The sequence below is a fragment of the Myotis myotis genome, unplaced genomic scaffold (assembly GCF_014108235.1).
Source record: "Myotis myotis isolate mMyoMyo1 unplaced genomic scaffold, mMyoMyo1.p scaffold_m19_p_3, whole genome shotgun sequence".
Lineage (NCBI taxonomy): Eukaryota > Metazoa > Chordata > Mammalia > Chiroptera > Vespertilionidae > Myotis > Myotis myotis.
Genome location: NW_023416335.1, coordinates 9,960,578 through 10,029,486, shown reverse-complemented (window position 1 = coordinate 10,029,486; position 68,909 = coordinate 9,960,578). Strand labels below are relative to the sequence as shown.

Sequence of the window (68,909 nt, the reverse complement as noted above, 5' to 3'; positions counted from 1 at the left end):
GATCACAGGGTCAAATGGGAGTTCCATTTTCAGTTTTTTAAGGAAACTCCATACTGTCTTCCATAGTGGCTGCACCAGTCTGCATTCCCACCAGCAGTGCACAAGTGTTCCTTTTTCTCCACATCCTCTCCAGCACTTGTCGTTTGTTGATTTGTTGATGATAGCCAGTCTGACAGGTGTGAGATGGTACCTCATTGTTGTTTTGATTTGCATCTCTCGGATGATTAGTGACTTTGAGCATGTTTTCATATGTCTCTTGGCTTTCTGAATGTCCTCTTTTGAAAGGTGTCTATTTAGGTCCTTTGCCCATTTTTTGATTGGATTGTTTATCTTCCTTTTGTTAAGTTGTATGAGTTCCCTATAAATTTTGGAGATTAGGCCCTTATCGGATATGACATTGGCAAATATGTTTTCCCACACAGTGGGTTTTCTCGTTGTTTTGTTGATGGTTTCTTTTGCTGTGCAGAAGCTTTTTATTTTGATGTAGTCCCATTTGTTCATTTTCTCTTTAGTTTCAAGTGCCCTAGGAGCTGTATCAGTGAAGAAATTGCTTCGGCATATGTCTGAGATTTTGTTGCCTTTGGATTCCTCTAGAATTTTTATGGTTTCCTGTCGTACATATAAGTCCTTTATCCATTTTGAGTTTATTTTTGTGTATGGTGTAAGTTGGTGGTCTAGTTTCATTTTCTTGCATATATCTGTCCAATTTTCCCAGCACCATTTATTGAAGAGACTATCTTGGCTCCATTGTATGTTCTTGCCTCCTTTGTCAAATATTAATTGAGCATATTGGTTCGGGCCGATTTCTGGGCTCTCTATTCTATTCCATTGATCTATATGCCTATTCTTGTGCCAGTACCAGGCAGTTTTGAGAACAGTGGCTTTGTAATACATCTTGATATCTGGTATTGAGATCCCACCTACTTTGGTCTTTTTCAGGATTGCTGCAGCTATTCGAGGTCTTTTTTTATTCCAGATGAATTTTTGGAGAGTTCGTTCTAGATCTCTGAAGTATGCCGTTGGTATTTTAATGGGAAGTGCGTTGAATTTATAGATTGCTTTGGGTAGTATGGACATTTTAATGATGTTGATTCTACCAATCCATGAACACGGTATGTTCTTCCATCTGTTTATGTCTTCCTCTATATCTTTTTTCAACGTCCTGTAGTTTTCTGAGTAGAGGTCTTTTACCTCTTTAGTTAAGTTTATTCCTAGGTAGCTTAATTTTTTTGGTGCGATGGTAAACGGGATTGTTTTTATAATCTCTCTTTCTGAAAGTTCACTATTGGTGTATATAAATGCCTCGGATTTCTTGGGGTTAATTTTGTATCCTGCTACATTGCCAAATTCATGTATTAAGTCCAGTAGCTTTTTGATGGAGTCTCTAGGGTTTTGTATGTATAATATCATGTCGTCTGCAAATAAGGACAGTTTTACTTCCTCTTTTCCAATTTGGATGCCTTTTATTTCTTCTTCTTGCCGAATTGCAATGGCTAACACTTCCAGTACTATGTTGAACAGGAGTGGTGAGAGGGGGCATCCCTGTCTTGTTCCTGTTCTTAGGGGAAATGGTGTTAGTTTTTGTCCATTGAGTATGATGTTGGCTGTGGGCCTGTCATATATGGCTTTTATTATGTTGAGGTATGATCCTTCTACTCCCACCTTGCTGAGAGCTTTTATCAAAAATGGGTGTTGAATTTTGTCAAATGCTTTTTCTGCATCAATTGATATGACCATGTGGTTTTTTTCTTTCAATTTGTTTATGTGATGTATCACGTTTATTGATTTGCGGATATTGTACCATCCTTGCATCCCTGGGATAAATCCTACTTGGTCATGGTGTATGATCTTTCTGATGTACTGCTGGATCCGATTTGCTAAGATTTTGTTGAGGATTTTGGCATCTATGTTCATGAGGGATATTGGCCTGTAATTCTCTTTCATTGTGTTGTCTTTACCTGGTTTTGGTATTAGGGTGATGCTGGCTTCATAGAATGAGCTTGGAAGTGTTCCTTCCTCTTGAATTTTTTGTAGTAGTCTGAGGAGGATAGGTTTTAGTTCTTCCTTGAATGTTTGGTAAAACTCCCCTGTGAAGCCGTCTGGTCCTGGGCTTTTGTTTGCTGGAAGCTTTTTGATGACTGCTTCAATTTCTTCCATAGTTATTGGCCTGTTGAGATTTTTAGATTCTTCCTGATTGAGTTTTGGAATGTTGTATTTTTCTAGGAATTTGTCCATTTCCTCCAGGTTGTCTAGTTTGTTGGAGTAGAGCTGTCCATAGTATTTTTTAACAATCATTTGTATTTCTGTGGGGTCTGTTGTTATTTCGCCTCTATCGTTTCTGATTTTGTTTATTTGGGTCCTCTCTCTTTGCTTCTTGGTGAGTCTGGCTAGAGGTTTGTCAATCTTGTTTATCCTTTCAAAGAACCAGCTCTTGGTTTCATTGATTTTCTGTATTGTTTTTTTGGTCTCTATGTCATTTATTTCTGCTCTAATCTTTATTATCTCCTTCCTTCTGCTCACTCTGGGGTTTTCTTGTTGCTCTCTTTCTAATTCTTTGAGTTGTAGAGTTAGATGATTTACTACTATTTTTTCTTGTTTTTTGAGATAGGCCTGTAGAGCTATAAACTTCCCTCTCAGGACTGCTTTCATTGTGTCCCATAGGTTTTGGATTGTTGTGTTTTCATTGTCATTAGTTTCCAGGATGTTTCGAATTTCTTCTTTGATTTCATTGGTAACCCAATCAATATTTAATAGCATGCTATTCAGCTTCCAGGTGTTTGAGTATTTTGGGTTGTTTTTATTGTAGTTTATTTCTAATATTATGCCATCGTGGTCTGCGAAGACGCTTTTTATGATTTCAATTTTCTTGAATTTGGGGATACTTTGCTTGTGACCCAATATATGGTCTATTTTTGAATATGTCCTATGAGCATTTGAGTAGAATGTATATTCCCTGGCTTTCGGGTGAAGTGTTCTGAAGATGTCTATTAAGTCCATCTGATCTAGTGAGTCATTTAGGATTGCTGTATCTTTGCTGATTATTTGTCTAGAGGACTTATCCAGTGCTGTCAGTGGTGTATTAAAGTCCCCTACTATGATTGTATTGTTGTCGATGTCTCCTTTGATATCTTCCAGGAGTTTTTTTATGAATTTGGGTGCTCCTGCATTGGGTGCATATATGTTTACCAGGATTATATCTTCTTGTTGTATTGATCCCTTTAGTATTATGAAGTGGCCTTCCTTATCTCTTGTTATGGCCTTCACTTTGAGGTCTATTTTGTCCGATATAAGTATTGCTACCCCAGCTTTCTTTTCCTTTCCATTTGCCTGAAAGATATTTTTCCATCCTTTCACTTTCAGTCTGTGTGAGTCCCTTCTAATGAGGTGGGTTTCTTGTAGACAGCAGATGTATGGGTCATGTTTTTTTATCCATTCAGCCACTCGATGTCTTTTGTTTGGAGCATTTAGTCCGTTTACGTTTAAAGTTATTATTGAAAGGTAGTTGTTTGTAGGCATTTCTGTTTTTGTGTGGCTGTTTTCTTTCTGAGCTTTTTATTTCTTATTTTTATACCAGTCCCTTTAGCATTCCTTGCATTGCTGGCTTGGTGGTGATAAACTCCCTTAGCCTTTTTTTGTCTGTGAAGCTTCTTATTTCCCCTTCAAGTTTGAATGATAACCTTGCTGGATAGAGTATTCTTGGATTCAGTCCTTTGCTTTGCATCACTTTGTAAATTTCCGTCCATTCTTTTCTGGCCTGATGTGTTTCTGTTGAGAAATCATTTGACAATCTAATGGGAGATCCCTTGTATGTAACTTTCCGTCTCTCTCTTGCAGCCTAGGAGGTAATAAAAATATTCTTAAATGGTAAGTATTTTTGAATCTCCATGATATGAAAATCAAAGAAAGTGCATGTGGTTTCATTTGCTCACACACCTGGGCAGTTTGGAAAGTCAGACGTTTAGGCTCCGTGCTCCACAGCCATCTTGCTTGCAGCGCACACCCCCTGCCTAGCGCCGGCCTGGCCAGTTCTCGGAACTCGGCGTTTGTTGGCTGACTGCTCAGCGTTCTGAAATCATTTTTGTATAGAAAAGCTTTCATCTTGATTTTTGAAGATAATAAAAAATTAAAATTGATAATTAAAAGACATATTTATTATTATTCACGTCCTCCTGTGTATATTTGAAGGAGTGAGGTGTTAGTCTCCTAGACATGAGGAAAGGCAAGAGGATGGAAGTAAGAGGGTAAGAATCGCTATCGCCACTCGTTCTCCCCGTTTCCATGTTGGGTAGGGAGCCGTGGCAGGACCAGGAGGGGCATTTTCAAGGGGGATCTGTAGGCGGACAGGGCACGTGCGGCTGAGGTGTGCACGGGCCTTGTCCACGTCCAGTTATTAATCTCTGGGGCCTCAGCTCCAGGGAATGCACGCTGCCTGCAAGCACGTCTCAGGCTGTGCAAAGGCTGTGCATCCGGTCCAGGCGGCGTGTTCTCTGCTAATTAGTTTGGCAGATGGGAGGGCTTTGGAAAACACAGAATCTGAGTCCTAGGAAATCATTGTTCTCTTTATGCAAGAAAATCCAGGGGCTGTGTCCTCACTTAACTGTTCTTCAGTGGTAGCATTCTCTATGTTTAGTAAAGGGTTAAGGTGGTGTCCAGTACCGGGAGCCAAGCACCCACAGCCCGTATCAGTGCTAATAGGCCCTCTCTGCAGGCAGCAAAGACGTCCATAAGCAGTCCTCACTCCCCCCAGCCCCCCCACCACGGGAGGAAGGGAGAAATCCTTCAGAGAACCTCCACAGTTAGGGTGCGTTTGAGTTTGTGTTAAAAGTTGTTTCTGCTCACTCCTCGTTGCCCGCAAGCCCCAGACTTTGAAAAGAAATACATTTCACAAATTGGGCTTTCCCATCATTTCTTTCCGGGAAGCAGCTGTCCTATTTCCTCTAATAAGGCAATAAGCCAGAACATGCAATGTAAACTCTCAGGGCATATGATTAGAGAGGCTTGCCCGCGTAGAAGACGCCTGGGAGCAAGGCGCTGGCCCTCCCTAAACCACACCGCTCCTTAGCCGTGGCAGAGAGGGTGGCTGGCCAACTGCTGATATATTTACGTGGAGGAAAAGAACCAGGTAGATGGGTGTGAAGGATGCTGGCTTCTGAGATCAGAACCAGACTGCAGGAACCATTATAGAATCTGCAGGGATGTTGCACTGAAATACATGTTTCTGACTACCCAGAGCAAATTCTAGAATGATGTGATAAAAAGAACTCCAGCCCTGGCCAGTGAGCTCAGTGGTTAGAGTGCCAACCTGCCCATCAAAGGGTCTCAGGTCGATTCCTGGTCAACCTGGATTGCATGTTTGACTCCCACGCTGAGTATGGGAGGCAACCCGTCGATGTGTCTCTCTCACACCAATGTTTCTCTTTTTCTTCCCACCCTCCCCGCCTCCTTCCCTCTGTTCCACTCTCTCTAAAAATCAATGGAAAAAATATCTTTGGGTGAAGATGAACAAAAATAAAAGAATAAAAAGAACTCTGTACTTGGAGACCAGATGGACATATTGCTTCTGTCCATGGAGTGGGGAAGGAATTTGACCGGAGAGCCTCTGAAAGGAGCCAGGCTAAGGAAGGAGACGTGGCCCTGAGCAGAACCTGATGTTCCCAGGGCTCGGGGCTCGCGCAGGGCCAGAAGCCCCGCAGACCACAGGTGGCAGCTGGCTCTCCTCACGTGCACCCGGCAAACTCTGTCCACAGATAACCCAGGGCAGGAGGCCTTTGCCGACTGTTATTGCCAGGGAGCCTGATCTTTGGTCAGTGTGTACGGGGGAAAACAATTTGCACATGATAAGAATAATAACATTCAATTAGCAAGGGCTTGCTGCGTGTCCGGTGATGTCCAAGTGTTTGAGAAAGGGGGCATACCTCTTCTAGTGCTCACCTTTGCCATGTGAGGTGGGTGTCGTCACTTTCATTTTATACATGCGACAGGGCAGGCTCAGGGAGGTTAAGTGTCTGATTCAGGATCAAACAGCGAGCCGGTGGCAGAGCCGGGGTTCAAACTTAGGTCAGTCTCAGTCCAGAGCTTTGCTTATAGCCACGGCCTCTAAGATTAAAATGAAAACGGGGAAGTGCCACATAATAGGTGTACAGCGTAGTGGTTTCAATCCGAGGGAAAATATTCCTCAATGATTGTAATTCTTTCTTCTTTCCTGCCAGAACCCACTGAGAACTACTGGTATTACACGTTATAAAGTTAGAAAGGGCTTTCATTTTGCAAAGGTGCATTTTTTCTCATTCACAAATTGGGATTTTCCCTGTTTTTCTATCCCCCAAAACTATCTATTTCCTCTAATGAGGGAGTAAGTTCTGAAATACAATGTAAACCGAATGAGAGTTTAATTAGAGTAAGGTTGCCTGATAAAATACAGGGCCCCTAGTTAAATTTTAATTTCAGGTAAATGACACATAATTTTAAAATGATCAGTATGTACCAAATATTGCATGGGATATATTTATACTAAAATATTATTTCTTGTGTTTTGGAATTCAAAGGTATCTAGGCATCTTGTATTTTTATTTGCTGTATTTGGCAGCCCCAAATTAAATCAGGCTGTGTACAAACCATGAACCTTGGGTTTGCTGTTTCACACCAATTTCTCAGCAGCCAAGGAAAAACTCAAATGAAATGGATCAAAGAGTAATCTTTGGGCAAATTATACTTGCCTCTGTCTGCCTTGTATAATTAGTATTTTCTATCAACTTTTGCTAATCTCAAACAATGTTTTCAGCCATTGATATTTGGGAAGTATGAAAATGGTTAGAAACTTTACAAGGGTAATTTTACCTTTATTGATCATTCAGCTGAAGCCCCACTGAGGCCGAGTCCTCAATGCAAACCTTGTTTTAATATGTTTTTTAAAAAAATTGATTTCAGAGAGAGGAAGGGAGAGGGAGAGATGGGTAGAAACATCAATGATGAGAGAGAATCATCTATTGGATGCCTCCTGAACACTTCTTACTCGGGATCGAGTCTGTGCTCTGACAGGAAATTGAACCGTGACCTCTTGGTTCATGGGTTGAAGCTCAATCACTGAGCCAGACTGATGGGCACACACCCTTTAAAATATTTTCATGTTTTTACTTTTTATCTGAATGTACTGCAGGTCCTTTGAGTTCTTCTGAAAAAAAAAAAAAAAAAAAAAAAAGGCTTTCCATCAGATGGAATGTAAACTTATTCAATTGAGATCAGTGTTTCTGCTTTTGAAAGCTGGCACATGGATAGCTAAGGTTGTCCCTTCATCCACTGATCCGCTTTGGTTGACCAGCCACAGAAAACTGTAGTTAATCTCTTAATAGGGTTGACTCTGATTCAGAAAGGCTGCCTTTTTTTTTTTTTTTTCTTAATGGAGTGCAATCAGTAATACTTCAGCAGTGCCTGGTTTTCTGGGCAAAGGAAACTTCTTTGGTAATATTTTAGCAGGAATTGAGTTGTTGTTGTTGGTGGTGGAGATGGTGGTGGTGATGGTGGTGGTGGTGGTGATGTTGGTGTTGGTGGTGGTAGAGATGATGATGGTGATGGTAGTGATGATGATGGTGGTAGAGATGGTGGTGATGATGATGGTAGTTGTGGTGATCATGGTGGTGGTGGTGATGGTGGAGATGGTGGTGGTGCTCATGGTGGTAGTGGCAGAAATGGTGGTGGTGGAGATGGTGATGATGATGATGGCGATGGTGGTGGTGGAATGTGTCTGGAGGGGTGGAGGAAATGGGAAGTGTGTTTCCTTTGTAGGGCGACTTTGACCCAAAAATACTTGGCTCTGGAACTTTACATAAAGAATATTTTAGAAATATATCTGTTTGTTGAGTACTGCATATTTTAAGCAACAAATCAGCCTGTAAAACTACATTGCAGCAACATTTATAAAAAATGTTGCACCTGGTATCGTAGCAAAACATTAGTGGGATTTTGTGAAATGAAAGAAATAAAGAAAAGCTTTATTTTCTGATAGTACTTCTAGGTTGTTAAGGCCCTGTTGCCATTACTTTCTGCGTTGCTATCTCTCTAATTAATGATGTGTCCCAGATTTGGTTGCTTCTCCCCACATGTTAATTTCAGATGTTTGTCACTGGGTGAATATGGATTGATAATATCCAGGAGAGTAAAAACACACAGGAAAACTTATAATATATAATGAAAAGGAGTTCCGGCATAAGTGATCTGAGACCTGAGTCCTTTTACCCGGTCTCTGTTTAGTTTAATTCCCAGTATATTAAGACTTTGCTTCACTCAACGATTTCATGTTAATCATCTTTTGTTTTGTAGCCCCTTATTTTCCTGCTGGAATCAATATCCCATCAACTTCACCAACTGTCTACTCCCTGATCTATGAGATGGTGCTAGCACAGGTATGAATTTATATTAGAGCAATTTCCTTTAAATGTTACTAGAATTTTATCCAAAACATTGCTTCCAGTTTATTTTCATTATTTTACTACTCTTTTGCAAAGTTGCTTCCCTGCTTTTAGAGAAAAGGGAGTGACAAATAAAATGTAAAATGCCTACATAGAGGACAGAGAAGTTGGACTTGAAAATACGAAACAGTGAAGTCCATGAAAATAGTGGAGGAGAACACGAGAGGTGTGAAAGGTGTTGCCTCTGTTTTCACGCTGTGTGGCTGCAGCAACACCAACTTGGTGAATTCATGTCCACCTTGCTGGCCAAAGCGGTTCGTTTTGGTGAGAACACGTTTTATTTTAAAAATATATTTGTATTGATTTCAGAGAGGAAGGGAGAGGGAGAGAGAGACAGAAACATCAATGATGAGAATCATTGATCAGCTGCTGCCTGCACGCTCCACACAGGGGATCGAGCCCGCTGTGATCCTGGCTTATACGTTGATGCTCAACCACTGAGCCATGTCGGCCAGGCAGTGAGAACACATGTTAAAGCAGTTTTGGATCCTGCTGGTCTATTCAGGTTGCCTTAGTTCCAGCAAGATCAATCAATTTGGCATCGTGTTGATAATCTCAGACCCCTGTCCTCCGTTATGCCTGCCTTCATTCGGCGGGATGGCAGCTGTCCTTTAGAACATTAGTAGAAATCCAAGTTGCACACCACAGGGGGCTCTGAGTCTTTGTGGAGATTAATTTAGAAATTAAAAGTCCATTATCCTCCTCTCAAAATACATTATCCAGATTGTAACATCAGCATGGTTAATACAATAAATGATCGTTACTTCACTTAATCTCATCACTAAAGGTAATTGTTGGTATCACTGAGCAGTGGGCAGCGAATTCTAAAATTTTGTGAGATTTTATTTTTATTAACTTTATTGGGGTGACATTGGTTAATAAAATTATATCAATTTCAGCTGTGTAATTCTATAATACATGATTTGTATATTATATTGTATGTTTACCATGCCAAGTCGAGTCTCCTTCCACCACCATTTATCCCCCCTTTACCCTTTCTTTACCTCGCCCCACCCCCATGCCCTCTGCTAATCACCATATTGTCGTAATGGTGATGATGACACTTTGTACTTTTCAATGATTATTATACTTATGATAAAAGATACTATATTTTTGATAGAATAATTTGCACTTCATGTGGTAGAAAGTCTAATTCCCAGTGTCCACATGAGGCAATTCTGTTTTAATTTGTTCCAAGATGTCTTTTGCATTCTGTTTTGAGGGTATAATATTACATAGTGAAAAAGCAAACTCAGTATGTGTGCAAATTAATAAGTTAGGTTTGGTCCTTTAAAGGAAGTTTCAACATCAACTCATTTTAGAGGCCTGATACTAAGATTTGTAGTTTCAGCTTTCTCCTTTGTAAATTGGGTGTAGTAATTCCTGTCCTGGTGTCCTCTCAGGACCGCATGGGTAAAATGTGAAAATGCTTTAAGAAAAATAAAAGTAGTGCACAAAATAGACTTTTAAAAAGAGGGTGGGATACACGAGGACTAAGCAATACAGAGCACATGGCAACATACATAATGCCCAGTTATGTGGTTGCAAATTATTATAAGGATATGGAAATCATACTTTTACTGAGGTCGTCTAACTTCAAGCATACATATATATACTTTTTTTTTTCTGTAACTCTTTTACATTAGGTCTCTATATAAGAAATCCCTTTTATAGTTTCTATCCCCATCTCAGCCCCAGAATTTTGAAATCATCTTTTACAGCTTGTTGTGTCTGGTGGTAACAAGCAGATGTTGCTTAAAGTAGGAGATGACATCAGATTTTTCCCGGAGTATCCGAGCGCTCTTGGTGGCCAGCACGACCATAGTGGGGGGTAGCTTTCCTCACTGGCAGAGACGGATGCTCCATCTGAGGGGTTCATTCTTCGTTGGAGCCAGACCAGACCTGGCCTGCAGGGTCCCGGCCACACTAATTCAGTTCTGACCTCGCACTGAGCCATGTCCTCAGATTCATACTGAGAATGGCTATCATCTGAATCTATTTGCTGAGAATTTTGTCCCTCAGTAATAAAAAATGGAGAAATTTAGAGCTATTTATGAAGCAATAGTTTCTCAAAGGCAGTGCCATGCATTTATAGGAAAACTCTTATAACTATAAAGAAGTGGTTTACTCACAGTGGGGATAGATTTAATACAGATTAGAAACATCTTTTTCTCCTATTCTGCCTTATCTTTTGTATTTTATTAGAGGTTAAGGCCAGCTCTGAAGTATTACTAGTGAGTGTTTTCTTTTTACTGGCAAAAGGTAGTTTTAGCCATGTAATGAAATTGCACCATTTACTAATGATGTCTGCATTGAAGTATAGCTTTTTAATTGAAGGCAGAATTTCTAAATGTGAGTTTTTGACATGCTAATTTATAAGGACTGGCAGATGAGAAGGCCTGCGGGGAACAGATAAGACTGGCACTGGAACAATTAAAATGCGTAAGGGTGATCAATTGAAAGATCAGTTTTCAGGAAAGAATTTTAAAGAAATATATGTATTTTAATGTGAGTAAGTAGACCATGACTCTTCTTTAGGGCTTGTGGGTACAGAATCCCAGGACCGCCAGAAAAATGAGGTCAAGGATCAGGCGATTTGGGGAGTTTGAACTGACCCTGATTCCATGGTGAACTCATAAGAGAATCCGAGGGAACTGGGACTAGCAGGATGCCAGGCAGCAGTTGTTCAGTGTGATGGTAATCTCTGAGATGGTCCCCAACATCCCTCCTTTCTCTGCATGTGCTTGCTTTATTCTGGAGGCAGAACATAGATCTCCGCTTGAGTCATCACTGCCCTGTGACTGCTTGGACCCATAGAATGTGATACAAATATTATTCGGGGACTGCTAAGGCCAGGCCTTAAGAGGCTCCTGCTTTCTTCCTCTTGGAATGGTTCCTCTTGAGAACTTCTCTCTAGGAAATATTCCGAGAAGCCCAAGTCGCATGGAAAGGTCACATGGTAGAGAATCAAAATGCTCCGCTAGACGCCCCTGATGAACTCAAAACCAATAGCTGGCACCCGGCCACCTGTATGAGTGAGCCATTTTGGATATTCCAGCCCTGAACCCCAGATGACTCAGTCTCAGCTGCTGTCACATGGAGCATAAGAACCACTCAACTGAACCCAAGGACTGACAGAATCCTAAATGGTGTTGTAGGATTGCTTCTACCTCAAGGGTGTCTTCTTCTGTCCCAGAAGGCCCTTGGGCCTGGTTCTGAGTGTTAGGATAAATCAAGTTAGATGCTAGGTCACTAGATAAGGATCCTGTGTATCCACAGTTGACCTGCCCACAGGGAGCTTATGTCTCCATAGTCTTCACACTGTAGTAGAGTTTTGCATCTTAAATGGATGATTGACGTGTTCTGGGCTGGTGATTATCCACGGTCTATGAGGTGCCAGGAAGGCTCTCTCGTGTAATAAGTTAGAAAATTGTCGCTTCTAGAGAGGCACTTCCTCAGTCCTCGGGGGGTGATTTTGGTTGTGGAAGTGACAGGGGTGAACACTGACTTTCACCTGAAAAAGTGTCATGAGATTTTACCACAGACTTCTAACAGAACCTTGATCATTTAAGCAAGAGTATAGTGCTTTCATGTTCTAATCCATGTGGCAAAGAAATGCAAGCTTTGTCCAAGAGCTATTTACCCATTTATGCTTTGTGTTAGTTTTCTTATTTTTATGTTATATTCTACCTTCTTTTCACATTATATTTTAGCTTTGTTTTTCAGATCAAGCAAGGGCTCCTGGTTTTATATGTAAATCTGTGGTTTGTTTCTCAAATATTGAATTTCCCCTTTAACTTTAATTTTTTTTCTTGGTTTCTTGTTAAAATTTATTTAACAGCATTGTGAAATCTACCTTACTTATTCATGGTGTAGTTTGAGTGTTTTCATAAAGTGCAGGTTGAAATAAAGCTGCCAAAGTAAGGGAATGAGAGGAGTCTTAAAATTTTTTTATTGGAAAATAGTTTTAAATTTACAGAAATGTTAAGAGAATAAGAAGTGCATAGAACCCCTGTATATACTTTATCCAGTTGTTAACATTTTTTTCCATTTGCTTTAGCATTTGATTGCTCTCTTTTCCTTTTTTCTTTGTATGTGTATGTATGTGCATGTAATTTAAATCCTTTTTTAAAAAATCCTATACCATTTGAGAGTAAATTACATTCATCATGGCCCTAAAATCTTCAGTTGGTATTTCCAAAGAATTAGGATATTTTCTTCTGATGGTTTCTCCTGGCCTCATTTAGGTTATGCATTTCAGGCCAGAAGCGACATGTGTCCTTTGGAAGCTCATAGCGTCCATCTGCCCCTTGTTGTTGATGTTAATTTTGGTCTTTCCAGTTTATCCCTGTACTGTTTTTCTCCCTTTTGCAACTAAGAAGCTATCTGGAGAGACCATGCAAAATATTCTACTGCTCATGAAAAATTTCCCTGCGATTTGGTATCTACTAGTATTTGGGACTCATGTCTGAACTAAATTTTACTAGGATGGCTGCAAAATGATGATTTTCTAGGTTTACCACTCCCTCCACGTTAACCAATCAACATTCAGCATTCTACTAAACAAGAGCCCTCCTTCTTTCCTACTGATTTGTTTATCTATTTCTTATTTGTTTGGACTCATTACTCTGTGCCTATAATTCCTTATTGCCCTTAATTATGTTGGTGCTTAAATTCTCCCAGACTTGGCCACACAGGAACATCTCCCAACTGCCTCCTGCGTCCTTGTGAGGCCCCATCATTTTTTGAAGTACTTTCTTACTTTTTGTCATAACAAGGTGTTCTAGGTGCATCTAGTATGCACTCTACCCCAGCCCTTAGATGAGCCATTTCTTTTTTTTTTTGTTGTATTTTGTTTTTTTTAATACTCACCTGAGGATATTTCTCCATTGATTTCTTTTTATTTTTTTAATATATTTTATTGATTTTTTACAGAGAGGAAGGGAGAGAGATAGAGAGTTTGAAACATCGATGAGAGAGAAACATCAATCAGCTGCCGCCTGCACATCTCCTACTGGGGATATGCCTGCAACCCAGGTACATGCCCTTGACCGGAATCGAACCTGGGACCCTTCAGTTCGCAGGCCGACGCTCTATCCACTGAGCCAAACCGGTTTCGGCAGATGAGCCATTTCTTTAAGGAACCCTGGTTTCTTTTAGTGGGGAATGGCACTAAAGACAAAGATCTGGGCAGTAGGTCTACCAGGAGGACAATTTTTGTGGGATTAAACTGGATTTAGAATGCCTTTCACTCCAAATTTTACTTAAGTTGGCCAAAATGATGTGTATCTATTTTTATAAAAGAAAAATGATTAATTTTCTGCCTTACACCAAGATTATCCATAAATTCAGGTAACTGTATCAGAATGAGGTACATATTTGAGGATATAACCTGGGTAATTAACCTCCTAAATCTGTTCTTAAGGATAAAATTTTATTCCTTTCTCTTTAATTTTATTCCTGTCTCTTATTCTTAGCACTTGGGGTAGAAAATGTAATCTATAATAATAAAAGGGTAATATGGTAATTAGACTGGACAGCTGAACGACCTTCTAGACATCCAGACATCCTTCCTGACAAAGCTGGGGCCCGAAGGAAGCTAGCCAGGGTCCTGGGTGCCTGCTGGTGGCTGGAGAAGGGAAGCGTGGGTCCCGGGTGCCAGAGGGAAGTTGGTGCTGGCAGGGTAAGGAAGGCCTACTCTTGCATGAATTTTCATGCATCGGACCTCTAGTATAATTAATAAATTTGCTATAGTCTAAGAAAACACACTATACTGCTGAGTAGAGGTAAGATTTGACTATGTTCTTTATTGATATTTTAGAAATATTAAGGGGTTTGGCTATAAACTCCTGTAATTTTACTTCATGTCAACAATTGTTTGCATCTGCCCTAGTTGGTTTTGCTCAGTGGATAGAGTATTGGCCTGTGGATTGAAGAGTCCCAGGTTTGATTCCGGTCAAGGGCACATGGGCAGGTTTCGGACTCGATCCCCAGTAGGGGGCATGCAGGAGGCAGCCAAGCAATGATTCTCTCTCATCATTGATGTTTCTATCTCTCTCTCCCTCTCCCTTCCTCTCTGAGATCAATAACAATATATTTTAAAAAATTGTTTTCTTGTGTTTATGCTGTTCATTCAGAAAGTTCTGAGATTCAGAGCATTTGGTGTATTATGATAAAAGAAAGAGAAGGAAACCTTAAGGTCTGACACTAATGGGAATATAACAATTCAGAATTAGAATGTAAAAAGTTTAGGACCATATGAAATCAGAATTAGAATCAAATTAGGATGGAGTGTATGCCTGAGGGATGTCATGAAATTGGTTATTAGAGACACATGTCATAACCTAGTTATCAGTGGTACACTGACATTGGATGGAATGCATAATACGATCTCCCATTTCTGAAGAGCATTTGAACGAAGTGGCTGAGAGTAGGTGTGTGTGTGTGTGTGTGTGTGTGTGTGTGCGCATCTGCATATGTGAGGGCAGGGTGGGCTGTGTGACAGAGGAAGGAATTTGCCAAGGTTCCCTGTGTGTGTGTGTAGGGATGAAGTAGATTGCTATCTCTTCCTTTGGAATCTTTGACTACCTTCCTGTGGTGGAGCTAATAGTTGGAAATCCATCACTATGCTTTTCTTTTTCATTCAGAGGAATTCTTTGCTTCAGCAAGCAATAAGATTATTATAGAAGCAATGTTCTGCTTCTGCTATCCAAAATAGGATTTCCGATTCTCCCACAAGCTGAAAAGCCGGGGCTTGGAGAGGTAGAAATGAGTTTTCTAAATTACTTGAGCTTCCGTGAAGGTATCTGTGCTCTGGCTTGAACATAGAGTTTTATTGTAAATCATGGGGTGAAGAGAATCGGAACAGGACATCAGAGAAGCCCTTTATCTCATAGCCTGGGAATCACCCACAGGGAAAGGAAGAGAGAGGCAGGGTAAACAAGAGGTGACGTGCAAGAAACACGTCTCTCCTTCTCCCCTTCCCCCAGCTGAGCTCCGAAGAAGGGTCATTAGTTAGGGGGACAGGAAAGCCAAAGGCAGAGGGGTGTTTCTCCTGCTTCCTCTTTTGAAGTCTGGTAGGGAGACCAAAGTGCAGGGCGACCTTTACCATCATGGGACTGCTATCAGAGGGTGGGCAGGGAGATGGAGCTGGAGTCGGTGCCTGGATCCGCTGGCCATCTGGGGAAGGTAGGTGGTCACTAGCTCTGTTGATAGCCAGGGTCTTGCTTCCAGGGCTCACCATGGTAAGTGGCGGTGACCCTCCAGGATATGGTCCTTCAGGAGACAGATGGGGACCATGGATGAGACAGAGGGCGTGAGGAAAGGATCAGCAGCCCCATCAGGTACTGACCAGGACAAGAGAATAAGTCACAACCTCACCAGGCATATCTTAGCGGAAATCATGTCCAGGGACCTGGGAGCATGACAGGCTGGTGGCTCTGCAGCAGAAATCAGCAAAGATCTAAAGGACCCACTCGGATCCAAAGCGCCCTCCTTGCACTGTTTGCGGCCATCTCCACGGGCCACCAGTGTGGGCGCCTGAAAGACTGAACATTATCCGCCCAGAGACAGAGCCTGTTGCTAAGAGTTGCTAGTTGCTATTTGAAGTATAAAAGATTGAGACAAAGTTGAAAGTATTATTTTCCAGCTCTCCCTTGGTAACTGGGTATGATGGAGGTTTGAGAAAGGCTCAATTAGTCATAGAAGATGAGGATCCACATTTTCCCTACTTGAGTGGAAGTGTAGATGGCTTTTGATTCCATTGTACACTTTTGGCAGAGGGACGACAGAGACCAATTCGGAGCCCTGGCAGGCAGGCTCTCTCATTGGACACCCCCCACCCCCCCGCCCCCTGCTCTTAAGGTCATTGCCACTAATTTTGCAAGCCTGAACATCAGACTGCTGTGCTTGCTGTTCATGCTGTGTTATGAGGCCCCGCAGAGAGCCCAGGTATATATATATTTGAGTTTCCCTGGGTAAGTTGTCTAGAGTATTCAGTTATGTGTGAAATAGATTTGGTCCCAAACCATTTGAACTCAGGAGAATTAACTATAATTGGTTCTGGGAGATATAATATGTTTCCCCAGGAGTTAATGATTTTGAAAGGGTAGTTTTTCTTCTGGGCCAGATAGACATGAATCATCCATCGCATAGGTGTACAGTGCGATATCTTTGTTTCTGAGCATAGAATCCAGATGTAGGCCCTGGTTAGTGTCACCGGATAAGTAATAATTACTAACATTTGCCTGGGGCTTTAAAGCTTTCACAATGCCTTCAGGTGCATTTATCACAGTAGATGGCGCCCCTGGGAGTGACTGACTTGTGTCTTCACTTACTGGACCCGCACACCCTGGCATGGGGTTTTGTCCTTCTCTAAGGGTTTTTTCCTATGAATTGATTCAGTTACTCAAAGCTGTTTTAGAATAAGATGAGAATGAATAGAGAGAACCATGGCCTTTCCCGCTCTAGAAGATCCGCATTCCCTTGTTTGTGGTGATAGAAGATAAACTTTAGTTGGTGCCGGGAGGTGTTTTTCCTCTAACTTGACCATCTAACTCTGTTCTCTTTTGTGAAATAAAAATGAAGCCAATTATTATTGTCCTGGTTAAAGATATAAATGCACACAAACAAAGAAGAGGTTCAATGACATGTCTGAGGTCACTTTTCAAGAATGAGCCATTAAGAGTGAGCAGTTAAGCTCGCTTACAAGTTGCTGGTGAGGATTTCTTGGAACGCCTTGTCATGCATCGATGTTCTTCGATGCTGGCCTGCATGGCCATAGGTGGCTCAAAATGGCCAGAACCGCACGGAGCCCCAGTAATCAAATCTGTTTTCAGAAGGACTTTAGCATTTGGTTTTGCAAACTCGCATTTCATTCCTAGGAAAACCAGTGAGTGCTGTCAGGAAAATACGGCCAGGATTTACTGCTGCTTCAGGAGGCCCAGCATTAAGCCAGAGGGACGCCCAGCACCCCAAACCTACTCCTAGCTGCTGCCTCTGAAACTCGAACCTGTAATTTGGTAAGTGTTTTAAAAAATGCAACTCAATGGCTACCACATGGCGGAAAATTAGCAATCTGGGACTGCAGCTTTTGTGTGTTGTTAAATCGGCATCTGGAAAAAATCAAATCTCATCCTCAGTGCCCTCCATGTGTTCAGTTGTATTAAATGAAATGCTTAGAAAGTGTGACACTATTTAACTTTTATAAGGTTTGTCACGTCTAGTAAAACTTAGTACTGTTCTTTTGAAAAGCTTCATACAGGTGCCTTCTGAGCTCACATCAGTCTGGCTGTCCTGTGGTGTACGCATCATTTGTTACTGGATGAAACACTGGGCAGCCAGTGGTGGAACTCCAACCAGGGCAGCTTGATAGAGCGAAGAAGACACTCACTGGAAACGGGCAGTGCTCTCGCGGGTGGGTCCTTAATAAGCTTCTTTCCTATAGAAAGGATTTTATAAACACGCAGGGTGAAGGGTGTACCAGAAATTGTTTTGACAAAATTTGACTAAAATAAATGCCTTCCCATGTCTTAGATTTCCCTAAATTTAAATGGGAGTGCCATCCGACCTTCACACTCTGCCTCTGCGAGTGTGTCTGGGCTGCTGAGTAAATGTCAGAGTCCTACCGATGCCATTGATAATAGGGTTCTTTAGGAAATTTGTCACCTTCACTCAGGGTACTCTGGCGCAAGATGATATTTCCTGAATTTGAGAGCTAGTCGATCCTTTTATTAGAGACCGACTCGCATCTCAGGTGCTTAGAACCCAGGTGTTCCTGGGGTCCTGGAGCATCACGTCTCTGTTTCAACAGGTGTGTTTTACGGCCCCGGGTGTGAGAATCACGTGGAGGATTTGTTGAACCCAAGAGGCCTGGGCTTCATTCTAGAGACCCAGGGTTGGCAAACTGCGGCTCAGCAAACCGCGGCTCGCGAGCCACACGCGGCTCTTTGGCTCCTTCAGTGTGGCTCTTCCACAAAATACCAACTTCTGCGCATGGGCCACGAAGTTCCAATCACACTGTACGTGTGTGCCCGTACAGTGGAAGAGCCACACTCAAGGGGCCAAAGAGCCGCATGTGGCTTGCGAGCCGATGTTTGCCGACCAGGGTAGACCAGTGGTTCTCAACCTTGGCTGCACATTAGAATCACCTGGGAATCTTTTATAAATCCTGATTCCTGGGCCTCATCCTCCGAGGCCCAGCTACCCTCATCTGAGGATGAGGCCCAGAAATCAGGATTTTAAAAAGATTCCCAGGTGATTCTAATGTGCAGCCAAGGTTGAGAACCACTGTTCCAGACCTACTGTAACTTGCATGCATATCAAACTCTCCGGGTGATTCTTGCTCATTTTAAAGTTTGAGACTGACTGTCCGAAGCCTTTGCTTAGAAGAAAACCGAGGCTGACACTTTTACCAACAGTCTCAGCTACAGACGGCTACCAGAGGCCGTGCACAAGGACGCATTATTATCCAGCGACACCTGGCGTCTTCAAGTGTACAAATGAGTTCCATGTAGAATTGGCTCCCGGGTGTAAGGTGAATTGTGTATTGGCTAACCTTCCATAACCACAGTCCACGTTAGAATGTCACCGAGGCGACTCATCTTTGAATCTCAGCCTGGTGGACAGTGTACAGGGGGACTCTTTTGCTGAGACTTGATAACCGGATGTTTCAAAATCTCCCCACAGTGTATGCAGTGCCCTGTGTTTCCTACAGTTAGATCCCAAGTCCTAGAGGTGTTTGTTTGTTTGTTTTACACTGTGGGCTCAAAGAGTTTTACCTGCTCATATTTGTAATAGGTCAAACCCCCAGACAGTTTAAAAGATGAATCCGGTTTTATATGGAGCATAGCAAAATGGATCGAACCCAGTTCTTCCCTGTAAAGAACGCGACAGAGTCCATCTTATTGCTTCATGCAACGGCGCCGGGCGACTGCTCCAGGTTCTGGCTGAGCGATCTCACATCACAAGAAATACTTGGGCTCAAGTGGCAGCTGAGACAAGCCGGAAAGAGCCAATGCCTGTGTCTAAAGAAAGCCAAATGGGGCGTTTTCAAGCAGAATTTTGAGATTCTCAGGCATGCTGATCCCGGTCACCGTGTTCTGCTGCCTTCAGTGATAATGTCATCGTGGCATCTGTGACAACGTTTCTGGCTCCCTGGGTCGAGGTTTCCCCACGGAGCAGCAAACTGCTTGAGGCAGCTGCCTCTGCCACACGATCACATGCTCAAAGAGCTGCTAAAAATGTAACAATCTGTAAATGTCAATGTTTTTCACAGAAGAGTATTTTCTTTTAGTTCCAAATTTTGTGCTGTACGTTCATGTCACCAGGGAGCTGGCATATTGGTGTCTGATGGGCGCCCTTCTGCAGTTACTTGTCCTATATTTCTACTAGAGGCCCGGTGCACAAAATTCATGCATGGGTAGGGTCCCTAGGCCTAGCTGGAGATCAGGGCTGATCAGGTTCCCTGCCTTCCCGCCTCCCCACTTCCCCACTTCCTCCTTTCCTCACCACCAGTGAGCTGCCACCACAAGGTTCCCCCTCCGCCCCCCCCCTCCTTTTCTTGCTCCCTCAGCACCCCACCACTGCCGCTGGTCACCCACCATGTTCCATGCACTGGTGGTCAGTGCACGTCATAATGAGCAATTGAACTCCTGTTCTCCCCATCGAACTCCTGAGGGGACACTTTGCATATTAGCCTTTTATATATATAGATTATATACATAGATAGGGCTTCTTCACAAAGCAGGGGCAAAAGCCCAAGGGCAGTATAGTTTCACCCAATAAGTACCTCTTTTTTTTTGTTACTGTCCAGACTATTTCTTCCTCTTGGGTCATCTATGAGGAGTGACTATTAACTTTTCATGTCTACCTAATTGCCTTAGAAGTTCTAACAGAAGTACAGCATTGGGGGGCAACCCTTTCTTTCTAACACTGGTTCAGGCTGAGTTTTGTAGTCCAAAAGTATGGTTTGTCATATTTTGACCCTATTGACCAAAAAATGAGCATTTACCCACCAGCAGCCAAGAGTCAACAGTTCTCAAAGAGATTAGCAAAATGCACGATCCTTCTGTTTATTTATATTTCTGGTTGAGGGTACAGATGGATAACTCTTGGATTTTGGAGTCAACTGCATTTTTTAATGAAATGTGTGGTTCCAGTTGCCAGGAATGGGAGAGCCAACCATCCAGTTTTGAATGTTACAGTCTGCCCTTGATTGCTTTAAGTCAGTAAGGGGGAGGTTACGGGTGTTTGGCCTGGTTGGAATGGCTGTGGCTTCCTTCCCCACAGCAGGAATCTGGCATGCGTGGCCTTGGCTGCCACTTGCCGGGGCAGTGAGAGAGCTGAGCAGAGGGGAGCTGTGGTATTAAAGGAAGCTTTGACCCACGGTAGGGCTCCTTTTGCCTGGCTTAGGGCCCCATGGAAAGTCTTCCTGCCGTCTGGCTCCCGTGAGGTCTAATGAGGGGTGTTCTCTGCTCGAAACCCTCAGTTCAGAGCCCAGATGAGATCTGCATGGGCCACTAATAGCTTGTGACACTTGAATGGGAAGGAAATTCAGAAAACAGAGACCTGCTCCTCCACCAGTTTGGAGAATACTAATCAGGGGAATAGTAAACTATTTCAGAAGTAATCTTACCTGACGCGATGAGGGTTGATCATTTGTTGACTAATCAGCCAGTCAAAGTCATTTGAAGTGTAAACGGTATGTGGTTGTATCTATCTGTCTATCATCTACATATATATTTATGCATATAAATATATGTTATAGACACATGTTTGGACTGAGGAAGCACACACATATATTTGTTCGCCAATCCTTTGTTGTAGGTTTAAGACCTTTTCTTTAATTGTTGGTTAGCTGATTGGAATCCTGACTTATCTTTCAGAAAGTACCCCCATGAAGCTGTTTTTAGTTCCTCAGCACAGAGAGGTTCTGTTGTGTTTACAAGAAGGAAGCTGGTATCTGTCACCTATCTCTGTGATTGACCCAGAACTTAGAAAAGCAAAAGAAGGGTAGTGTGAATCTCTATGCTGTGACTTATGCCTCTTCCAGGGCCTCTGTTAGGGGCACAAAAATTATTCTAGTTACTAGAGGCCCGATGCATGAAATTCGTGCAAGAGTAGGCCTTCCCTCCCCCGGCTGCTGGCACTGGCTTCCCTCTGGTACCTGGGACCTGGGCTTCCCTCGCAGCCCCGGTTTCGTCGGGCAGGTCATCCGGAAGGACGTCCAGTCTAATTAGCATATTATGCTTTTATTATTATAGATAACTCACTCACACCTGTACACTGTGAAACTTCTCTGAGAGACCTGAGGTTGGCCAGGCAGGAGAGCACTGGCGTGTGGGCCGGGTCAGGCTACCATCCTTGGACCTTGTCTTGCCCGAGTCTTGCTAGGAGAGTAGACTATATGCCATTGCCTTTCTATGTATGAGAAATATCGAGACTTGACAGCCACATTAAAAAAGGATGTTCGCTGAAGAACAGAGCTGAAGAACATCTGGTTTTGGTAAAGTCTGGCCTTCGTGCCCAATTTTACAGCTAAACTGACTGAAGTACCACAAGGTCATGACTTGTCTAGGGTCAGCTCATCGGTCAATAGCTCAGTTGCTATATGATCCCCAAACTCTCGTAACAGTCAGCCCTCTATTTTAACTATTAAGCCACGTGGCCTGCTACGGAATATGCCACAGAACTTCCCAGATGTGCACGGAGAGAAACCCATCCGTGACCCGCTGACATCAAATCCCCCTGGGACTCTCTGATTATTAAACGTTCTCGGAGACTTCTCCTCCGGTGTAAGCGCATTAACCCGAATGTTATGAGGATCTCCCCACATGACAGCGTTATAAGATTTTCTTATGAGGTCACTTCCTAGGAAGGCAGGGATTTAACAGCTGCCACCCGGGCAAGGAAGCAAGCTACATGTGGCTTTGCTTTCAGCCTGTCATTTTAAGCAATGAAGAATTTATATGGGTGAGATTTCTAATACGGCCGAGGGAGCTTTTTTGTTTGTTTGGGGCTTTGTCTTCACCTGGAAAACATCCTCTCTGAACATCAGACGTGTGCTTTATCCCCGAACGGTATACTAACGTCTAACGTTTCTGATGTCTAGTCGTGAGGATTTCAAAACCAATTGCAGATAGCAGGGAGGATTTTCAGTTTTAGTGGTGCATCCAGGAGGCCGACTTTCCTATTTCTGCGCTACCTTCATCCCATTAACTACTATCAGCTCTGATAGAAGCCAGCCCTTCTCCTTAAAGCCTTGTGGCCCTTTAAGAAAGTACTCCGATCGCTCAGATGAACAGCCGATGTTGACTGATGGTGTATATTCCCCCCAAACCATTACTCAACCCAGTCTTTATCTCCACCGAGGCTGGCTGATGGCTTTTAGCTTGGGCCCCAACAGTGAGGTTCACTATAGGGCATTTCTTCAGAAATGCCATGGGACTGTTATGGATAGTCTATCATTATTTAAAAGACCCCTGCAATTTGTGAAAATTTTTTTCCAGCAAGGTTTACTGAAGCTTTTTTAAAGAGCAGATTCACTTCCCCACACTTTCCAGCTCTGTGCATGATGGTCTGAAACAAATTTGACTGAGTTTATTTAACAAAAGGCTGCCTCAACCAAACTCTTGCCCTACTTTTTTTGTTGTTTTTGTTCTCCACACATATTTGCTAAATCTGTGTAATTTGGTATTTTGTTTCTGCAGACCACACGGCCAGCCTTCTGTAACCAGTAATCAGCATCTGTAGGCCCCTGGCACTGGGACAAGGGACTCTGCAGGGGGGTGCAGGACGCCAGGATGGAGAGTGGAACAGCCACACCAACACCAGGCCTCAGAACCAAACTGAGCCACGTCCTTGCTGATGTGCTTTGCTTTTTTTCAAGGTGACTCTGAGGAAAGTCAGGCTGTCACAAATAGCACCTGTTACCAATCTAACAGAGGGTCCATCGTGGAGGCCTGGGGGGAGCCAGGGTGCGTTTGAGATAGTATCTGTCCACTTCCTCTGTCATTCTGAGGCTTTGGAAAACTACTGCAGTTTCTGTTTCCAACTTGTCCTATGGGTTATTCTGGAAAAACATGACATTAGCTGAAATGATAGAAGTCATATCTAAGTTTTTCATACAAATAGTGTAAGAGGCAATTGTACCTATTTTAATTTATTTAAATTTGTTTTATTGATTTCAGAGAGGAAGGGAGAAGGAGAGAGAGAGATAGAAACATCAATGCTGAGAGAGCATCATCAATTGGCTGCCTCCTGCACGCCCCACACTGGGGATCGAGCCCGCAACCTGGGCATGTGCCCTGCCCGGGAATTGATGCTCAAACACTGAGCCATGCCAGCCGGGCCAATTGTAACCATTTTAGTAAGAAATACATCTATTTCTTCCTTCTTCCTTCCCGCCCTTCATTCTTTCCTTAAGAAACATGGATAATTTTTTTATGTGCAAGACATAGACAGTGGGAAATAAGATATTAAGTATGTTATGTTACATGGTATAAATATTTCAACAGTGTATATAAATTAAACAGAGCAACTCAGTCATTAGCAATAATTATATTTAATTAAGTACTGCATCAAAGTATATAAAACATTAAAAAATTTCCATCAGTCATATCTTTTTTTGATGGTAATGATTAAGATGGTAAAAGAACATTAGCAAATACTAACACAACTTAATCCTCAAAACATATTTATTGAATTGAATGATGGTTATGGGATTCAGAAAGGCTTATTTGGAGAGCTTTAAAAGAAAAATACCATCTATGATTTTTCTGACTACTGGGTATTATTTTTTATTGTAGAAAAATGAGGAAGAGAATTAAAATCATGCATAATTCTGTTACCCAGAGATAGCTAACACCATTAATATTTTGATTATTTCTTCAGGTCTTTGTGTGTGTGTGTATTTGTGTGTGTGAATATACAAAGAAAATAGAAATATTATTATAGTATTTATATAAAACAAAGTCGAGATAACATTGTCTTATTGATTTTAAACTTGTTTTTAAAACTTAATGTATCATAAGCATTGCCCTTGGGTAATAAAGTGTTTTATAAAATATTATTTTTAATGGACTGCAGAATATTGTATTATATGAATATGCATAAATTGGACATGAAGGTTATTTAAAAATTTTAACTAGTATAAATAACTCTTGATTAAATATCTATACATATAACCTTTGTGAATATCTTTGATCATTTCTAGAATAAACTCCTAGAAGAAGAATTTCTGGAGTTATTGAGCCAAAAGAAATAATTATTTTTTAAGACTCCTAATTTCCCTCTACTATATTTCAATTACCAATGGATAAGAATAACTGCATCCTCACATATTGGTATAAAATTTTAAAATTATTGTTTTTGTGGGAATAAACAGAAACTGTATTCAGATTATGGAAATGTCAATTGATATGGTCTGAGAGAATGCATCTTGAAGTATTTTCAGTTAAATTTATATGTGTTATTCACACTATTAGTGGCAGTGTGTGGCTACGCAAACTGGTCAGAGCAGCTTTGAGTTGTGCAGATTGACTTTGAAAGCCTTACAGCCAATCTTCTACCAAAATGGGACTCTCTCCTATAATACTTCTTACAGAGGATTATTTCGTTTCTGCTTGCACAGTTTCAGGGCCTAGGAGTCCACAATTTTACTAGGTAACCCTCAAACTCAGTCTTTTATCTATGGAGCTCAGGCTTGTGTGTGTTCATCTACCTTTGGGTCCTTGCAGGTGCTTCAAACAGACTTCATAGCCAATATAGCACTATTGGTGGTTTACATTTACCTTAAGTGTGTGTCATGCATATTATCTTCATCTGATATTTTAAAATTCACAATTAACTAGGGACAATCCTAAAAGAACCCCACAAAATAATGGTACTACAGGTAGGTCATTTCCAAGTGACCTATTATGGGGTTACCCACTACTATGTTGAACTTTGTGCCTCTACCTCCTAGAATGATGAATTTGCTGTTAAGGAGAACTCTTCTTGGACCATATAGAGCTCCTACAATATAATCCTGCAATATGACCACTGGGGATTGTATCACGGAAAGTTTCCTGGTATGTAGAATTCTTGGAAGAAATGGTGTATTTATGGGGCTAGCAAATATAATGACATCTTGTTTATTATTTAGTGTTACCATGATAATAGTAACATTTATATAGTACTTTTTATTTACAAATTATTGCTGAAACATTATTATCTTTTTTGAATTCCCAAATAATCCTGTGAGGTAAGTTTTATTGTTGTTGTTATCATTATTATTGGGTATAACTACATTTTCTTCATTTTATGGATGAAGAAGTCAAATGTCTTGCCAAAAGTCACACAGCTAGTTAACTTGAATTGAATCAGTGCTGAAATTCGAGAACAGGACATCTGATTCTACTCTTGTGCCCTATCCACCTCTTAATTTAATATAATACCTACACAGTCATTGTTTCTTAATACTTACTGATTTTGCATGGTTTTACTATGAAGTAAATACCTAAGACTCCTATATGGGTCTTAGGATGTCTTTAATTCAAGAATTGTGTTCAAACTACCCTCTGAACTTGTGTCAGATAGAGTCCTTATTTGTTACTAAGGGCCGAGGGCACAAATTTGTGCACCTTGAAAGGAACTGTGGGCCGTGAGGCTGTGGTGGGCGCAGGGGCGAGTCTTGGCCCATCCTCCGTGCCCCCTCCCGGCCCTTCCTGCTGCGGCCCTGCGGTCCCCTGTCTGCCAGCAGCCCTGCTCCCGCCACCGCTCCCACGCGCTGATGGTGCTGGCCCCACTCACACCCACTAATGATGCGGAGTGACTGGGGCTGACGCCAGCAGTGGGTGTGAGCGGGGCTGGCGCTGTCAGTGGGCGCGAGCGGTGGCTACTGCCCCGATTGCCCCTCAGGAACAGGGGGAGGTGGAGAAGCCCTCAGGGGCCATTGGGGCCAGCAGCTGCCGCTCACACCTGCTGATGGCACTGAGCAATCGGGGCTGGCACCAGGCACTGGCAGAAGGTGCAAGTGACAGCTCTGGTGCCAGCAGCGGGTGTGAGCATTGGGCAGGACGGCGGTAGGCAGGAGCAAAGCATTTTCAGTGACCATCAGAGGCTTGCCCCGATGACAGCGACAGGCACCCCAGCTTTTTTTGGCACCCCTGCTCCCCTGCTCCACCATCCTGTCACTGCTGACCCTCACCATGTTCCGCACGCGCCCCCTGGTGGTCGGTGCACGTCATAGCGACCAGTTGTTTGGTAGTTCCGCTGTTCAGTCTATTTGCATATTAGGGTTTTATATTTATAGAGTATTATTATTTTTATTTCTATGTACCATGTCCACATGGCCCAAACCATTTTTTTTTCAGGTTTGTACAAATTTTATCAGCAGGAGAGAACAAAGGTAGAAAACACTCCATGTTAGATTCGATTAATCTCCTGCCACTTATCGGAGAGGAGGTCTAAAACTAGAGAAACCTGTGACTGGCAAGTGGCAAGTGTATGCTGACCATCGGGCCCCTTCACTGCTGCAGAAGAAAGAGAGGGTCAAGTTGGAGAGGACTCTTTTTGTGTTTAATTCATATTTATTTATATACATCTGCTGCACATTCATACACATGGGCATCTAGAGGGTGGAAGAAAAAGGAAATATAGCTGCCTGAGCCAGGTATGACCTTTAGCTGCTTAAAAGAGAGATAAAGGTCACGTTGGAAGTGAAGTGTCCAGACTTTCATGAGTCCATGAATCAGAATTGTATTTCAACCTAACTCTTCATGCTAGCACTCTGGGAGTCGTAAAACGGAGTTCTAATCAAAACAGCATAATGAAATATAATCTAAAAAGGAATAGGTTTATAGGTGAGCTTTCAAAAAAGACAGGTGTTTTGTCATTTTAAGAATAAAATTCTCTAACTGACAAGCTTTTTTGTTAGCTGAGCAGGGTCTCTAAGATGCATTTTTTCCCCACAGAATTTCAAGCAGCCCCATAGTAAGGCACTTAAAGGTCACCTAATAGAACGAAAATAGGGCTTCGAAAATCTTTCAGGTTAGAAGCAGTGTAGGGCAGAGCTACTATTAACTTTCTTAGGCACCAATATACATTATTTTCTATGTGGATGAACTGATTCAACTCAACCTGTTTATTCATATGGCCAGTAAATATTTGAGTGCCGATTGAGTCAAGAACACTATTAGAACTTGTACCTTACCTGGTTTTTCACCACTGCAAGTAGAAAGGAGGTTAGAAGGGAAAGAGAAATTGTGAATTGAAACAGAAGGATATCAGATGATTGCATTAAGCTATTTGCACAGTGCCGTTTTCTCAGACACACTGCCTCCCAGAAAGTTTCAGCTAGGTTTTAGTTGTGGAAACTTAAGTCCTTCATTCAAGAATTAAAAATAAATTGGAGATTTAGATTCTATATTTCCTCATTGTTGCCTATGTGACTGTTAGCTTTTGAAAGCAAAGAACTATTGGCAGTTGTCACTATGTCAGTGAAAATTGAGTACAAAACTGGCACAGTTTCAATTCTGACAACAACGTTTATAAGATAAACAGCTTTTATTGATAAAATGCATTAAATGTAGACAATTTTAAAGAGTTACAGTAGCATATGTTTATGCAAATGTATTTTGTATCTTGAAGTTTGAGTCTAAACCTTTATAACATTCAGACTCTAAGGTTTCTTCTGAATCATCGTTTTAGTGTCTGCAGTGATGCAAATACTATGATGATGCCCAGCTCTCTATAACCCACATTCTTTTTAAAAAGTACATATTTATTGACTTCAGAAAGGAAGGGAGCAGGAGAGAGAGAGAGAGAAACATCAATGATGAGAATCATTGATCAGCTGCCTCTTGCACACCACCCATTAGGGAGTCAAGCCCACAACCCGGGCATGTGCCCTGACCAGGAATCGAACAGTGACCACCTGGTCCATAGGTTGACACTCAACCACTGAGCCACACCAGCCAGGCTATAACCCACATTCTTGCTCTGGACCTTCTTAGCACTGGGAGATATACCTTTGAGACACATTGAAGAATACTATGTCTAAATTTTTTGTTGTACCGTCTCCTTTTTTCATTCACAAATTTCTGAAAGGGAAATAACTTGATGCTTCTGGGAGGTAATGGTGGAGCCTGAGAGACAATCCTTCGTGGACTCACAGTAACCTTTCCCAGCTCTGTAAATTCTATTGTCTACTCTGAGAGAGTTGGCTATGTTCATATGTGTATAGGCAATAACAAACTAGTTACAACATTAGTTACAACAGTCCCTTTGAGATGGCAAATTTCTCTTGACATATTGCAAAATTCACCTTTATTTCGGAGATGTTAAATATGAAAATATTCATCAATGAAATAGAGCATTAAAACAGGTGCTCATGTTACTTCCTGCAAAGGTGACTGGCTGGGCAAAGGAGCTGGCCAATCCAGTCATCGCTGCATGAGGTCTGATCACCTTTCAGTTGTATTTCAGCCTCTGAGGGTGTGTGTGCGCGCGCACGTGTGTGTGTGTGTGTGTGTGTGTGTGTGTGTGTGTGTGTGTGTGACTGCTTTGACAGGTTCCATTTTGATTTCAAAATACCACAAGCCAAGAATGACTAAACTAATTTTATTTTTGTTAACAAAAACACAGGAAATAAATGTGGATCTAGCAAGAGAGTCAGATTTTTAAAGAAATTAATATTTCCTACTACCATCAATATTAAAAACAATAGCACTGAAACAAAACCAAAACACAATTCCTTCTCTTACCAAAAAAATTCAACACATATTTAGAGGTTTTAAAAACATGATGTTTAGTAAATATATATATATATATATTTATATATATATATCCAAATATAGCAAATATATAAAAAATCAAGAGGAGTTACATATTTCTGATACTTAGTACGAATACTGTGCACATAGAAGCAATGTGGCTGGCTACTTCTCCAGCAATGATTGATTGTCAGTGTCAAGGAAGAATTTATGTATAATCTCAGTTCTTATTACATTTATTCTGAAACTGACCAAAAAGTTATAAGCTCAATACAAAGACCCTTTACCCTGATTCTCTTGAGAGCACATTACTGATGTGTTACCCTATCGCTTTGGAATATTCTATGTTATGTTTCCTATAAATAAGAACATTTTTCTACATGTCCTCAATATAACCATCAAAATCAGAAAATTAACATTGATACATATACTACTATATAATTTGTAGACACCAATCAAGGTTGGTAATTGTTCCAACAATATTATTCTTTTGAACAAAAAGATCCAGTTCAGAATCTCAGGTTATATTTAGCTGTCATGTCTTTTTTTGTTTCCTTCAGCCTAGAAAAGTTCCTCATTCTTTCTTTGACCTCATCATCTTGACACTTTTGAAGATTACAGGCCAATGATTTTATAGGAAGTCCATCATTTTAGATTTGTCTGATGTTTCCCCATGATTATATTCAAGATATGTGTCCTTGGCAGAAATATCAAAGGAGTGACCTGTTCTTCTCATTGTATCATATTAGGTAGTGCACCATTTCAATTTGTCCTATTATTGATAACTAGAGGCCTGGTGCACAAAATGTGTGCACGTGTGTGTGTGTGTGTGTGTGTGTGTGTGTGTCCCGCAGCCCAGCCTACACCCTCTCCAATCTGGGACCCCACCGGGATCAGGCCTAAATGGGTAGTTGGACATCCCTCTCACAATCCAGGACTGCTAGCTCCCAACCGCTAGCCTACCTGCCTGCCTGATTGCCCCTAACTGCTTCTGCCTGCCAGCCTGATCACCCCCTAACCACTCCCCTGCCAACCTGATTGATGCCTAACTGCTTCCTTGCCAGCCCGATTGCCCCTAACTGCCCTCCCCTGCTGGCCTGGTCACCCCTAACTACCCTCCTCTGCTGGCTGGTTCCCCCCAACTGCCCTCCTCTGCAGGCCTGGTCACCCCTAACTGTCCTTCCCTGTAGGCCTGGTTGCCCCCAACTGCCCTTGCCTGTGGGCCCAGTCATCCCTAATTCCCTCCCTTGCCAGCCCGGTCAACCCTAACTGCCTTCCCCTGTTGGCTTGGTTGCCCCCAACTGCCCTCCTCTGCCAGCCTGGCCACCCCTAACTGGCCTCCCCTTCAGGCCTGGTCCCTCCCAACTGCCCTCCCCTGCAGGTCTAATCACCCACAACTGCCCTCCCCCTGCAGGCCATCTTGTGGTGGCCATCTTGTGTCCGCATGGGGGTGGCCATCTTGTGTGTTGGAGTGATGGTCAATTTGCATATTACTCTTTTATTAGATAGGAAGATGTTTAGTTTGATCATTTGATCATTTAGTATCTACCAGTCTTCTTCACTACAGTTACTCATTTTTCCTTCATAATTAACAAGTACTTTGTGGGGAATGTTTTTTGAGTCTGTGAAAATATTATATTCTTAAACTTCAATTAATCCATTTATTTATTCATATCAGTATGGACTTATGGTATTCTATTTTATTCTTTGGATTATAATCTATCACTGTCCTTTGTCTGATGTTCCATTTTGCGCCCTAGCTTTTGCTAGGGGGCGCCCCTATAAGCTGGCTTTTTGGCCTTTGCCACATCTCTATGTGGATGCTGTTCTTACTTCATTGAGATCTGACACCTGCATCAGGTCTCCCTTCTGCCCCACCTCCTGCTCTGATGCCCTGCTCTGGGCCATTTCAGCTGCATCCCCACCCCCTTTGTCAGTGGCACAAACTTCTTTCTTGCCCAGCCCCACCTAATAATGGTTTTTTTGGACTGAATTGTTCAGGAAGGGAAGAGGAGGATGAAATTTGTTCTCGGTGTTGTCCTTCAGGACCTCTTCTAGATCTCCACGAACTCATTCAAAGGTGTTTTTGAGCTCCAATACTTTTCTGGGTACACTCTTGGTCTAGGAGACATAAAGATGAGTCATGCATGCAGTTTTCCCCTTTGGGAGGACAAATCTAACAGGGGAGCTAAAACGTAAGTACAGCCATCTGAGATGAATGGTGCTAGTATTCTCATAGAGGACTGAGAGCAGAGATGCGAGGGTCATTCTGTCCTGGGTTGAGGGGACAATTTGCATGTTAGCTTTTTATTATATAGGATGGGTCTAAACTGTGATTTTTATGGAGCAAGTCAAAGACCTACACTGCACCAGGAGTAGCTGAGGCCACCAAGCACCTGACAGACAGCACAGGGGGATCCAATTCAGGAAGAGCAGGACTGAGGCCTGGTTCCTGTTGCCTAGAGAGGAGATGGCATGAATGACAAGCTGTGCCCTTGAGGAAGGTTCCCATTGAGTAGGGTTGACTGTGATCAGGAGCAGGCGATGCTGCCCTGGAGGTGCTTACAGCTGTGTTCTGGTCAAGGACAGAGCCCTGGGAGGAGGCTGCTCCTGGGAGGGTTACAGGCGAGCTAAGCACTCAGATTCTCCTGCTGGTGTGCTGAGATGTCAGTCCCCTTATGCCCTCAGAGTGATTTTTTTGAACCCGCACACTTTTCTTTCCACCATATACTTCTGAGACAGGAAGAGCTAACAGGTTGAATTTGGGGTGAGGAAAGAAAAACAGCAAGTCACAAAGGTTAAAAATGAGCCCCTATTAGACACTGTTCTAAAAACTGTACATGCATTAACTCTTTCATCGTCACTCATTTTACAGACAAGGAGATTAAAGCTCAAGGAGATAAGTAACTTGTTAAAGTCACCTAGCTGGTGAGGGCACAGCATGAAATGGTGGTCTAATTCCCTTGCCCATGTTCCACAGAGGACCTGCTCTGCTACGCTGGGGAAAGGGAAAATGTGGATAACTCAAAATGTGACCCACTGGTATAAATTAGTCAGTTAAAGCCTGGCGTATGATAGATGTGCAGTAAATATTTTTTGAATAAATAAATGGAAACTTCTCTCACAACACTTAGTTTTTTTGAAATGAGTGTTTTATAGCATTGTTCCTGTCTTGCTTTTTGATTTTGAGTATTTCAGAATTAAGATGATCTTTGAGTGGTGCATTATATTTCCCCCCCAAAAAACAATTTGAGCTCCACCAGAATATACATTTCTTCATTTTTGAGACACTGTGCTAAATCTTTTGATCCTGGAGCTCTTCTTTATCAATAGACTCAGTGACTTCAATTATTCATTCACAACAGCTCGTTCTCTCTTGACACTTTGCTGTGCGTCAGTTGTGAGGCCGGCCTGGCTGCTGCTACTGAGGGTTTTGTGGAGGGACAGTCAGCGCCCAGGAGTCCGCCTGGATCCGTGTGCAGTGCCCACATTTCCTGCCTGAAACAAGCTCTCTGGGGTCTGTCTTTACCTTCCTCCGAGCTTATTTGTATCAAGTAAGTCTGCTTTTCGGGAGAAGTGAAAACATGCATTGTTCCATCTCTGTGATGAGAGGCAGATCTTCCACTAAAAGAAAAACTGCCTTTTCAAAGGGTGACCAGGTTGGCATGTGAAAGGGAATTCCAGCCGGTGAATGTAGGGTGCTGGGAAAGAGATCCAGCGTCAGAATGCTGTTTGGCACTGTGCCCACAACATTTTTGGCTGATTGTGAACTGGAGAGTTTTCATCATGTCAGGGACTGTGCTTTTCAGCATTGTGTTCTGACACAGGGGAACATGTGAGGATACCCAGGCTTGCCTGGTATCATGGCTACCCTCATGAGCTGATCAACTGGTCAATGGCTGTTGTATCAGAAGCAGAGATGGCCTCATGCATGTTGACATATTTGCAGTAAAAATCTGAACAAGAATTGAAGAATACTTTCTCTCATGTGTTTTTTTTTAATCCTTGCCTTTAATTTCTTTTCCTTTTCTATCTAAAAAGATATTCTGAAGATGTAGAGATCTTTAAGTAAAAGTAAACTTTAGAAAGTTGTTAATATCCTGTGTTAATATCCCCCCCCCCCTCAGTGGCTTGACACACACATTATTGATATGAATTCTCTGTGGATTCGGACCACTTTCTGGGCCAGCTGTCGACTCAGCAACTCACACTCTTGATCCATACAAGATTGCCATGTTCTTGTATGAAAAGGACGAAAATCTAAAGGCTTGTGTAGAGGTCTTCACAGCTTCAGCCTGAAGGTGGCACAGATCACTTCTTCTATTTCCTTTGGCTATAAGTTTTTATGTGGCCCTGTGTAACTGTAGGAGTACTTATTTCTCCTTTACTTTTGGGAATAGAGCTTTGGGTTGACAGTCTTTTTTTTCTTTTATCACTTTCAAGATACCACCTCATTGTATTCTGTGTTTTGTGTTTTCTGATGAGAAGTCTACCATAATCTTTCCATACTGTAAAGAACTATAAAGGGTCTGGGATTTTTTTCTGCTTGCAAACAAAATGTAGCCTGCTATGGGTACATCAAAGGTGGCAGAAGACAAGAGACTTCTGAGTGAGAAACAAAGGACATTCTCACCATGGCACAGAAGTGGCATGAGCACCAGCATATTTGCACGTGTTTCTCTTGCTCCAAGTCCTACGAGGTAGATGTAAATGGTCCCAGATGGATTGCATTATAGGAGAGGGACCCTGAGCTCAGGGGACTCCAATCTTTTATAATGGGCAGTAATCATGTCTGCCATTGTTCTGGAAATCTTGAGACACTGTATCTTATAAGACTGCAAGCAAACCCACTATTTGCTTTGTGAAGAGTTCCATTTCTATTTGACAGAGCAGTTTTATACACAAACATTCTTGCATAGATAGTCTGGAATTATTCAATCAGTGCCTCACTTTGCGAGATGTTCAGAAACATGAGGGACCCATGTAGACTTGTCTCCCAACTGAAATCTCTCTCTTTTTTTCCTGGCTGCTTCAGGATTTCCTATTTATGTTGTGTTTTCAGCAGTTTGAATATGAAGTTCCTGGGTTTGTGTGTGTTCATGCATGCGTGTGTGTGTGTGTGTGTGTGTGTGTGTGTGTGTGTATGTGTGTGTTTTATTATTAACTAGAGGCTTGTTGCATGAAAAGATTCGTGCAATAGGCCTTCCCTTCCCCTGACTGCTGGTACCGGTTTTCCTCTGGCACCCGGCACCCAGGCCTTCGCTCTGGCCGGAGCCGCCTTCAGTGCCTTTGCTGCTCCACTTCGCACCTATGTATGCAAATTAACTGCCATCTTTGTGGGCGGTTAATTTGCATATCTCTCCGATTAGCCAATGGGAGGCATAGTGAAGGTATGGTTATTTACCCTGTTTGTCTATTATTAGATTAGATTCCTGCTTAGTGTTCTCTGAGCTACTTGGATCTGAGGTTTGTGGGTCTATCAGTGGATTTTGTAACACTCTTGGCTTTCTTTCTTTCTTTCTTTCTTTTTTTTTTTTTTTTTTAACAGAACCTGGCATTTGGCTATATTTCTTTGAATATTTCTCTCGCTCTCTTTTTTCTCTTCTCCTTCTGGATTCCAATGATACATATATTAGACCATTTGATATTACCTCAGAGTTTCTCTGAGTTTGGCTTTTTTAGATTTCACTTATAAGTGACATTATTCAGTGTCTGTCTTTCTCTGTAGGACTCATTTCTTTAGCACAATGCCCTCAAGCTCCATTGATGTTTCATAATACAACACACACACACATACACATGTGTCATATATATGTGTACATATTTATGTGCACTTGAGAGGTGGAATTTGGTCTCACAGTCTTTTAAACAATTTCTTTCACTATCCCAGAGACCAGAGATATTATATGTAAATACGTTATGTACAATGGCATATGTAATTGCCTTTGGGCCTGTTATAGGTTGAATTGTGTCACCCCCCCAATAACTCATATATTAAAGTCTTAACCTCAGCATGTGACAGGGTCTTTAAAGAGGTAATAGAAGTGAAAATAAGGTCATTAGAGTATGCCCTAACTCAATATGTCTAGTGTTCTCGCGTAAAGGGAAAATTGGGGCACAGACAGATAACAGTGGAAAAATAACCTGAAGACACAAGGAAGACAGTCATCTATAAGCAAGGAGAGAGGCCTAGCACAGATCCTTCATGACATTAAGAAAGAACCAGCCCTGCTGACACCTAGATCTTGGACTTCTCAGCCTCCAGAACTGTGAGACAATACATTTCTGTTGTTTAAACTACCCAGTTTGCGGCACTGTGTTAGAGCAGCCCTAGCAAACTAATATAGGGTCTATACCAATAGGCATAGACTTCTTTCAGTTACTAGTGTTGTGTAACAAATTACCTCCAAGCTTTGAGGTTTAAAATAACCATTTTATTATTTTCATTGATTCTTTGGGTGAAGCTCATGATATCTGGGTCTTCATCTAGAAAGACTAAAATGACAGGTGGGCAGAATCATCTGCAGACTCATTCATTGACATGTCTGGCGCCTGGGCTAGGACAATGCCAAGACTTGAGCTACAGACTGAGCACCTACATGTGGCCTTTCCATGTGGGTTGGTTTCCTCACAGCTCGATAGCTTTTGGATAGTTGTCCTTATGTGGTGGCTCTAATGTACAAACAGAAGTTGCATCACCTTTTTATGACTCACCTGGGGAGACACCCAGAGTAACTTCTACCATATTTTATTAGTCTAAGCAGTCACAAGCTCGTCCAGACTCAAAATGGGGCAGGAAAGCAATGTTTAAAAACCTTCACCACTTCCCCAAGTTATTTCTTTGGTAGGACAGGCATGTTTGATCCAAAACATGTTACTGCTTAGTAGAAGCCTTTGTAGGCTTTGGTCCAAATGAGGTTATAGGGTAAGGTCAGATTAAATAAGGCCTAAAAGCCAAGTGGGGAAAGTTAGGTATGGTTAAGTAAGAACGTAAGGATTGGCTTAGGTTATTAGAGATGATGAGATGCAATGAATGGAACATTTTATTCCCTTTTTAAGATCAAGCACACCAGTCAAAGTTGCCCTCCTAGAGCGTTAATGTTGAGAACTTTCAGATCAACATGTTAATCAAAGCCTCATGCCCTAATCGAAGCGGGAGTTTGCCTGAGCCAGAAGCTCACCTGACAAAATCAGAAACACTGAAACTCACATGTTAAAAATATGGTCACAACTTGCAATTTTATACAAAAGTCAGTGCCAGACAGATGCCGTCTCTTCTCCCTGAAGAGAAGAAATACATGATTTACCTGGGATGAAAAAGACCTTCTGATGTAGCTATAAGTGAACTCAACTCCTCGGCAAGGCGCTGTGCTAGGTGTTATGGGGGTTATGGGATGTGTTATGACATGGGCCCTCCTTTCAAGGCTGTTATAGTTTAGCTAGGGCAATCCCCATTACAAGCTAAAATAACCAAAGCACAGAAAGATTACATATCTTGGCTAAAAAGAAAGCTAACTTCAGATTATTCTGTTTAGTCTGAGCAAGAGTCTATTCCCATCGGTGCCTCTTTAATGAGACATCAAATGTTACTTCTATTTTTGTTTGAAAAATGAGAATCTGTTTGATTATTGGCTTTCAATTCTGAAACCAGGAAGCAGGTCGAAGGAGGAAGAGTTTTCATGGCGGGCTGTCTCTCTAAAGCTGGAGTGTACTAAGCCTGATTTTGAGTTAATAAGTGTGAGAATTTCTGACCTTCTCAAAAATGATTCCAGGTATGCCAAAGACACTTAATGTTTTCTAAGTAGCCCTGTGCTCACGCCCTTGTCACAGTTTCTGTACCAGTTAGGTTAGGCCCTGTCATTTGTGCAGGTGAAGGCTGAAAGACCAAGTCTATTGTGTGGTTCTGGGCTGAAGCGCAGGCTGAGTTCTCCACGTTCACTCTTCCTGCCTTCACCATGGGACCACGTGTTGAGATGTGAGAGTGTCCACTGCTTGGGTTCTTGGATAACTAGGTGGAGCTAAGCCCTCATTGACCAACGTTGGGCTTGAGTGAGAAATTCATCTTTATTGTGTTAAGCCCCTGAGATTTTTGAGGCTAATTTGCTATCACAGGAAAACATAGTTGATCATGACAAAATGTACCAAAGAATTTCATGAAAGGTCTGAGAAGCAAAACTAGGGTTGGGAATAAGTGGAGACCAATGACTCTACATATCCATCTCTAAGTAAAAAAAAGAAATTTCAAATTATAGATTTCAAATTAAAATTGTAAGCAATTAGCAGCTCATCAGTATGATATAATACTATTATTTCAAAGAATTTTATTTTTATAGAGAACCCTCAGGAAAATGTCTGATTTTCATGCTTGAGCTCAGATTTCCTCTTCCCCACAAGGTGGAGATATTTGGGGCTCTTGCTGTATAACCAAGGAAGGCATAATCCCCACCTGGTGCTAGTCCCAGATTGCAGGAACACAGACAGGAGAGTCTAACCAGCCCCCAAAAGTGTGCCTTGTTAATTCAGCCTAATTGTAGAGAGAATAAAGTCACAATTTCAGAAAAATATTTAAAGATGATTTAGGCAGTTCTGATGCTTGGGAGTTTATTTCCTAGACTACTTCCATATTACTACTACAAATAAAAGTTTAATGGGTTTAAAATAAGTGAAGGGAAAAGGTCAGCTTTCCTTCCTACCAAAGGCTAGAAAAAGTGTTTCCCCTGCCTTTCTAGCTTACCAAGGAGGATACAAGGTTTATGTGTGCTCCAATTTTGCACATTTGATATCCAGGGAATTGAAAGTACTTCCCAGGGACCCCCGTCCTAAGGACCCCGTTCTATTGGCAGGGCCTCCTCTGTAAGGTGGTCTTTGGAATGGATCTGGAGGACGATGGTGCATGGTGAGTCTCTTTTTCTAGAAGTCCTGGATGGACACACCTATATTTTCCAATATTCATAGACGCTTGAAAACAAGTCTTTGTCTAATGCAGATGCATATACAAATGCATATGCCATGAAGTTTTAGGTCATGCAGAAATGTCACCTGACTGTTTCTGAATGTCTCCAGCAGGAACGACTTCCGGTTTTACAATTTAAGGAGAGATATGTCTAACATACTGGTATATGTTAACTCAGTTAGATAAAAGAAAAGTTTACATTTGTGTTTATGTGTTGTTCTCTGTGGTGGAATATTTCTTCTTCTTATCATATGTTTGGTTAGTACTTGAAGATGGTGGGTTTGTGCAGCGGTATATCGACAAGTCAATGCTCCGACTAGTAAAAACTGTCATACATTCTATTACCGTTTGTTTAAAAAGCACATGGACTCAAGATGCTACCAAAGAATATTGTCAGTTTTTGAAAAGCAATTTATCTTCATTCATAATTATATGTATGGCACCAAAGACGTGATGGTAATAATTTCTGTTTTTCTAATGCAAATGCCTGGGGCTGCTGCCATGGCATTGGCAAGAGAAAGAATCAGCTTTAGCAAACCCAGCGTCACTCTCCAGGCAGGGATTCTACTAAGCTAATCACCAGAGAAAACAGACAAACTCACCACAAAGAGTACAAAGAAACCTGTGAAATCTGGGGACCTGTGTGTGTGTGTGTGTGTGTGTGTGTGTGTGTGTGTGTGTGTGTGATTTTGAGTATTTCAGAATGAAGGTGATCTTTGAGTGGTGCATTATATTTTCCCCCCAAAAAACAATTTGAGCTCCACCAGAATATACATTTCTTCATTTTTGAGACACTGTGCTAAATCTTTTGATCCTGGAGCTCTTCTTTATCAATAGACTCAGTGACTTCAATTATTCATTCACAACAGCTCGTTCTCTCTTGACATTTTGCTGTGCATCAGTTGTGAGGCTGGCCTGGCTGCTGCTACTGAGGGTTTTGTCAGGGGACAGTCAGTGCTCAGGAGTCTGCCTTGATCCATGTGCTGTGCTCACATTTCCTGCCTGAAACAGGAAATGGAGGAGAATTGACACATGCTAGGTCATCCATTTTTAAACCTGGGAGACAGATCAAAGCTCCATTCCAGCCTAATTAGATCAAACAAGGTGCTATTTGTATTCATTTCTGAATGACAACTAAGTTCATAGTGAAATATCTTTGCAATCCATCCTGGGAGACAGGGTGCTGAGGATGCTGAATGCCGGCAAGGACTAAGTGGTGGTAATATTACATTATAGATCTTAGGCAGGGCTCTTTAATACTATAATGAATTCAGGGAAGGATAAAATGAGGTAGAAGGCAATTTACAATGTGACTATGTGAACAGTACTTCAATATTCCGAAGACAGCAGATGCGGGCCAAGGATGTGCCAAGAGATGGGGCATTGCTGTGGTTCGGCATCATCGCTGTCACCGTGGTGCCAAAGGCAATTCTTCTCTCCCCTCCAGACCTCGTGGCTTTATTTATTTAGTTAGTTTTACATTAATGTGCTCAGCAGCAGCTTTTGGTAATGGATTCACAGTCCCAACACAAAACATAAATCCTACAGATTAAAAAAAAAAGCATGTAAGACTGTAGGCTTATTTCTACCGCGATAAAAATCCCTCTTGTGATGCTTGTCTGTAGGCGTTCCATCACCAGCTGAGGCTTCTGATGTTCATTCTGCCTTTTGGGATTTGAGGGGTGGCTCCCCTACCAACTCCATGTTATAACAGCCTGTCCAGCAGCGGTTGCTTCAGGAAGCTTGGGCTATGGGTGGGTCGGAGCATCATTTTTATGTCTTTTGGTGCCCAGTGGGCTCCTTATCTTGGCTCTTTCTTGGGGTGAGTGGCTGGGCCAAGGTGTGTTAGACCTAAAGTAAGGTATAATGAGGGGCTCTTTAAGCTTCTTCTAACCCCTATAACCATAAGGGGATCATGGGAACTGCCTCTTACTTTCCGCTATTTCCTAGCACGTAGAAGAAATTTGCAGAATGACGGTGTTAGGAGTTCAGGATGGAAGGGGCCCTCAGAGGAACCCACTCTCTTTGGCAGGTGGATGTAAACCCAGCAGCCAGATGAAGAACTGATCGCGGTTGAGGTAGCTGGGGAGAAAGAAACACACACACACAGTTGTGGAGCACTTACCATGGTTTAGGCTGATTTGAGCCTCGGAACAGCACTGAAGGCGGGCTGGCACTGTCCTGTTTGGCAGTGGGGATGCTGGGCTTGGGGTCGTGCATGGTTATGATCTGGAAAGAGGCAGAGCTTGGGTTAGTACCCAGTTGCATCTACTCCAGAGTCAGAGTTCCTTGCCCTAAACAGCCCCTTGGAAGAATACTAATTGACATAGTTCTTCGTGCCAAGAACCTGCTAGTAAAAACAGTTCATTTGGACGACCAAGTGTGAAAGGTGCGGGACTAACACTCCTCCCTGTGGATACTGAAGCTTGGAAAGGTTATGATTTGCCCCAAGTCATGGGTATGTCCATGGTAGCATCAAGGATGAAGCCCAAGATGTTTTCTCTTCCACTTTCCTTTCTCCACCAACTGGGAATTCATGCTGAGAGAGGTGTGTGTGTGGGTGGGTGGGGGACGGGGGGAGAGGGTGAAGGCCAGCAGCCCCCTCTGTCCCTGTGACTTGAGCCTGTTCCCTCAGTTGTCAGATATACCTGACAGTGTGCATCTCGCAGAGTTGTTATGTGGGCTAATGTTTGGGCAGAGAAGGGGCTCAGGAAATGTTGTTTCGCTCATCTTCCCAATGTACTGGGTTTGGACAAAAGCAAACATCAATGGCTTGTGTTTATAGCAACGTGATTACGACTGGACATTGGACACACTGGTTTTTCAACATTTTGAATATCGCGAAGGCTTCCCCAGGGCTGTGTTCTGGGTGGCCAGGTCGCTGCCATTGCATGGTCACAGGCACAAAAAGCTTTCAAAGTAATTCAACCCCATTGAAACTGATGCATAAAGATAACATTCAAACAAAGTATTACTTCCAAAAGCAAAACCAAAACCAAAATCTATAAACAACAAACATATGTACGTGTCCTTAGTGGCAATGTTACTGACCTGTGATGCAGAAGTTAGTGCTGGCGTCTCCCTCCCTTGACACACAGTGGTGGTAATTGTTTAATATTACAAGTAAATGTCAATAGGCATCTTTCAGATTGACAAAATTTTCCTCTTCAGTACATAAGAACTGCTCGAAAGGAACAATTACATATTTAAAAAGTTACTCCTTGATTTTACTAGCGATTCAGTTACATTTAGCTGAATGTGCACTGGAGTATTCAATCTGTCACAAGGGTCACGTCTACCCGGCATGGATGAAGCACTGTGTGCTCAAGATTGCTTGTTTTAAGTAAGGTGCCCTTAGCCACCTTTGGCGCTCTCAAAACTCCTTTGGAGAGAATGCAGAAAGAGTCCTTAGCCTGGGTGTCCAGCAGAGGGCAGTAAAGCGCCAGTTTTCTTTCTTGACTTCCTTTCTGATGGCTGCAGCTGTAAGGTGAGTGAGTGTTCTGAAGCTCCGGGGAGGTTGACACCTAATTGCAGACATTAAACATTTCTGAAGAGAATCATAAAATATATTGTGAGGTCAATGAAATTCTTTGTAAAGACTACCCTGCAGATTGGCTGACCCCTTTGCATGACAATACACCCAGCACTCACTGACTTGCAGTATCATGCATGTACTGACTTCCTCGGTCAAACATTTCTGTCTTGCTTCATTTTGTTTAAATAACACCAGCATTCTCTGAGGTTGTACTTGGGTACCATCTTATCTGGCTGCCCGTAAACGAATTATGTATATAATTTTCATATGTTGTCCAATTGGTTTTGAGCTTCCACGTTCTCTTGAGCAACCGAGTGTTGGGATTTTTATGAGATAGAAGGAGGTGTATGTTCTTTCTCCCCAGCCCTCCAGGCCCCTTCCTGTTTCCAAACTTTCTTGGAAGTTGCCTGGCAGCCTGGCTTAAGTGGAAAACACAGATCGTGTTCTTTCTTCTAAGGGAAAGGGAAATGAGTCCTCGAAGGGCAGGGAGGAAAATAGAGAAGCACGGTGGAGTCTTTGGTGAGTTCTTTTGGTGGTTTGGGTGTTACTCCTTGATCTGGGTGGGTGGAAATAAGCTATTTACATGGTCAAAGTGGAATAAGATGCTATGGGCATGCATTGTTCATAACCACCAATTCCAATGTTTCTTTAGGGAAAATCATGAAGAATGTTGAGCAATAATAACAGATTTTCATTTATGCTCTGTAACCACTGACTGTGGTCCATGCTGAAGCTGATTGGCGGATAGTCACAGTACAGAGCACATCAAAGACTTAATTTAAAAGAAAGAGAACAAAAACTACAAAGGACAAAATATCTATTCTTAGCGTAGAAATTCTTAAAATGACCTCCTGTGGACTGTGGCTCCAACTCGGTGATCCAGTGGACCTGTGACATTGGGATCCAGTGGACATGTGACATTGGGATCCAGTGGACATGTGACATTGGGATCCAGTGGACATGTGTTTTTGGGATCCAGTGGACCTGTGACATTGGAATCCAGTGGACATGTGTTATTGGGATCCAGTGGACCTGTGACATTGGAATCCAGTGAGCCTGTGACATTGGGATCCAGTGGACCTGTGACATTGGAATCTAGTGGGCCTGTGACATTGGGATCCAGTGGACCTGTGACGTTGGGATCCTGTGGACCTGTGATGTTGGGATTCAATGGACCTGTGACGTTGGGATCCAGTGGACCTGTGACATTGGGATCCAGTAAGCCTGTGACATTGGGATCCAGTGGGCCTGTGACATTGGGATCCAGTAAGCCTGTGACATTGGGATCCAGTGGACCTGTGACATTGCGAAACCCATAAAGGCCAAGGTTCAGGCATCTGTCCCTCCCAGAGAGTTCCTGGACCAGAGCTATTCAAAGCAATCTGGTTTTTCACTTCGTGAAGGAAATGCAGGCACTTAGACCACAGTAGGTCCTCAGTGCACAACTGTTTAATATATGATGAAAGGGATTATTATTTTTTTAAAAAATCAGGACCAAATCAATTGAAGATTCTTTTTATTAGACATATGTGATCTATATATTCTCATTACAAACTGAAAAGTTTTCCTATTAAAAATCTTTAGTCCATTTATTAAAAATTTCTATTACTCTTTTAGAAATGATTGAAACCTAATCTTTATGATTTGGGTACATTATACCATAGGCATAGATGAAATACAAATGTCTTTGATAATTACCCAGTATGCTGGGTATAATGAGTTAAGCAAAGAAACTGGGAGATAATAACCGTTGCCTGCAAGTGTATAATGTAATTGGGGAGATGAGGCCCACCTACATGAAAGCACTAAGATTAGAATAATACAGTCTATCATTCACAGTTAGATTTCTTTATCGCAGATTAGGAGTATAATATAAATGAGGAGATATGGTTTAGGGAAACTTCATGGATGAGGTAGGACGTAAACCAGTTACTGAAAATGGAATGCCACGAAGCAGAGAAGGTAAGGGGTATTTAAGACCCTGAAACGGGGTTTGTCTGTAGCCTTGATAGAGCAGCAATCATACGCTGGTAATCTTTTACCTGGATGTCCTATCTCCCCCTTCAGAGGTCTAAGCAGTTGATGGGCAGGGTCCCTGTCTTATACACCTGGAAGTCCGCCACCTTGCCTGGCCCAGAGTAGGAAGTAATAACTATTGACTGAATAAAGGGGTGGAGGCCGAGAGTTGAAATGAGCATGTGTGTGCAGGTGTAGGGTGAAGAGAAGACGGGGTACGGCGAGGACATCCCACGGGTGGGGCAGAGAATGTGTCCTGAGAGGAGTAGAAACAAGTCTGAGGCAGCCGATGGCTACTACTATCAAGGCAATCAAGGAGGAATTGCAATGAGATATGGGAGCAGTAGAGAAACATTTAGGCAGGGATGTGAGGTGAAGGCAGTGTTACAGGAAATTAATCTGGCTGCAGCGCACAAACTATCCAAGCTGTAAAGCAATAGAATCTGACAGCACAGAGGCCCCTAAATTAGCCATTCTGTTTCTCTTACCTGAAATGATGGGCACACGGGAATAAGTTATTGGTCAACATAGTGTCACAGAGATGAGTTATTTTTCTATAGAACAGATGAAAAGATCATCTCTGAAATCGCGCCATAAAACCAGAAGAGGTTCGAAACAGTGCGGAACTGATTTCTTCAACATGTTCCAAGCAGAATGTTACTACTTTGCGATTCCCAATTGTCGTAATAAACATGGGGCTCATGAATGACAGCCATTAACAAGGAATAGAGAGACCTGTGTGGAAGATGGGGGAACGTCAGGGTGAAGCTAAGATGGTTAACAGGGAGCTATTGAAAGCGCAGGGCAAAGTCCCTCCCATGGGAAAGCGGGTCCGGAGAACAACATTTTTACAGAGAGGCGTGTTGTAAACAGGAAGTGTCAGAGAGCGGCATTAGCAAATTAACCTTTGACTGGTGGCACGTGCCCAGGAGGGGGCTCCAAATGGGCAAAGCGGCCAGGACCACGGGTGAGGCGCTGAAGCAGGCCACCAGCTGGGCTGCACTTGCCACCAACAGTTGGGGACGTCAGTGCAAAGACATGTGTCTGGTTGGCAAGGGTTTATTGGTTTAGCCTTTTCACCTCATTTGTAAATGTGGGAAGAAATTGTCATCCAAAGCATACTTGAGGCCTACGCGTTCTGTGAGGTCCCTTCAGACATCCCATCCCTGCTGGAGGTCTCTCTGCTCCCACAGCCGCCCCTCCTCTGTGCAAGTCTCTCATTTATACTGATATTGTCCTTGCAGCACCTCACGTTTTAATGGCTATTTGAGTGCCTCTCTCCTCCCACTGAACTCTGACTTTCTTGAGAGGGGAATTCACACTTTGTTACCCTGGCTTTTGTGTCCTCAGGACAGTTGGTCTGTGCAGCACCGAGAGTTAACACCTGGTGGAAGCCAGTGTGGTGTGCTGGCCAGAATGTAAGCTTTCCACTCAGACAGATTTATGTTTGAATATCCGTCTAGACGGGAGTTGAGAACTCAGTGATTATTTCACACTTCTGAGCCTTGTTTTTCTTCTCTGAAAACCGATAATGATACATACCTCACGGGGTTGGAAAAGGATTAGAAGAGAGAATGTGTGCCGCTGCAAAGACTGGGGCCACTCTTATGATCTCCAGCCTCATATAAAACCTCAGTGTAGCCCAGAAATCCTCTGTGTCCTTCAAAGTATCCATTTTCCACTCACTACAGCAGTCTTATCTATTCACTTGCCCTGGTTATTCACAGGTAGATGCCATGTATGCATCTAGGACTCCTTATCCTGCACCTCTTCTGCTTCTGTGCCCCCATCGCGGTAAGTGAAATCTCCAACCACTCTGGCCACCCCATGGACTTGGCATTTGTTCCTGATTGCTTCTTCCTCCTTGCCTTCACACCTAATTAACCACTGAGCCTGTCCATCCAGCCACTCCCCGCTATCCCAGCCCACACAGTCAACAGCCCTTGCCTTGTTCTCCCTAAACATCTATAAATGGTTTTCCTGTCTCCACGATCATGTGCCCCAGGAGTCAATTCATATTTATAGCTCACGGTGTGAAGATCTGCAGACCATCTATGTGTGCTTCTGTCTAACCTTGTGTTTTCTCATCACAGAACTTATCATGATATATTAGGACCTGTGTTTGTTTTAAATTTTCCCTACCCTCTAAACTCTCTGAGGGAGGGGAACCATGTCGGCCTGGCTAGCACTGTCAACAAAGAGAGTAGATGGGAGGTGTGCCACAGGTATTTACTGAAAGAAACAAAGGACAGCTTTTGAAGGAACAAAGCCACTAGCAGCGCTACTGGGACGTAGTAACTCTTCTCCTTTTCTTGATCTTCTTTTCGCTCCTGCCTTTCCTTTTTCTCTCCACCTTATAGTTTTTGGTTATAATGGCTGTCATTGTTACCCCATCATAATCATCATCACCATCATTATTAGAATCATCATTAATCATCACCTGTTATCACCTCTGTGACAGGCAGGAATGGTTAGCAACAGCCAGACCCTGAAGGGAAGGCCAGCAGGAGAGGCTGCAGGGGCATCAGGAAAAGCTATTCTGAAGATTTTCAGGGAAAGGAGGGCCTCCAGACCCCCCGAGTTAATTCACTTTTTTGGGGAAGTGGGGAGCTGCTTTTAGAGGAAAGTAGGATGTATTCTTCTCAAACTGAACTACTGGGGTATCAGCCTGAATGTTTCCACTGGAAGCAGGAATGTTAACTCCATCTCTGGCGGCCTAGGTATTGGGCTCTATGGGATGCTCAGAAGGTCAGGGTTTTGAATAAATTACATGAACTCTATTCTTTAATTCTTTTACATTGATTCTCATTTTTTTTTCTCTTTCAGCGTCTTCTTACTCTTTGTCCATAGGCATTTATATTCTCACTAGAGGCCTGGTGCACAAAAATTTGTGCACTCGGGGGGGGGAGAAGGGGGTCCCTCAGCCCGGCCTGTGCCCTCTCGCAGTCTGGGACCCCTTGGGAGATAACGACCTGCTGGCTTAGGCCTGCTCCCGGGTGGCAGAGGGCAGGCCCAATCCCTAGGTGCAGCCCCTGGTCGGGCTCAGAGCAGGGCCTATTGGGAGGTTGCGATGCCACCCTCAGTCACGCTCAGGGTAGGGCTGATTGGGGGGTTGGGGCACTGCCCCCTGTCACACTCAAGGCAGGGTCGATGGGGAGGTTGTGGCGCCACCTCCTGTCACGCACAGAGCAGGGCCAATCAGGGGGTTGGGGCGCTGCCCCCTGTCATGCAGAGAGCAGGGCCGATCAGGGGGTTGAGGAGCTCCCCCCTGTCACTCACAGAGCAGGGCTGATCAGGGGGTTGGGGAGCTCCCCACTGTCACTCACAGAGTAGGACCGATAGGGGAGTTGGCACACCGCCCCGTCACCCACAGAGCAGGGCCTATCAGGGGGTTGGGGCGCCGCCACTTTCACACTCAGGGCAGGGCTGATGGGGAGGTTATGGCTCTACCCTGTCACACACAGAGCAGGGCCCGTGGGGTGAGGGGGTTGGGGTGCCACACCCTGTCACGCACAGAGCCGCAGGGCGATCAGGGGGTTTGGGCGCTGCCCCCTGTCACACTGATCCCGGTGCCGGGAGGCCTCTCAGCTCCGCTGATCCCAGTGCTGGGAGGCATATTACTCTTTTACTATATAGGATAGAGGCCTGGTGCCCGTGTGGGGGCCGGCTGGTTTGCCCTGAAGGGTGTCCTGGATCAGGGTGGGGGTCCCCACTGGGGTGCCTGGCCAGTCTGGGTGAGGGGCTGAGGGCTGTTTTCAGGCTGGCGGGTGACTGAAGCTCCCAACTGCTACTTTTTTTTTTTTTTTTTTTTTTTATTCTGGGCCAGCTTTAGCTCTGGCTCCCACTCTGAGGCCTCTGCTGCTGAAAAGGTATCTGGTTTGTTTGGGTTCTACAATCGAAACTCTGTATCAACTCCAGCTCTGAGATCCCGGCTCGCTGAAAGCTGGTTTCTAGAGTTTTGTTTAGCGTCTGTATTTGTTACAATGTTTGAAACTGCAGGCTCAGAGGCCGGCAAGGCAGGCGGGGAATGTTGGAGTCCCCCGTCACTGAAGCAAGCAAGCCTCATGTTAGTTTCAAGCTGCCTGGCTGCCGGCCACCATCTTGGCTGACAGTTAATTTGCATATCGCCCTGATTAGCCAATGGGAAGGGTAGCGGTCGTACGCCAATTACCATGTTTCTTTTTTATTAGATAGGATGCCTGGAGGTCTTTAAGATGACCACCAATATTATATAGAGAGTAAAAAAATAAAAATAAAATAAAAAAAAGACTAGGCAAATTGCTGAAAGCCACACCCACAAAACTACATTCACAAAACAGGGACTAGAAATTGGGTTTTCTGAAGTCCAGGCTAGAGTCTTTGCTACCATATTGATTTGCCCAATGAGGATTCACTGGCTGAAATGTATGAAACGAATGTGGAGAGGAGCAATGAGAGGCTGTGTATGTGTGGGAGCATGTGTGTGTGTGTGTTTTGGAGGTGAGCAAATGCCTTTTGTTGCTTATTCCCTTCGTACTGCCCTCTGCCACCACCTTTACTCTCTTCATACTTTCCTCGTCCATTTTCCTCTTATCTTGCCCATTCACTTGTTCCATTCTCTGCCTGTTCTTCCCTCCCCATAAATCGTCTTTTGTTTAAAACCCTTTTCACTACTTCCCAAATCTTTATCCCCTATTATCTCTTGCCTTCTAATTTCTCCTTCCCCTGACTCAGCTCCAAAGGTATGGGCCCCTAAAAAATATAAAGTGCTGGATTTTTAAGGGACATTAAAGATAGGTAATTTTGATTAATTTACACCATAGTTAGTTTTATAAGGACGATTTGATGTCCAATGAGCCTTTGAAAAGTCTTAAAGCTTTTTTTTCTGAAATAGTAACATTTTTTCTTTCTTTTATTTTTTTATTTATTTATTTTTGAGTAAAACTAACTCAAGCACTTGAAGACCAAATTTTTCTTGGGAACTTTATTTCTTTGCTCACAGAAAGGTGTGCATGCCCATCCTTGCAGTAATGGAAACTGCATGAAATGAACCCTCTGAGAATTGTGAAGCAAGAGAAAACTCTATAGTATACACCCATATCCTGTCCTGGAGGGGGCAGAGAGAGGTTGGGAGGACCAAGTTTGAGCACAGATGAAATTAAGTGAAGGTGGGTTCTGGCAGAGCAGGACTCAGTTGAGAATAATCGGGAAAGGAAAGATTGCTGGATGGAGGGAAGCTTAAAGCATGGCCCAGGGCCTGGGACCCTTGTGACCCATGAGCAGAGATCAAGGCCAGGGCAGCTGTCAGGCAGGCTCTGGTGCTGAGGTCAGAGGTCAGCTGCCAGGAAGGCTTCTCTCTCTGTGAGTGTCCTAGAGCTCTTGCTGCCCCATTAACATGGGCAGTTCACATGGCCCTCCGCCCCTCATTCTCTGAGGTGAAGCCTCCTAAAGGGCTAGTCTAATGAAGGCAGGACTTCAACACCAGTGAATGTGTCCTAGGCTTTATTTATGGGGGACCACATATTGTTTGGTCATTCTGGCTAGGAAGTTGATGCTCTAGGTCAGGGGTGGGCAAACTTTTTGACTCGAGGGCCACAATGGGTTCTTAAACTGGACCGAAGGGCCGGAACAAAAGCATGGATGGAGTGTTTGTGTGAACTAATATAAATTCAAAGTAAACATCATTACATAAAAGGGTACGGTCTTTTTTTTTTTTTTAGTTTTATTCATTTCAAATGTGCCGGATCCGGCCCGCGGGCCGTAGTTTGCCCACGGCTGGTAGTCACTAGCTTCGATGGGTGTCCAATGGCAGTTACTTCCTTGTTTCCCACCTTCCTGATTGGTCCACCGCATTGGATGGCCAACTCTGCAAGGATGTTGACCAACTCTGGGAATTCTTCCTGGAGACTCAGCCTAGAGCTCACTACTCTTTTCAATGTTGTTAGCACCCAGTTTCCTGTATTACGCTCCTTTCTGCTGATTAATTGTAGTTTATGCTTTCTACGACTGCACCTTGATCTTACAGTCACACAGGTGATCATTTTAAGTCTTAAGAAGGCTAAAGGAAGAGGCAATTGTGTCTGATTTTCCAGGTCTGGAAGAGCACAGCCACTAATGACATATTCTCATTTGATTCCATACCCACACGTACTTTCCTAGGATTCTTCATTTATCAGCATGGGCTATGAGGACTTTCTTCACCCTGGAAAGATATGTTTAGGGGTCTTCCTGCATTTACTCAATATATTTTTCTCAACTTGGCTACAGGCAGGAGATCTGACTGTCAATCATGTTGTTGCTAAGACCTGTAATTATGTGATGGGACCTGGTTGTTATATAGTAAGTCACTTCAACAATGGGAAGATTAAGGTCCAATTGTTCTGCTGATACAATAGCTAGCATCCTATCTAATATTTTAGCATTGTCACATTTAGTGAATCGAATGACATTGTAGTGTGGATAAAGAATGAATTATTTAGGCTGGCCCAATTTTGTTTTGCTTCATATGTTCATCAGATGTCAACTTAGATCTTGAAAGGTGTAGAAGGGGTTCTGCCAGAAGGTTCAAGTGAATTGATGCCCACAGTTCAAAATCTGGCTGAGGATGAGCATACGAGATGAAATTTGAAAGGCAAATCCTGCTGTGGGGTTCCCATAAATAAGTGGAATAAGGTGGGCACAGCTGTGCTGATTCCTTGGGGGTGGGGTGGTAGGGGGAGGGAATTGTCCATGCTGCCTCTGAGGAGGGTTCTTTCTGCACAGTGTATGTGAGAGGTAGTTTGGAGTCGTACAAATTTTAAACAAATCTATAATACTAAAAGGGTAATATGATAATTAGACCAGACATCATTCCGGATGTCATTCCGGATGAAGCCTGGGCTGGAGGGAAGCCCGGGTCCTGGGTGCCTGAGGGAAGCTGGTGCCAGCAGCCGGGGGAAGGAAGGCCTACTCTTGCACGAATTTCGTGCATCGGGCCTCTAGTAACATATATCTTTATTTCCCCAAATCTAGGCTCAGTGGAAGTGCTTGCATAAAGCAAGGCCTCCCCAAATGTTAATAACTAGCCACTGGTCCAAGAGATAGGGAAACACAGATACCTCAAACAGAAGCAAAGTAGCAGAAAAAGTCCCCACAATGACAGTACAGGGGATCCCAGGATAATAAAGCTGAGCTGGGGGGGTGGGAAGAGGAGGGGGAGGTGAAAGCAGAGCCCCGATTAGATCAGGTCTGAAGGTTCTGGAAAAGATTACTCAAGAAGATGGAAGTCTCAGAACACCTAACAGATGGGAACTTTTAGAGAAAAAAAATGAATCAACTAGCAAGGAGTCTGAGGTACCAAGTTCTGGGGGCATCTTCACAAACCAAAGGTGGTGTAGAGTTCATGAACATCCGCAAGTGAAGGGGAGGATTAGGTGACCAATAATTTCAGTTGTACAAACTGAGGTTGAGTGGGGACTTGCCAGGACCCTGCCTAGCTGAGAGATTTGGTTAGACAGAGGGCAGGGCAGACTTTTGAAAAACTGTAGCTATTGGCTTATTTAATTAGCCAGAGGGTTTCAGTAGGAGGAGGCCAGCCCGCAGAAGGAAGGGTCAGGCTCTGGCCAGCAGGGGCTGAGGAGGCTCCAAGCCAGGTTTCTGCTGTCTGGGCCCTGCCTTGTTTACATGAGCCAGTTCGATTTTTAAAAAACCAAATCTCTCTCCTTTCCTTTTTCTCTTCTTCCTTCCCTTCCTTGTCTTCCTCTAGTTTTTCTTTTTTGTCAGTTACATGTAGTTTGAAGAATCAAATATTCCCCTACAATCTTTAATGAAAAATATTTTGCTACTCTCCTCTTCCTGTGACTTCTTTCCCAGAGGCAACAGCTTTTAACTTTTACTGCTCCCCCCCTTTTTCTGCCATTATATTTAAAAATAGCATGTTTTTTTTTTATTGCTACTTCTCAAATTTTCAGTAGTAGGCATTATTTATGGTCATTAAGGATTTTTCTTTCTTTCCTCCTCCCCTCCTCATCCCCTCGCAAGCTTCCTTCCCATTAGGTTATACTTTTGGTTAAATCAGTAGTCATTGCTTCAAGGTAGTGCCTGTAACTGCCATTCACTGCTGAGCCTGTGGAAAATTATGGTTGCTTTTGTTGTCCCATGGGATTTGATGTCTTTCTGAATTAATAACTTAATGTTTTGTTTGTTTACTTCTCCACGTTTGTATTATTAATTCAACCTCAGACTCCTTGCTAGTTGATTCATTTTTTTTTTTCTCTAAAAGTTCCCATTCATTAGGTGTTCCAAGACTTCCATCTTCTTGGGTAATCTTTTCCAGAACCTTCAGACCTGATCCAATCAGGGCTCTGCTTTCACCCCCCACCCCCTCCCAGCTCAGCTTTATTATCTTGGGATCCCCTGTACTGTCATTGTGGGGATTTTTTCTGCTACTTTGCTTCTCTGTTTGCGATATCTGTGTTTTTCTTATTTAGATTCCTTCTGTATATTGGTGATGTGTGTCCTGTAGGAGCTTACTGATAAAGGATGCTTGGGAGATCTTTCCATCAGGATTCAGACAGCAAACAAATAGAAACCTCAAGGAGTGTTTAATAAATGTGCGAGGGGAGGGGAGAAGTGCCCTGAGGCCGGTAAAAGCAAGGCTCCTTTTCCACAGGAAGGTCTGCTGGGGAGGAAGCTGTTATAAGAATCTGTAGACAGAAAAGATATTTGAGGGATGCAAACAGCCTACACTGAGTTGGAGGGATTTTCTCTTTTTCCTCTTCCTGCAACTCCAGCAGTGGTCATCCTGGCCTGGTCTTTATTGTGTATCTTTTAGACACTGAAGGGTTCAGGACACAACACTGCAAAATATACCACTTTGATATATTGACTGTTTTGAGCTGAAGGCACTTGAAAAACAGTAAACAGGGAGAGGCTTTCTGTGAACTCCCCTTATCTGCTTAAAGACGATCCTCCAAGAGGAACTCATAGACTCTTGTCACAGGAGAAGAGACTGGAAGTCGACACCACACTCAAATTTTGTCACAAACTCCCATACCCCCAACTATTCTTCTAAGGGCCCATGCATCTCGCCTAAAAACAATTTTCTCTCCCCTAAGAGGCTCACAACTCTCCTCTTCTTTCCAGATTAAGGTGATGTTTAAGCCTGAATTCTAAACCACCTCAAGGAGTTACAAATTTTCCCCTGGGTATCTTTCATGTATACACTAGAGGCCCGGTGCACAAAAATTTGTGCACTCGGGGGGAGGGGAGGTCCCTCAGCCCGGCCTGTGCCCTCTCGCAGTCTGGGACCCCTTGGGAGATAACGACCTGCTGGCTTAGGCCTGCTCCCGGGTGGTAGAGGGCAGGCCCAATCCCTAGGTGCAGCCCCTGGTCGGGCTCAGAGCAGGGCCAATTGGGGGGTTGGGGCACCACCCCCTGTCACACTCAAGGCAGGGTCGATGGGGAGGTTGCGGCGCGACCCCCTGTCACGCACAGAGCAGGGCCAATCTGGGGGTTGGGGCACTGCCCCCTGTCACACACAGAGCAGGGCCCATCAGGGGGTTGAGGAGCTCCCCCCTGTCACTCACAGAGTAGGTCCGATAGGGGAGTTGGGGCACGTCCCCTGTCACACACAGAGCAGGGCAGATCAGTGGGTTGAGGTGCTGCCCTCTATCACCCACAGAGCAGGGCTGATCAGGGGGTTGGGGCACCGCCACCTTCACACTCAGGGCAGGGCCGATGGGGAGGTTATGGCTCTATCCCATCACACACAGAGCAGGACCCGGGGGGTTGGGGGGTTGGGGTGCCGCACCCTGTCACACACAGAGCAGGGCCGATCAGGGTGTTTGGGCACTGCCCCCTGTCACGCTGATCCCGGTGCCGGGAGGCCTCTCGGCTCCGCTGATCCCGGTGCTGGGAGGCATGTTACCCTTTTACTATATAGAATAGAGGCCTGGTGCACGGGTGGGTGCCAGCTCGTTTTCCCTGAAGGGTGTCCTGGATCAGGGTGGGGGTCCCCACTGGGGTGCCTGGCCAGCCTGGGTGAGGGGATGATGGCTGTTTGCAGCTGGTCACACACCCTTCAGGGTGGGGGTCCCCACTGGGGTGCCTGGCCAGCCTGGGTGAGGGGATGATGGCTGTTTGCAGCTGGTCACACACCCTTCAGGGTGGGGGTCCCCACTGGGATGCCTGGCCAGTCTGGGTGAGGGGCTGAGGGCTGTTTTCAGGCTGGGGGTGACTGAACTCCCAAACACTCCTTTTTTCCTTTTTTTTTTTTATTCTGGGCCAGCTTTAGCTTGAGGCTTGGCTCCAGCTCTTAGGCCTCCGCTCCTGAAAGTAGGTTTCTGGCCTTTGCTTACAATGTTGCGAATCTGCTGGCTGAAGCCCGGTGGTATTTGTTACAATGTTTGAAACTGCAGGCTCAGAGGCCTGCAGCCAAAGACGGGGAACATTGGTTTCCTCCGTCACTGAGGCAACCAAGCCTCATGTTAGTTTCAAGCTGCCTGGCTGCCGGCCGCCATCTTGGCTGACAGTTAATTTGCATATCTCGCTGATTAGCCAATGAAAAGTGTAGCGGTCGTACGCCAATTACCATGTTTCTCTTTTATTAGTGTAGATAAGGTATACATGTTAATAAACTTATTTAAAAAAAAATCTGTTTCTAATTCCAAGGGAAAATTATTTTTCTTACCTTACACTAGCATACTGATGGCATGATGAAAATTCATATTTGATCTTAAAAGATTAAACTTCCATTTTCCTGTCTGAGTGGGGAATCTGAACATTTATTGGCTATTAAATTGGTTTCCAAACATTTGTCCACCTTCACCCCCATGTCCAAAGGTATACGGTCCCTAGAACCTTCAGGGATCTTGTGGTTTCAATCAAATCAATCCATTGCCACATGTCTTTCTGCTCTGGTTTCTTCTAACCCTATCCTTATTAGTTAGTATAGGTCCTAAACAGTTTCTTTCATGATGTTTTAATGGAATTTCTTCAAGGAGTGAAATTAGATGGGTGCAATTCTTAGTCTCCTTCCTAAGGCAGTTTTCTAGTCCTGAAAGGAGAGGGCTATGGCCTCATGCTCTTATAAAGGCTTCCTTCTCTCCTGGAGGATGTGGGGTTCATCTGGGGATTTGGCTGCCTATCACAATTGTGTTGTCTTCTGAGGTTCGGTATACCTTCCAGGGACAAGACGAAGGACTCAACTTCAGGCCCCTGTCCTGAACCCTGAACCTTCTCTCTCTCTTTCTCTCTCTCTCTCTCTCATAGTCCACCCTCCATTTCTGTGACCACTCAAATGACTTAAGTTGAGTCCATGCCTCCCTGAGGTCTCCAGAGCTCATGCTCTGAAGGATCTCACTGGGGCTAGAACTCCCGGGACTTTTCCTATTACTGTCCCTCCAGACTGTGGGTTACCTGCTCTGCTAGGCATTTTTAAAGGTGTCTTTAAGGGACTAACAATGGCTTAATGTGTCATCCCTTAAGACCTTTTTGCTTTCAAGCCATAGCTCTCTTACATCTGTAGCTCAAGGGGTGATAAAAGTGAAATATTCAGGTAATAGTTTTGATTGAGAGGTTTTCCTCTAGCATCTGTTTATGTAAAGCCACTCCAGGGACAACATCTTTGTGACTTTGTTCTCATTGGGGAGCTAAACTAGCTAAGTTTTTTGGGGGTGAGGCAAGGTAAACCTTAGGAGTGCAGTGTTTTTATGTTGCAAAGAAAAGATGCTGCTCGGATAATTTGTTTCTTCAGAGTTTTGCTGTACTGATATTCCAATCTTAAAAAAAAAGACTGGATTTCATGGAATTTGAAGTCAGTTGAAAGACAATCTGTTGGAATCATTTCATGGATACGAAACATTCGGAGAGAAAGTATTTGCTCAGCTACGGTGATTGAGAAGTTGAAGGTGGCTGGAGAGATGTGTCATGCTTGGTTATGCGCTGCTCTTGTGCCAGTTGGGAGTAAGAGCTGAACTTTGTTGTTGAAAGCCACCGTGGAAAGTGGAAACATTGATTGTGGATTGCTGAGTGGTGGAGTATTATTTACTTCTCCAGAAATAGAAGCGTCCTTGCTTCAGTAGGCTGGGGAGACAGCGTCCATCCTCACTATTGCAATAGAGCCCCGTTGCCTTCTTTTCTTTCTTCTTTTAATTTTGAAAGAGTAAATATTTAAATAGGTAATATGGAAAAGTTATCACCAGTTTTCCTTTGTAGGCCCTGGCTGTGAGTTAAAAGAGAGAGTCAGGCACAATTCACATGCGGAAAAAAATGAAAGAAATTACATGTAATCTTTTCTAAAGCAAGAGCATTGGAATTGATTTGCAATTGGCCAAATTGAGTAAACTTTTCTCTGAAAAGCCATTTTAATGGAAGAAAATTATGAATTTTCTTAAGCCCTGTGATTAGAGTGTAATATGTATTTATGGTCCTTCCAGGTGCCACACAATAAAAATGGTTAAAGCCTTTAGTCCTTTTAGTAGTTCACGGTTTTATGGCCAAAGTTATTTTGTAGATTTTATGCTTAAAGCAAGGTCAGTGTATTACACTGTATAAATTATTCTAAGTAATTGCTCAGTTATTTTATGGCGTAGTCACAGGATTTTTTCATTATTAAACGTAGCCTTTCCTTTAAAGCGAGGATGAGAAGGGCAATATAAATCATGGGGCAGCTTGCCATTGGGGGTTTCAGCTTTACCTGTGATAAGGGCTTAATAACAATCTGGCCCAGATACCAGTTCCCTCTCAATTACCTTTCCACATGGGCATTAGTTCACACTGTTTATTAAAAACTCCCCTTGTAGTTTTTAAATGGAGTGTTTCAGATTAATGGCCCCCATGGAGTTTTACTTCATTGCACTTCATTAAAGCTAGATTGTACAAAAGGTTACTTCAATTAAATCCAGAACACGACCTTAAATCTGTATAGATTTTTTTCCCCAGAAAACGTGATAAAATTGCGCTGCCAATCCTTTGAGATTAACAAGGCAGCATCTCTTTCAGTCACCAAAGTGCAAAACTTTTGGGCCTGGTTTGGATTTTCGTATGGCTATATATTTGGATTTTATAAAATTAGGAGCCAATCCATGCAAACAGCCTGGAGTCATCAGTGGATCAAGTTACTAGAGAACAGACCTACCACGTGGGACTAGAGAGTTTGTGAAACCTTTTGTCACACTTGTGTGGATGCTGTAAATTTGGTACTTTAGAAAAAAATGGTTTCATTTCCCATGTAACAACAGTATTTTTCAACATAGCCTGGTTTGTGTCACAGAAAGTGATATGAAAATTTCTGAGAGGTTTTCTTCCTTGGCTACTTCAATCTGCAAAGCATGGCTGTTGCTAACCATTGTTTCCTCTGAAAATTCATGATAACTGGAAGCATTAATTATCCATCCTACACCAGGAGAATGTGGCCTCATTATCTTGAGGCAATGTGTATATTGATGCTCATTAATACCATAACTCAATAGTTCAATATTATCTTTCTGTGGGTTTCAAATGACTTAGTGAAATTAGCCCAGGCCCATTTTCTCCTCTTTTTGGATGGGTGAGATATCAAAATTGTATGTTCTCACAACCAATGCTTGTATCTTACTTATAATATAAGGCCTTTTATATTGTAGTTTTGGAATGCTATTGAGGTTTTTTTTAATCCTCACCTGAGGACATTTTTTTTTCCCATTGAATTTTAGAGAGAGTGGAAGGGAGGGGAGGGAGAAACATTGATGGGAGAGAAACACATTGATTGGTTGCCTCTCACATGGTCCCAACCAGGGCCTGGGATTAAGCCTGCAACTGAGGTATATGCTCTTGACTGGAATCAAACCTGGGACTCTTCAATCCAGGGGCCAATGCTCTATCCACTGAGTCAAACCAGCTAGGGCATGCTATTGAGTTTTATTCCTAAAAATGGTTAAGTTGAAAATTGCTAAGTGTTAGGGAACTGATACTATAAATTGTTTGTCTCTGAATGTCAGAGCTGTAGCATTTCTTCCTCCATCTGAGTTTACATTTTTGTTGTCATTCTGCTGACTGCTGGTATCTTTTGCTTTTTGCCTAGGTTTCATCTACTGTATGTGACTGAAAGTGGCACTTAATAAGGGATGCAAAATATCTAAGCATCTGTTCAAATATCTCACATATATACCTGACAATATTCACTGCACACTTGCACACAAGGTCAGGCCTAAGCAAAGAGAGAAAAGGCTATGTAATCAGAGGAAAGTGACATAAAAGTCCTCCCATTGGATGCACTCACTTATATGTAATTTATTTGGGTGGAGGCATTGAAGACTTGAGTTTAAATATGTTATTGAATGAAGGATGGCTAAGCCATTAAATGATTATCACCCATTGACAATTTAGTTCATTAAATTGGCATGTTACCTGTTAGGATGCTCAGGGAATAATCAGAGAATGAATATGTTTTGATTGAAAGAAATTGGCAAGTTGAGAACAGGTGGTACTACAAAAAGAGCAGCCTTGAACTTGGTGTCCAGTTGGATAAAAATTTCTGGGCAACCAAAAGGTAGTAAGAGCACCCCAGATACCCAGTATTTGAATGCCAGAGTAATGGCTAGGAATTAGAAGTGAGCTGAAGGCAAACTTTATCTATTTTAGAATTTGGGGTTGTGTTGTCCACATATACTGTAGGTCAGCTGTTCTCAAAGTGCAGTCTACAGAACCTTGGAAGTTACCCAGACCCTACATATGCATAAGAGACACATTCAAAGGGCAGACTCAGTGAGTACCAAAGCCTGCCCTTGCTTAGGCTAAAACAGGGGTGGGCAAACTTTTTGACTCGAGGGCCACAATGGGTTCTTAAACTGGACCGGAGGGCTGGAACAAAAGCATGGATGGAGTGTTTGTGTGAACTAATATAAATTCAAAGTAAACATCATTACATAAAAGGGTACGGTCTTTTTTTTTTTTTTTTTAGTTTTATTCATTTCAAACGGGCCGGATCCAGCCCGCGGGCCATAGTTTGCCCACGGCTGGGCTAAAATCTCTCAAACAAGCTGCAGCTGGGTCAGGGAGCCCCAAACCTATCAACAAAAGGCCCAAGATCCAGCACCAGCACCTGCCTGCCTTGCTTCATAGCTGGGGCCTCATTTAGGCATTTCCAAACCCGATATAAAGAGGAGGAATCTTCAGATTTCTCTGTAACTCCTGCTGGGTGGTCCCAGGCAGTGTGTAACTTTGCACCTCCCTGGAGACCCAAGAGCCAGTGTACCCAGTGGTTAGTGTCAGACCATACCAGGTTACAGCTCTACACATCCATAAGTGGCACACTCAAGGGGCAGACTCAAATGAGCACCAAAGCCCCACTGAAGCAGGCCCTGTTCCATAGGGGTGTCTCCTGCACAGCAGCTCTCCCACTTGTAGTCACAGCTGGTTCTCCAAGCAAATTGGCCTGGAGGTCAATTCCTCCCAGTGACACCAACAGCAATCAAGTCTCAAGTACAACAATACTGTGCTCATAGCCCACCAAAGGGTGCACCTAGAGTTTCCAGCTCAGGTGACTGGAAAGGTTGAGCCACTGGGCCCTCTAGGACACCTACTACACAAGGCCACTCTACCAACTCAAGGAGACATAGCAGCTCTACCCAATACATAGAAACAAGCACAGGGAAGCAGCCAAAATGTGGAGACAAAGACACATGTCACAAATGAAAGAAATGGAAGAAAGCAAATTACTGGATATAGAGTTCAAAACTACACTTATAAGGTTACTCAAGAATCTTCTAGAAACCTCCAAAAAATGGAAAAGGATCAGTCAGAAATTAAGCAAACATTGACTGAAATAAATAATAATATACAGGGATTCAACAGTAGAGTAGAAGATTCTGAGAATCAAATCAATGATATGAAATATGAGGAAGCAAAAAACACCTAAAAGAGCAAAAAGAAAAAATAATTAAAAAATATGAAGATAGTGTAAGGAGCCTCTGGGACAACTTCAAGTATACTAACATTTGAATTATGGGGGTGCCAGAAGGAGAGAGAGCGCAAAATATTGAAAACATATTTGAAGAAATAATTACAGAAAAATTCCCCTACCTGGTGAAAGAAATAGACTTACAAGTCCAGGAAGCACAGAGAGTCCCAAGGTCAGCCACTGCCTGGGGCCACCCAGAAGGAGCTACAGAGAAATCTCTAGATTTCTCTGTAGATTTCTCTTCTTTGTATCGGGTTTGGAAGTACCCAAGCGAGGCCCAGCTATGAAGCAAGGCAGGCTGGTGCTGATGCTGGGTCTTGGCCTTTTATTGATAGGTTTGGGGCTGCCTCACCCAGCTGCAGCCTGTTTGAGAGGACAGACCATTCATATGCAAAAGCTGTTGCACACAGCTTGGGTGGGGTTTTAAATTGGATGAGGCAGGGTCTTAAAGAATCACCAGGGTGGAGCAAACAGAAATGGCTGCCAGCAGCCCTGATGGGGGCAGTTGCAGCATAGGAACAATGATCCCTGCCAGCACCTCCATCTGGGAGAAAGCCACCTCTGAGTTCCTGCCCTGATGCCAGACAATCCAGTTCCTCCTCGTATGTGTCTGTGTCCTCCAAAGCCTTGCCCTGGTGCTGGAGCTCAGAAGAAGCAGGACCTTGTAAGTTCAGTTCATGCGCTGGCCTTTTAAGAGGAACAGTTGGGTCTCCAGCAGCCTCTGTGTCACTGAGCCCCAATCCACACTGGTTTTTACAGCTGGTAGTTATGGGGACTTCTCTTCTTAGCCCTGGGAGCATGGGCTGGGCTTCTGGTGTGAGGTTGGGACCCCTGCTCCTCCGGGAGGCCTCAATAGAGATGATCTCCCTCCCGATTACAAAAGCAGCCCATGTGGGTGCCAGACCAGCCCGTTTAGCTCCTCCGCCCTTCCTACCAGTCTCAATATGTTTTCTTGTTTTCTTCTCTAGTTGTAGGACTTCCATTCAGCCAGCTTTCTGGCAGTTCTGGATGATGGTTGTTCTGTATTTTAGTTGTAATTTTGATGTGGTTGTGGGAGGCGGGAAGAACAGCTGTTTACCTACACCGCCATCTTCTAAACAGCAAATAGTAAGAAAAATGTAACTGGGAATATGGAAAGAAACAAGTAATAAATATGAGAACTAAAAGGAAGGAATTCGAGGGTGTCAAAAACTAGCTTACTCACCACTTTCCTTTGGTGTAATACTAATGAGAATATTTAGCCACTGAAAATATTTTAGAATGAAATATTAATTTGTATCAGACTTTAAAATGGAAAAGAATATCTTTTATTATTATTATTCATTTATTTATTTTTGAAAAAGAATATCTTGAAGTCTCAAATGAGCATGGATGAGCAGTTGCAAGTCATGACCTGCTACTTGGGAACTGGAAATAATTGGGATTCGTTGCGTTGGGATGAGGCATGAGTTGTATACTGATGTGCAGAGAGATAGGAGTGAACAGCAAATGGAGCAAAACCAGCTCATACAACAAGTGATTAGAATTTAGCAACAGTATTGAGAAAAGTTTCTCATATGATTAAGCTGCCCAGTTCAGATATGACTAGAAGGTGATTGGTCTCACTTTCAGGTTGGAATTGATTGAAAGCTCCCACTGAAAGACGTTGATTGCCTTGGTGGGGATCACATGTCAATGCTTGAGCAATGAGCAAATGCTGGGGATGGGGCATCCTTATATCAACTTGTACTGGAGGTACCGGTTGAAGAGGGAGGAGAAACACTTCTCCAAGAGAAGGGATGCATCCTTCTCAGATGAAAGGAGAGGCAGTGGGCAGGAAAAAACCAAACAACCTTAGTCAAATCCTGCTAATAACTTTGCTACTGAATTCTTAAAATAACTTTCTCACTGGTCTTTTGCCCTGTAGTTATTCCCACCATTGACAGATTAATAATCTCTCTGAACCCATTAAGTCTTAACATTCTGGGCTCAAAAACATTCAGTTACTTTTATTACCTACGAGATAAACACCAAGCACCTTCTCTTGGCATTTAAGGTCCTCTTGAATTTAAGGCCCTCTTGAATTTGGCCTCATGCTGCCTTTCTAGTTTCATCTCTGACTCCCCATGTAAAATCAAAGCTTATCTAATCTTTGAATTTGGCGAGCTCATTCTTATGTCCATTTACTTGCCCATGACTTACCTTTTCCCTTGCCATGGTTCTCCTCTTACCCAAATTTTAACTCTTCCTAAATGTCAAGCTCAGGCAGAGAGGTGGAAAAAGTTGTCCATAAGAAATTAGTAGATCCTGAGGTTTCTGACTCAAAATGTTGGCTGCCTTTTCTGAATCTTCCCAGGCTAGTATCACCTTGGAGAATTTAGGGTTTGGCTCAAAAGTTAGATTTTGTCAACAAATCATCCTCAGTAGTGGGTACACAGAAGCCAAGCTCACAAAACTAATGTTAAAGTCACAATTTTTCCGAAGTGAACTACATTTGTCACATCAACAAAAATGCTCATCTGACTCCACTCTGTAGACATATCTGCCTTATAAATCAAAACAGGTGAGGCAAGAAAGGTATTAAGTCTAGTATTTTCATCTCCATCATGCAGGTGGTCTTGCTAATAATGGTATTGCAACGGTTGTACTAAAGTCCTTCAGGTAAGGCTCCATGGCACTGTTCAATGTTTGCATCTCTGACTTTTATTTTTGCTGTTTTCGATATTCTATTTTACTATTGCTACATTCTATGGTTATGTCTTTTAATGTGATGAATCAAACTATTGCTCATTTTTGCTGACCTGATATTCATTCTGTCTTCTAAAGCTGATGTTACCTACTTTGGTTCTGATTCTTTGCCTCTTGATTTTATAACTTAATTATTTGAAAGTGATTTTTTAAAAATTGATTTTTATTGAGATATAATTGGCATATATCATTGGGCAAGTTTAAGGTGAATGACATATTGATTTGATACATCTATATGTTGAAATATAATTACCACTGTAATATTAGCTAACACCTCTATTGCATTTACTTTTGTGGTGGGAAATATTCAGATCCAGTCTCTTAGCAACCTTGAAGTTTTTAATACAGTATTATTGACTATAATCACTGTTCTGTGCATTAGATCTCTGGTTGCAAGTTTGTACCATTAAACAAAATTTCTCCAACTCCCCCAACTCCCAGCACCTGGTAACCACCATTCTACTCTCTGTTTTTATGAGTTCAACTTTGTTTTATTTCACTTAGAAGTGATATAATACTCTTGGAGAGTGATCTTAATTTTCTTGTTGCCAAGTGCAACAAGAAATATTTATTATCTTCCTGGCAACAGTTATTATTTATCCTTCACAGCAACCCTGTTAGGCAGACAGGGCAGATGAATATCACCCCCAATAGATAATGAAAATGAAGCTCAAAGTGTTAAGAAATTTGCCTGAGTTCACACAGAGTAATTGGGTAAACAAGCATTCACGTTGAGATATTCTTACTACAGGCCCACCTGATGGAAGACTATTTCTTTTTGTCAACTAGAACCCCAAGCAGAGTGCTGGCATCATTGCAGGTGCTTAATGCGTATTTATTAAGGATGAATGAGAAGCCCCCTATGAAAACAAAGTAAAACAAATTATTAGTACCACGGGGCAACATTAATTGTGAAAGTCTAGGATACAGGCTCTTTGCTCCTCATTGATAACTCTGTCAAGCTACTAAACTAATTTCTGTTTTATGATTTGGAAAATGAGCATCATAATTCTTTGTGATGTGAATTAGTCAGGGTGTGACTGGACCATGAAGATTCAAGGCAGGTTATTGGAATGGTCATGAGTCAGAGTCATATGGGTGAGTTTAGGAAGATAAACAGCGGGAAGATTAGGATGAATGACAAAGGTCATAGAGTGATAATGGAGGTTAGTGCCCTGCATAGCAACTGTAACTGTGAGAAAATGTCCTTCCAGATGATCATGTATTTAGATTTAAGTATTTTCTCTGAACTTCAGGATCCCACTCTTTGAAGGGCTGGATGGGCTTTGGGGCCAGTCTTGGCCTTTATCTCTACCTCTTCCCACCCACCCAGCAGGCCACACACACATTGTAGCTAAAGTTCACTGGGTTTGGCAAGTGCCCAATGGTCACTACTTGGTGGGAATGCTCTGCTTGACTTTCTAGGTTCTGGTTGGATTGGAGTTATACTTTTTAGGGCTTACTAGTTTCTTGCCAGCATATCAATGTATTTTTAGAAAATTTAAAAATACTGCATTTATTATTTTTCTTATTTCCAGTGTGCCCATCTAGTATATCTATAACCATCCATATAGAAGTAGAAGTTAAGACTAGTTCTTTGTCATTACTTCACTTTAGCATGCATATGGGGATAGTGAAGGAAGTAATCCCTGGAGGTGAGAGGAGGAGGGAATACATTTAAATAAATATGCTCTGATGGTGAATCAATAGAACCAAAGGCTGGTTAATCATTGCTCAGCAGACAGAGCCAAATGGAAGCATCATGACATAGTTTATGTGGATAATTTGTGACAAGGCTGGTAATGTTTAAATTTAAGTATTTCCTAATACAATAATATCTCAAGCACACACACTGGTGCAATAAAAGAGCCAGCCTATCAAAATCTGAATATAACAACCATATCAAACCAGTACTACGCACTGGAGTTTAGTGCCATTTGCGGGTCAGTTTCTAGCTGGGCTCTGAGCAGATCCTTGGGCTCTGCAGCCCAGGAGAGCTCCCACAGGTGGCTCTGAATGGAGAGAGCCAGGCTGAGGCCAAGGTGAAAGTAGTGAAGTTCACTGTCCTTCATGCCAAGTGCACGGTCCAGGGAAGACATTGTTTCTGCTCCTGGAAGTGGCAGAATTACATTTGGTTGCTTTTCACTAAATTTAAAAAATCCACTTACCAGAGTGTGTTGATGGGGTAAAACACAATTCAGTGAGTGGTGGGACTGTATGAGCCTGCCACTCCCATACCTGTAATTTTCCTGTTGCGTGTATCGATGTGAACTTGAACTTGCCATGCACACTTCCCGTGCCTCTGTTTCTCTTACCCTGTGTTGTGGAACCTTGTCGTAAGACTACTAAAAATATTTATAAAACATTTAGCTATTGTCCATAGTACAGTGAAGCTAATTGATATCATACATTGATACTAATTTTTCATAATTCTGCCATTTTTGTGATATGATCAGTTTGAACAGTATGGAACATACCGTATTAATTCACACTTGAAAATGCCAAAGGTCAAATAAATGCCTTTTCCACTAGAATATGTGCAATAATGTTTCATTTAACCAGCAATAAGGGAACTAGGTATTTCATATAAATGACTTTTTTTAGACAATTGAAGGTTACCCCTGAAAAAACTTTAGCTTTTTAAGATTTTAAGTTGCTTGAATGGAAAGCATTAAAAAATGAATTGCCCACCTCCTGAATTTAGAAATAAAAGCACAGAAAAATATAAAGACTAATCAAATCCATGTTTCCATACACAGGTTTCCCCTCTCTATAAATAGAGGAATATGGGAGTAATTTAATATTTGTAAAACAGCCCTGGGTTATTATTATAAACATTATTCTCACACCATGCTGTGTGATGAAATAGACGTAGAAGTGTGTGGAGTATGTGGATGTTTCAAAATTTTATTTTCCCACCTATGGAAAATATGAAAATGTAGAGAAGCAACAAAAATGACTATAAGCTCACCAGGCAGAGGTAATCATTGTTAACATTTTGACATTTTTGCAATTTCTTAGTAAAGCTAATATTATACTTTTCTAACTTTTTAATATCTTGTGACTGTTTTCTCATAGCCTTAAGTATCATGTACTTGACTATCTAATGGCTACATGATATTTCATTGTGTGGTAGCACCATTATTTTCTTTTCCAGTCTCCCATTGGTGGGCATTTATATTTTCTAATATCTATTGTAAGCAATGCTGTAGTGAACACACTTGTACATAAATCTTGGTGGACATCTTAATATATTCAACAGGAGTTGATGGAGTGTTTACAATTTGTTGGGCAATATTCTAGGTGCTTGGGATATAAAAGTGAATAATCCTTGTTCTTGTAGAATTTATATTCTAATAGGTGAAGATTGAGAATAATCACAAATAAATTATATCGTATATTAGAAAGCAGTAAGTGCTATGGAATCTAGCAGTATTCCCTTAGGATAAATTTCCAGAAGACTCCTGATGCATATTTCTAAAGCATCTTTAGTAAAGTTGTACTAATTCATGTTTATACCAAGTGTTTGAATATCTCTTTTTCTGACCTTGAAAACAGGTCAGAAAAAAAAGTTATTTTTTTAAATAAAATCTATGTTAATTTTTAAATGTGCATTTCTTGGAGATTAGTGGTTTTTTAAAAATATATTTTCATATGTTTACTGATTATTTGCATCATCTTTTGAAAACACTTGTTCATGTCTTTTGAATGGTATGAAGGGTTTGGGTGGCTGTATTAGTTTCCTAGGGCTGTGTATAAAGTGCCAGAAACTTGGGTGGCTCAGAAAAACAGAAATGTATTGTCTCATAGTACAAGACATCCAAACTCAAGGTGTGGGGAGGGCTGCACACCCTCTGAAACCTGTAGGGGGATCATTCCTTGCCTTTTCTAGATTCTGCTGTCTTCCTGGCAGTCTCTGGTGCTCCTTGGCTTTTGGATGCACCACTCCAATCTTCATCTTCACATGGTGTTTGTTCTCTTTGTGTGTGCCTCTGTCTCCATGCCTGCATTTGCCATTTTATAAGGGCAGAGTCACATTGGGTTAGGCTCATCCTAATTTAGACCTCATTTTAACTTGATCTAGCTAATAAAAGAGTAATATGCAAATTGACCATCACTCCAACACACAAGATGGCCACTCCCATGTGGTCAAAGATGGCCACCACAAGATGGCCTGCAGGGAGGGCAGTTTCAGGGAGGGGAACCAGCCCTGCAGGGGAGGGCAGTTAGGGGCGACCAGGCTGGCAGGAGAGGGCAATTAGGGGCAATTGGGCTGGCAGGGCAGGGTAGTTAGGGGTGACTGGGCTGGCAGGGGTGGGCAGTTAGGGGCGACCAGGCTGGCAGGAGAGGGCAGTTAGGGGCAATTGGGCTGGCAGGGGAGCAGTTAGGCATTGATCAGGCTGGCAGGGGAGTGGTTAAGGGGTGATCAGGCTGGCAGGCAGAAGTGGTTAGGGGCAATCAGGCAGGCAGGCAGGTGAGCGGTTAGGAGCCAGCAGTCCTGGATTGTGAGAGGGATGTCCGACTGCCCTCGAGGGGTCCCAGATTGGAGAGGGTGCAAGCTGGGCTGAGGGACACGCCCCCTCCCATGTATGAATTTTACGCACTGGTATATCTATAAAGACCTTATTTCCAAATAAGGTCACCTTTACAGGTATTGGGGTAAGACTTCAGCTTATGTTGGGAGGACACAGTTCAATCCATGACAGCGCTGAAATCTCATTCCTTATTCCGCTTACCTCCAGGTCTTAAAAACAATCGATGACCAATGGATTTGTTTTCTTAGTCTGTGTATGCACTCTGTGATTCCTTGAGACGGAAGTGGGGCTTGTGACTTTATCCTCCAGTCTTGGCAGGTATAGATAGGTCTGAGTTTATAGTGCAGGACTGTAATCTGTACTTGAACTCAAGGCCAAGGCCAAGAAGATGATAGGACTGCTCTACACACCCATTCACAGGTGGAACAGAGAGAAAGGTTGGTAGAAGCAGAGTTTGCATTCTTCCCAGTTAGACTTGCTGTGAGGGGACAGAAAGAACAGCACAGCCTGTGACGCCCCCTTGGGAAAGAAATAAGTTGGCAAGAGAAAGGGCTCCACCTGCATGTTGAAGAAAAGCAACTTGATGGCCTGGTTGTTGATTCTGAGGTCCAGTGGCCCATCAACCAATCCCCCTGGCCTGACTGCTTTGACACACCAGTTTCCCCTCTTGGGAAGGAATGCATAAAGGAGTAGAGAGAGAAAAATGCAATTGCTCTCCCTGACATCTTCTCTCCCCTCCCTGTGTAGAGTAAGGGTTGCAGTAGAAGTTTCCTCTTCTGTGGAAATGAAAAGAAAAGGGATAAGACTGGTTTTCATAGTTCTTCTGTTTCCTACTTGTAAATCTTTTCTTCCCGCGCCACCATCAGGCTGTTGGCCATCACTTATTTCTGACAATGTCTGCTTCTAGAAATCTATTTTTGTTCTCCTGTGCAGAGGCCAAATAACCAAACTTGGTAATTTTACTCTTGGTAAGGCTTAAAGGTAGCACTATGACTCTGTGTAAAAGTTTTGGAGAGCTCTTTTCCAATAACTGTGTTGTTGCTTGTCTAATTCTGGAAATAGAACTAGTTTTAGGATGGGGTGAGGTTGCTAGAGAGCCCACTGCCAGGTAGAGTAGAATATTCTCTCCCTCACCCTCTCTTTTTTCATATATAGTAAATATTATATAGCAATAACCTTACTGAGGAAACAAAACATAAACAGAAGAAAATTTCCCCTTAGAACAAAAAGGCAGCAACTGTTAAAAAAAACAAAAACAAAAACAAGAAACAAGAACACAAAATAAGTTGCTAAGAGTACCTTTAAAATAAATGCTGTCCAAACACTGAGGTTTGAAGTGACCCCAGGAAATTCATGTTGGAAGGAGTCATAAGGGAAATGGGAGTTTTCACAGGCAAATGATGATAAGAACCACTAACATGATTGGACAAAGGGACCAAATCTGCAGTTGAGTAATCCCAGCCAGGACGAAGGCTGTGGAGTAGTTTCTAAGAGACTCCCTGTCCCACAGTGGCTCTCTCAGTTCTCCTCTTGCAAGTGTTAATGTTGATGGCTCTTGAGGGAAGAATGAACTGGTTATTCAAATTCCCCATGGCTCACTTTCTTTTGTACAAGGACAATGTTTCCATAGTAATGATTTATCCAATGTATTCTGGAAACCTTGCTTTTCCATTATTATTTTTATATGCCTCACGGATTTGAATACGGATGGTGGAGCTTTTAGCACCTCTTTGGTTCCATCTTCATTTGTCCTGTCTGTTTCTGTAGGAATAAGATTTCAAAATAAGCAGCTAATGAACCAAGCTCTCCAACAACTGTAAATCTTTTTTTTTTTTTGGAAATCTAAGTTTTTCTCAGGAGAATGTATTATCTTCCTGGGCAAGAGCAGGACAGCATTCTATATCTCTACTATGTGAAATCCTATAATTGGGGAGTTCCATTTGGAAGTCTGACTCTAAGGTGAGAATAGAAAGGGAAAAAGAGCAATGCATGTTCTCAGGACTTCTCTCCGCCCCGTGACAGCAATT

At 42.8% G+C, this 68,909-nt stretch overlaps 1 long non-coding RNA gene across 2 annotated transcripts; it reads left to right on the top strand.

Annotated features, from left to right (window-relative positions):
- Positions 1-8,314: 8,314 nt before the first annotated feature.
- On the top strand, positions 8,315-25,523 carry LOC118650201. Of its 2 annotated transcripts, none has more exons than XR_004965903.1 (3): positions 8,315-8,399; positions 17,348-17,485; positions 25,429-25,523. It is a non-coding gene; the product is annotated as an uncharacterized LOC118650201 (long non-coding RNA). The 2 variants fall into 2 exon arrangements; XR_004965904.1 differs by lacking the exon at positions 25,429-25,523 and adding an exon at positions 23,174-23,478.
- Positions 25,524-68,909: the final 43,386 nt, after the last annotated feature.